The 60,948-nt window shown below is 41.5% G+C and overlaps 5 protein-coding genes across 5 annotated transcripts; 3 read left to right on the top strand and 2 right to left on the bottom strand.

Annotated features, from left to right (window-relative positions):
* Positions 1-1,075: 1,075 nt before the first annotated feature.
* On the top strand, positions 1,076-13,580 carry LOC121986490 (uncharacterized protein At3g60930, chloroplastic-like). The gene is made up of 4 exons (XM_042540457.1): positions 1,076-1,082; positions 1,167-2,272; positions 12,618-12,992; positions 13,038-13,580. Exons 1-4 carry the CDS (start codon positions 1,076-1,078, stop codon positions 13,578-13,580), a joined length of 2,031 nt encoding a protein of 676 aa, XP_042396391.1.
* A 10,265-nt stretch (positions 13,581-23,845) lies between these two features.
* Positions 23,846-24,662, top strand: LOC121987242 (oleosin-like). The gene has a single exon (XM_042541127.1). It carries the CDS (start codon positions 24,033-24,035, stop codon positions 24,546-24,548), a length of 516 nt encoding a protein of 171 aa, XP_042397061.1. The 5' UTR covers positions 23,846-24,032; the 3' UTR covers positions 24,549-24,662.
* Positions 24,663-24,994: 332 nt separating this feature from the next.
* LOC121984106 (cell division cycle 20.2, cofactor of APC complex-like) lies at positions 24,995-28,155 on the bottom strand. The gene is made up of 6 exons (XM_042536891.1): positions 27,740-28,155; positions 27,190-27,465; positions 26,824-27,093; positions 26,114-26,716; positions 25,825-26,036; positions 24,995-25,677 (listed from the first exon to the last, which is right to left on the bottom strand). The coding sequence occupies exons 1-5, from the start codon at positions 27,884-27,886 to the stop codon at positions 25,896-25,898; spliced, it is 1,437 nt and encodes a 478-aa protein (XP_042392825.1). The 5' UTR covers positions 27,887-28,155; the 3' UTR covers positions 24,995-25,677; positions 25,825-25,895.
* A 13,475-nt stretch (positions 28,156-41,630) lies between these two features.
* Positions 41,631-43,418, top strand: LOC121987241 (delta(8)-fatty-acid desaturase 2-like). The gene is made up of 2 exons (XM_042541126.1): positions 41,631-42,733; positions 42,822-43,418. Exons 1-2 carry the CDS (start codon positions 41,849-41,851, stop codon positions 43,311-43,313), a joined length of 1,377 nt encoding a protein of 458 aa, XP_042397060.1. The 5' UTR covers positions 41,631-41,848; the 3' UTR covers positions 43,314-43,418.
* A 14,521-nt stretch (positions 43,419-57,939) lies between these two features.
* Positions 57,940-59,738, bottom strand: LOC121984105 (cytokinin riboside 5'-monophosphate phosphoribohydrolase LOG3-like). Its single transcript, XM_042536890.1, has 7 exons — positions 59,146-59,738; positions 58,966-59,063; positions 58,861-58,891; positions 58,696-58,795; positions 58,519-58,589; positions 58,291-58,434; positions 57,940-58,206 (listed from the first exon to the last, which is right to left on the bottom strand). The coding sequence occupies exons 1-7, from the start codon at positions 59,323-59,325 to the stop codon at positions 58,117-58,119; spliced, it is 714 nt and encodes a 237-aa protein (XP_042392824.1). The 5' UTR covers positions 59,326-59,738; the 3' UTR covers positions 57,940-58,116.
* Between the last annotated feature and the right edge of the window lie 1,210 nt (positions 59,739-60,948).

Here is a 60,948-nt window from a genome sequence, read left to right as displayed (position 1 = left end):
ATGATACTCCGGTCCGAGACCGGTGGCGATGGTGCTGGTCTGAGACCAGGTATGATACTCCGGTCCGAGACCGGTGGCGATGGTGCTGGTCTGAGACCAGGTATGATACTCCGGTCCGAGACCGGTGGCGATGGTGCTGGTCTGAGACCAGGTATGATACTCCGGTCCGAGACCGGTGGCGATGGTGCTGGTCTGAAACCAGTTGGACCCCAAACGACAAAGGTATAGATGAATTGCTCTTTTTCGTTTTCATCCATCTTGCCTATGCCGACCTAATTGCTTTTGTCGATCTGGTCGTTATTGCTAGCCTTGGGCTTACTCATCCGCACCACTTTTCTCCCTGCAATCGCATTATGTATGGTATAGGATTAGGAATAAAGAAGGGAGCACATAAACCTTACTCGACCCTTGGGTCATAGTGCCCTCGTAGTTTGCGATGACCCCGCAGCTCTCGCGATTCACTTGGTTAGATGATTTGATCAGGAGATACCTACGCAGAACTACTTACTCGGATGATCCGAGCAAGCAACACCCTCATAGGCCTGCTCGCTACTTCTCTGATCTGATACTCACTCCTGCTGACCTGCCCTGTCTCATTTTCGGCCCTTTTGAATTGCCTGGATTCTGCAGCTTTATGAAACTTCCCGCTTAGTCTCGAGCCTTTCATGAAGAATGCGTCTTCTCTAGGCCACGCCCCTTCATGATTGCCTTGCCATGTCAATCCTTAATGCACTTCTTCTCGCGACGACACCTGTTCGAAGCCTTTACTGCTCACGCCTCCTGACGCCAGCTTCTGACCTTTTTTCGCACCCTTCGGCGCTCACTTCCTATCGACGGCGTTGGGGCGTATTACCCAAAAAGATACTTGGCTCGACTCTCGATGTTTCCTAGGAATGAATGGACTTTATAAACCCTAAAGGTAGTCCGCCGTCTTCACTTTGACGCTTCACTATCCTCTTCCTCTCGTTCGTGGCCGTTTCTGGTAGTGCAACTTCTCGTCTTCCTGCTTGCGCCCGACCTGTGACCCCTCTTGTCTTCGACCCCCTCACTTGCTTACTCCTCGTAAATCGTAATCATGGATGGTAAGGAAATCTTCTGGTATTCATGCTATATCTCTGATTTAGACCATCATAACCTGTCTTTACTGTAATCCCACTTGAAGCTAGATTCCCCGTATGAGCTTCGTCTCCCTTCGCCAAATGAACACCCTTCTTCTCCTCCTGAAGGTTTTGTCACTGTCTTTAGGGATCAAATCTTAGGCGGCCTTCGCTTTCCTTTACATCCTTTCTTCTCCGAGTTGTGTCAGTATTGCGGCATCGGCATTTCTCAGTTTGCCCCTAATGTATTTCGAGTCGTCTGCGGAGTCATCATCTTGTGCCGCATTTATCAAATTCCCTTGACCGCTCAACTATTCCATCATTTCTATTCCTTCAGGCGGGCCGAGCCGGGGGTGTTCAACGTACAGGTCAAGCCGGGCTATAAATTTTTTGATGACTTACCTTCTTCCAATAAAGGCTGGAGATCTCGCTTTTTCTTTCTTAAGCCCCCCGTCCCTTTATCTGGGCCTCCCCAATGGCGTTCCATCCTTCCTTTGGACTTTCTTTCACATGTTCATGAACCTGCCTGCTCCACAGCCTCGGACAAGCTGACCGGTGTTGTTGTTCGCTTGTCCGTGCTGATACTAGAAGGTATTCTGTGCGCTTTTGGTCTTAGCCCTGTTTCAACAGAAATCGGAGCTCCTTTTGGTAAGTTGCTATTTTTTATATGCCGTTCTTCGCTAACTGAGGTGCTTTTTCCTCTTATTTTTGTAATGGTTACCATTCTCCGTTCTTTTGCCAGTCAGGAGAAACCATCTGTGGTCGTTCTGCAAGCTCTGAACGAAGAGTTAACACAAGGTCTATCTTCTGATCCCGCTGCTTCCGTCGGTCTGCAGCCTTTGGAACCCCAAACCTCAGATGCGGTAGCCACCTCGACACTTATTGAACCACCTGCCCCCAGCCCTGCAGACTCAGCCCTACTCCGAGTCTCTGATCGACCTGCAACTGAGCCATCGCCAGCAGGACAAGTGCCCTCTCCCCCTCCTACTATGAAGTTGCGTCTTGCGAGCAAGGGCAAAAGACTGGCGCCGGTCACCACGACTTCTCCTCCACCCCCTCGCCGTCAACGTGTAGTTGGTATCTCTTCTCCTTCTAGGTCCTCAGATACAAGCTTGGCCCAGGAGAAGGCCTCTGATCTAGGAATTGTAGACCTGTTATTGGACATGACAGCTCTGGTACCGATCCAGAGCTTATTACCTGCCCCGTCTTCATCCTCTGGCGATCGGCCCTAGGGCTCGATGACTCCCTCAGCCTCTCCTCTTCTTATGCCTACAAGCTCAGCCACACCGACCCAGGAATTGCCTTCTACGGAGCTAGCTTTCGAGGCTTCCTGAAGACTTCCCTCAGAGTGTTAGAGTGTATACTAAAAGCCTAGCTTTTGGTATAAACATTTATCTAGAAATAAGAATCACATTGGTCAAATGTCTACATTTATTATAAATGTAGTTGTTCAATTAATTTATATTGTAGATAACATGGTGTGTGATGTCACACACAGAGGATCATGTTATCAGTACCTTATAAATTATAAACAGCAACTCACGACCATAATGGAAAGGAACAAACCATTGGAAGGTCGTAGTGTAATTAGGTATTAGTTTATCTTAACTATATAATTACACTAGTACACTTAGAGTGTATTGAGTAGGACCATTAGAGGTCGTTTCTTTTATACTGACTTTATAAAGAAACAAAGACCTCAGTTATTATGGAAGTGTGTGCTCTTAATCCTAATATAATAACAAGCACATATATTTGATATTTATTTTTTTAATTTATCAATGGGTGAGATTTAGTTCGATGAATCAATAAGCCCGATAAGTTGGGAAATGATATCACTTATAGTGTGTATTGTTGATTATAGAAGGAAACTGTGTCCTAGTGATCTAGGTTGAGAATGTCCTCAAGAGGAGCTCATAAGGATTGTCATGTTAAACCCTGCAGGTGGGCTTAGTCCGACATGACGATAAGGTTGAGTGGTACAACTCTTGGACTAAGATATTAATTAAATGAGTTGTCAGTAACTCGCTTAATTAGTGGACATTTGACATCTTAAACACAGGGAGACTAACACACTCATAATAAGAAGGAGCCCAAAATGTAATTTGGGATTGGTGTGGTAGTTCAATAATAGTTCTTTAGTGGAATGAATTATTATTGATGGAATTAAGTTGTGTGTTCGGGGCGAACACGGGAAGCTTAATTTCATCGGGAGACCAAAACCAATTCCTCCTCTCGGTCCCTATCGTAGCCTCTTGTATATAGAGATTTATACCCACCATATACCCACCTTCTTACCCAACCAATAGGGGCCGGCCAAGCTAAGCTTGAAGCTCAAGCTTAGGGCCGGCCAAGCCTAAAGGTTGGCCTTAAGGTGGCCGGCCAATAGCTTGGAGCCCAAGCTTAGGTGGTCGGCCACATCATATTAAAAAGGATTTTTTATTAAAATTATTTCTTATGTGGATATCATAGTTTTAAAAGAGAGTTTAAAAATTAAATCTTTCCTTTAAAAGCTTTCTACAAAAGATTAAGAAAAGATTTGAAATCTTTCCTTATTTGTAGATTGAAAGGAGATTTTATTTTTAAGAAAAACTTTCCTTTTTAACCATGATAATAATTTAAAAGAGAAGTTTAAAAATTAAATATTCTCTTTTATTAGTTTCTACAAAAGATTAAGAAAAGATTTGATATCTTTCCTTATTTGTAGATTGAAAAGAGATTTTAATTTTTAGAGATAACTTTCCTTTTGGAAATTATCCACATGTTTAGAAGAAGAATTTTAATTTATAAAATTTCCTTTTATTAACCAATCATGAAGGGATAAAATTATTGGAGAAATTTTTATAAATTTCTAGAAACAAATTAGGAAGTTTTAATTCTTGTGTGAATTAAATTTTCCTTGTTTGGGGAATTAGAAGTGGCGGCCATTATTATTAAAAGAAGAAAATTATTTTTAATTAAAATAATTTTTCTTTTTTATGACAAAAGAATTAAGGAAGTTTTTATTAAAATTTCCTTATTTGTCAAGACCAAGGATTATAAAAGAGGGGGTAGAGGTGCCTTCACGGGTGATCAACTCTATTATTCTTCTCCTCTCTTTTCCTCCTTGGTGGCCGGCCTTAGCTTCTTCCTCTTCTCTTCTTCTTATGGCCGGCGGCAACCTCTCTTGGAGCTCTTGATGGTGGCCGGTTCTAGCTAGGAGAAGAAGGAGAGAAAGGTGGTTTTGTTTCTTGCATCCCTTGGAGCTTGGTGGTGGTGGCCGGACCTCTACTTCTCTTGGAGAATTGTGGTGGCTGAAACTTGCAAGGAAGAAGAAGGTGCTTGGTGGTTCTCATCTCGGAAGATCGTTGCCCACACAACGTCCGAGGTTAGAAGAGGAATACGGTAGAAGATCAAGAGGTCTTTTTAGAAGGTATAACTAGTAATTTTTCCTTTCCGCATCATGCTAGTTATTTATGGAAATAATACCAAATACAAGAGGCTTACGATTCTAGTATTTCGAATATGTTTTTCAAAGTTGTGTTCTTTTATTTTTCTTTTCCTTGTGATTTGATTGTTCTTTTTGGTTGACCTAAAGTTATTTTAGGAAATTAAATATTAGCTTTCCATAAAAGGTTTTGTCTAGTCGGTGGTGGTTGTTCCCATATCCAAGAAGGCCATGTGCCTCGCCACGTCAATACTGGGAACCAATTATGGAAATTAATATTTAATGGAATTAATAACTTAGGTGATTTGGATCAAACGTGTTAAGTTCCGCAGGAGATCCAAGTCTAAACCTTAAAGAACAAATAGATTAAGTTTTGGATCAAACGTGTTAAGTTCCGCAGGCGATCCAAAATTTAATTTAAAAGAACACATGGTAGCTAGGAAAGGTTCGACCTTTGTACAAAATTTTTATGCAGTGGAACCTCTAGGTTTTCCGTAGCAACCAACAATTGGTATCGAGCTAGGGTTTCCTCTGTGTATTTGGTATTAGTTTAATTATGCATGTCATACATAATTTAGGCAGGTTAATAGTAGGATATGCTAACTTTGTGGATCAGGATCCAACTATTATGACTTTTAGTTATTATGTGTGATTGGACCCTTGGACATGTCAAGGGCATTTATATGTGTGTGCATGATTGTATTATAAAATACGGAGTATTTAGTTTTATTAGGATTTTATTTTTGATCTAGATACATGTACATTCCTTTTATGGAATATAGGATCAAAAATGTAAAATTCTATTTATGTCGCGGATCGAATCTTGCAAAGCGTGGAACCTTCTAAGGACCAGAGGCGCAGCGGAACTAGGAGCAAGATGGATGCGACAGCTAGTCCTGGTGGCGGTGGCCAAATATGGCAGCAGCTTGGGATGACAACACACGGAGGACAACTAGTGATAAAAGTCATAATAGTTGAAAATTAGATTTTTCTATTTATTGCTTTTATATTGTGTTGTGTGTGCATGTTGGTTTACATATTTAGTAGGCTAGCATAGTTAAAATTCCTCATTTACAAATAACTAAGTGGGAGAGGGATTTTAAGTAAATCCCATGGTCTCCATTACTAGTTTGTAAGTGATGCAAACAAGCTTGCGCGTTGGCTCTGAGTGCCTTCCTCCATAACGGGTGAGCTTGTTTGTGGATCACTAGAACATACTTCCATTTTTGGATGACTATAGGAAGTTAATTAAGAGCGTGTGATCTTCCCCAACGGAAGGGGCATAATCTTATTAATGGACTTAGTGTCAAGAAATGGTATACACTTAGACACATTTAATAGTATCCTCCCCAACGGAGTCACTACTATCACTTGTGTGACCAAAGGGAAACCAACTATTGATTTGTCATAAAACTAGATTGGCAATATAATAAAATTAATAAAACCCTCTTACAAATGTTTGAATTTGTATACGTCCACACTAACGTGGCATACAAGATTCATGGTGTTTGAGGTAATTTTATTTGTCAAAAAGTTATATTGACAAGATAGTCAATGGGTAAAACCCTCCTCTTACAAATGATGAATTTGTATACGTCCACACTAACGTGGCATGCAAAATTCATGGTGTTTGAGGTATTGGTAAATTTAAATAATATTGTTTGAGGAATCAATGTTATTTTAAATTCAAAGAGTTTTGACCAAATATTTGATCAAAGACAGATCAACTATTAATTTTATTCGTCATAAAGTAAAGATGACGAGATAATAAAATTAATGAATAAAATCTCCTCTTCGATTTTGTATACACAAAATTCATGGAGATTTTAAGGAGTTGATCTTGACCAAATGTTTTTGTGATTCTTAGGATGTTTGTCAATCCCTAGTAGTCATACTATAGAAAAAGACTTAGTAGTCCCAATTGTAATGATTGGAAATAGGACTTGGACATTAAGGTAGGTGTCTTCTTAGAACTAAGAACAATTTAGGTGTATTTAATTCATTAGTTGAAACATGTCTAGTGGTGTTATCTACCGGAACTTGGAGTGTAGATACAAGATGCCATTAATCATGTCTGCAATTCATTGCAGGGTTCCAGGAAACCCGACAACTAAATGAAAGGTAAATCACCGTCCACATGGGCACTCCTGTAAAAGTGGTAGTGTTGCGGTGGGAGATGTTTATCCTTTGATAAGAATAAAATATGGATTTTAAGTAATTGTCTTTCGTACCAAGTTTAGAAAGAACCTGATTTCGGTTTCTAAACTATTATAGATATTGTGTCTATTTTGATAACAAAGTTGTTATCAAGAAAAATAGGAAAGTTATCTATTACGGTATGATGGTTGACAATTTATAATCCAATAACTCCCACGATGCAACAAATGGAAATTAGTAACACATCTTCTAATTTTAAGAGAAAGCAACCTTCGGAAATGAACCAATTATATCTTTGGCATCTAAAGCTAGGTTATACTTGAGTAGGATTCATTGGTAGCTGATGAACTTTTGGGTTCATTGGTAGTGGAAATCTTTCCAACCTGCGAGTCTTACTTGGAAGAAAAATAACCAAGAAGCTTTTAAGTCCAAGGGGTATGGAGTCAAAGATATGTTGAAATCGGTTCATTTTGATTTGTGTGATCCTATGACTATCCAGACAAGAGGTAGTATTGAATATTTTGTCTAATTTATAGACAACTATTCAAGATACAAATAAATTTACTTAATGTATCGCAAGACTAAGTACTTTGATTAGTTCAAAGAGTACAAGGTTGATGCGGAGGAATAAAGTAAAAAGTCACTATGGAAGATCGTAGTGGCAAGTACCTCTTGAGAGATTTTAGGAGTCACTTATCAGAAGTTGGATTTCAATCCCAATTAACTGCATCTGGTACACCCCAATAAAATGGTGTAGTAGAAAGAAGGTAAAGAACTCTTATGGAATAATTAGATAGATGATGAGTTATTCAGAAAATTACCAAATTTGTTTTAAGGATAAACTCTGAAAATGAAAGTGAACATAGTGCCTTCCAAGTCATAACTCTCTACTCATATAGAATTGCTGAATAGGCGTAAGCCTATTTTGAAGCATATTCGGATTCGGGTAATCTAGCACATATGTTAAAGAGAGATAATGATAAGTTGGATAGGAGTTCACTTGTTTGTAAGTTATCCTAGATAAACAAAAGTAGGTTTATAGTCTTAAAAATCAGAAGGTCATTGTTAGCATCAATGACTGATTTTTAGAAAAGGACTATATAATGAACCACGTGCTCATAAGTAAATTTGTTCTTAAGGAAATAATAAAGGACATGTCTAACCTAGTACCAACTGTACAAGATGAGATACCACAAGAAAACTGCAACATGTATCACATATGATACACAATTGCAGAAAGTGCATTGTCGTAGTGGGAGGGTTGTTAGGCAACCTAAATAGGTTCATGTTTTGGGAGAGTTTTTGGATTCGATCCCTGGAGGACATGAACCTGATCTCCGGTCATATGATGAAGTACTCCAAGATAAAGATGCAGCATCTTGGCAAAGAGTAATGAATAACAGAATTAGAATATATGTATTCTAATAAAATCTGGAAGCTTGTAGAATCACCAAATGGTGTAAAAGCCGTTGGGTGTAAAAAGGTCTATAATAGGAAAAGAGGGATAGACAGGAAGGTGGTAACTTTCAAAGCAAGGCTTGATGAAAAAGGAAACTTTTTCACTGGTAGCCATGCTTAAGTCTATCCAGATTCTTTTATCTATTTGGCAAGTGGATGTCAAGACAGCATTCCTTAATGGAAGTCTTGAAGAAAGCATCCATATAAAGCAACCAGAAGGGTTCATTGCAAAGGGTTAAAAGCATCTTGTGTGCAAGCTCAATCAGTCTATGGACTGAGGTAAAGCTTCAAGGTCTTGGAACATCCGGTTTATCAAAGTAATCCAGATCTATGGATTTAGTAACCGAATAAGTCTTGTGTATACAAAAGGTGTGATGGAAGCGTGGTGGTATTTCTTATACTATACGTAGATAACATTTTTGGTAGTTAGAAACAATATCAAAATATTGTCAGAAGTAAGGGTATGGTTGTCCAAACAATTCGATATAAAGGACTTGGGAGAATGTATATATTCTTGAGATCAAAGTAATAAGGGATCGCAAGAAAAAATATATTTTACTTATCCCAAGCTTGATACATCGGAAAAATCCTTGCTCATTTTAAGCATGCAAAACTCCTAGAAAGGTTTCTTACCTTTTAAGCATAGAGTGTCTTTATCTAAAGAGATGTCTCCGATGACATCAAAGGAGATTGAGGACATGTAGGCAGTTCTTTATGCTTCGGCAGTTAGACAACCTAATGTATGCTATGCACGAGATCAGAAATCTGTTTTTCCAAGGGTATAGTTAGCAGATATCAAAGTAACCCTAGACAAGGACATTGGACTGCAGTAAAGCATATATTAAAGTACCTTAGAGGAACTAGAGATTATATGCTAGCTTACAAGGCAGTTAATTTGGTCCCTATGGGTTGCATGGATTTTGACTTCCAATCGGATAGGGACAATAATAAGTGAACCTCGGGGTTTTGTGTTTACTTTAGGAGGTAAAGTCATAACTATGGAAGAGTGATAAGCATAGGTGTTTTTCTGGACTCCACCATAGAAGCTTAGTATATGGCAAGCCTCTGAGGAAGCTGAATGACTTAATTACCTCAAGATAGACTTAGATATGATTTCTAGTTTGTCAAAGATTATTACAATTTATTGTAATAATAATGTTGAATAACAAACTCGAAGAAACCATGAGTCTATAAGGCAAGAAAACACAATAGAGCGTAACCAATACGAGAAATCGTATAAGCGAGGAGAAGTTGTTGCCGCCTAGAATGCATCAGATGATGACCTATAGATCTTTTCACTAAGGTCCTTAAGGCGAGAGCTTTTGATGGACATGTTGAAGGGTTGGGAATCGGATGTATGGCAGTAGATATGGCAACTTAGTCTTTTAGTATAAGTGGGAGATTGTTAGAGTGTATACTAAAAGCCTAGCTTTTGGTATAAACATTTATCTAGAAATAAGAATCACATTGGTCAAATGTCTACATTTATGATAAATGTAGTTGTTCAATTAATTTATATTGTAGATAACATGGTGTGTGATGTCACACACAGAGGATCATGTTATCAGTACCTTATAAATTATAAACAGCAACTCACGACCATAATGGAAAGGAACAAACCATTGGAAGGTCGTAGTGTAATTAGGTATTAGTTTATCTTAACTATATAATTACACTAGTACACTTAGAGTGTATTGAGTAGGACCATTAGAGGTCGTTTCTTTTATACTGACTTTATAAAGAAACAAAGACCTCAGTTATTATGGAAGTGTGTGCTCTTAATCCTAATATAATAACAAGCACATATATTTGATATTTATTTTTTTAATTTATCAATGGGTGAGATTTAGTTCGATGAATCAATAAGCCCGATAAGTTGGGAAATGATATCACTTATAGTGTGTATTGTTGATTATAGAAAGAAACTGTGTCCTAGTGATCTAGGTTGAGAATGTCCTCAAGAGGAGCTCATAAGGATTGTCATGTTAAACCCTGCAGGTGGGCTTAGTCCGACATGACGATAAGGTTGAGTGGTACTACTCTTGGACTAAGATATTAATTAAATGAGTTGTCAGTAACTCGCTTAATTAGTGGACATTTGACATCTTAAACACAGGGAGACTAACACACTCATAATAAGAAGGAGCCCAAAATGTAATTTGGGATTGGTGCGGTAGTTCAATAATAGTTCTTTAGTGGAATGAATTATTATTGATGGAATTAAGTTGTGTGTTCGGGGCGAACACGGGAAGCTTAATTTCATCGGGAGACCAAAACCAATTCCTCCTCTCGGTCCCTATCGTAGCCTCTTGTATATAGAGATTTATACCCACCACATACCCACCTTCTTACCCAACCTATAGGGGTCGGCCAAGCCTAAAGGTTGAGCCTTAAGGTGGCCGGCCAATAGCTTGGAGCCCAAGCTTAGGTGGCCGGCCACATCATATTAAAAAGGGATTTTTATTAAAATTATTTCTTATGTGGATATCAAGGTTTTAAAAGAGAGTTTGAAATTTAAATCTTTCCTTTTATAGCTTTCTACAAAAGATTAAGAAAAGATTTGAAATCTTTCCTTATTTGTAGATTGAAAGGAGATTTTAATTTTGAGAAAACTTTCCTTTTTTAACCATGTTCATAATTTAAAAGAGAGTTTAAAAATTAAATATTCTCTTTTATTAGTTTCTACAAAAGATTAAGAAAAGATTTGATATCTTTCCTTATTTGTAGATTGAAAAGAGATTTTAATTTTTATAGTTAACTTTTCTTTTTGGAAATTATCCACATGTTTAAAAGAAAGATTTTAATTTATAAAATTTCCTTTTATTAACCAATCATGAAGGGAAAAATTATTGGAGAAATTTTTATAAATTTCTAGAAACAAATTAGGAAGTTTTAATTCTTGTGTGAATTAAATTTTCCTTGTTTTGGGGAAATGAAGTGGCGGCCATTATTATTAAAAGAAGAAAATTGTTTTTAATTAAAATAATTTTTCTTTTTATGACAAAAGAATTAAGGAATTTTTATTAAAATTTCCTTATTTGTCAAGACCAAGGATTATAAAAGAGGGGTAGAGGTGCCTTCACGGGTGATCAACTCTATTATTCTTCTCCTCTCTTTTCCTCCTTGGTGGCCGGCCCTAACTTCTTCCTCTTCTCTTCTTCTTTAGTGGCCGGAACTTCTCTTGGAGCTCTTGATGGTGGCGGTTCTAGCTAGGAGAAGAAGGAGAGAAGGTGGTTTTGTTTCTTGCATCCCTTGGAGCTTGGTGGTGGTGGCGGACCTCTACTTCTCTTGGAGAATTGTGGTGGGCGAAACTTGCAAGGAAGAAGAAGGTGCTTGGTGGTTCTCATCTCGGAAGATCGTTGCCCACACAACGTCCGAGGTTAGAAGAGGAATCTGATAGAAGATCAAGAGGTCTTTTAGAAGGTATAACTAGTAATTTTTCCTTTCCGCATCATGCTAGTTATTTATGGAAATAATACCAAATACAAGATGCTTACGATTCTAGTATTTCGAATATGTTTTTCGAAGTTGTGTTCTTTTATTTTTTTTTCCTTGTGATTTGATTGTTCTTTTTGGTTGACCTAAAGTTATTTTAGGAAATTAAATATTAGCTTTCCATAAAAGGTTTTGTCTAGTCGGTGGTGGTTGTTCCCATATCCAAGAAGGCCATGTGCCTCGCCACGTCAGTACTGGGAACAAATTATGGAAATTAATATTTAATGGAATTAATAACTTAGGTGATTTGGATCAAACGTGTTAAGTTCCGCAGGAGATCCAAGTCTAAACCTTAAAGAACAAATAGATTAAGTTTTGGATCAAACGTGTTAAGTTCCGCAGGCGATCCAAAATTTAATTTAAAAGAACACATGGTAGCTAGGAAAAGGTTCAGACCTTTGTACAAAATTTTTGTACAGTGGAACCTCTAGGTTTTCCGAGTAGCAACCAAAATTTTTGTACAGTGGCCCAGGAGAAGGCCTCTGATCTAGGAATTGTAGACCTGTTATTGGACATGACAGCTCCGGTACCGATCCAGAGCTTATTACCTGCCCCGTCTTCGTCCTCTGGCGATCGACCCCAGGGCTCGATGACTCCCTCAGCCTCTCCTCTTCTTATGCCTACAAGCTCAGCCACGCCGACCCAGGAATTGCCTTCCACGGAGCTAGCTTTCGAGGCTTCCTGAAGACTTCCCTCAGAGATCGATCCGGCTTATGCACCCGCTGCCGCCCTACCTTCTATCCTTGGTAGGGTTGATTTCTATGGGGACTTGGCCACCTCCTGGCAATCAGCCAATCGTTAATTCTGGGAGAGCAGTTCCCCTTTGGAGGGGTTTGATCAAACTGCCCGTTCCTTGGTGGCGGTAAGCTCCTTTTCTTCTCCTGGGTATTCATACATTTCTGTAACCCCCTTTCCCTTCCTATGGCCATTTGCAGACCTGTTCCGCGAGTTTGAGTGTCGTTCAATAAGCGGCCGAGCTTCAGCGAGAGAATGCGGTGCTTAAGGCCCGTCTTCGGGAACTAGAGCCTCCTGTGGCTTCCTCAACTCCTCCTGAGCCTTCACTTGGAAATTTGGATGTCTATCTGCGTGCTGCTGGGGAATCTGCGGCCTCTGCCCGAGCCATCTCCCATGCCGCCTTCGATAAGCTACAAAAGTTGGAGGCGGCTTTAAAGACAAGTGAATCCTCATTGGCTTCTGAAGCGGAGCGCCATCGAGCGACAGTTTCTGAACTGAAAAATAAAGAGGTAGAGCTGCTTTCCCGATCAGCTGAGTTGACACTGTTACGACAAAGTCAGGAGCTCCTGCAAATGGGACTGGCCGATGCCCAGGCTCTGGCTCGTGCTTCCGCTGCCCGGGAGGCAACCATGCAGACTCAATGAGAAACTTGCCAAGCCACTCTTCAGTCTTTGCAAGCAGATCTCTTGAAGGCCCAGGAAGCAGCATCTCAGGGCCAGAGCGACTTATTCGTGGCCTGCGCTGAGGCTGCCGAGAACAAAAACAGCTTGGAAGTGTACCAGGCTGGCGAACCAGGGCGGCTGAAAGCCTACAGACTGGCCTATATCCGCTCTTCCTTATTCCTCCGAAAGTTGGGGAGCTGGATGATCTTGCTGCTATGTCACGGGGCCGCTGGCGGGGTCAGACAGGCATTCGAGCAAGGTTTTCTACGCTCGACACCTCCTGCCACTTTTCTGGACACAGCTCGCTTATCTAGGGAATTGCCGCAGGAAACTTTTCCTTCCTTTGAAGCGGATGATGGACTTTTCCCCCTTGAGGCTCCTCCCCTTTCGGCCGACCAGACTTCCATTTATATTTCTGCCCAGGGTCTTTCTGCTACTGTTCCTGAAGCGTCTGCTGATCTTGCGTCTTCCTCCATAGTGCTGGCCGAACCCGTGCTCCTTCCGTTAGTATCCAATGACCCTGCACCCTCTTCCCCGGATGTTGCGTAGTTGGAAACATGTTGTAATGTTAACATTTATGCGCTGATGCTGAATCTTTCATGACTGTACTTATCTGTGTGGTCATGCTGAACTTTTGATGACTATACTTATCCGTCCTTATATCTGGATGGTCATATTGCTTCCCCTCCATGTATCCTTAGCTTGCCTCTTTTCTTAGTAGGTCGTCCACGGCTTTAGCTGATCTCTATTAATCAGCTCGCCCTTGCTTATTTTGCTTTGCTACGTTGCTCTTCTTCCAATAATTGCTTTTATACCGATCCAGGCGAGAGCTAGATTTTACTTTTTATCTCTGATGCATGTCCATGAAGCCCGCTGATTTGATCTACCTACCTTTCTAATAGCCCTTCTGTACACTTTTGTCCTGTTCGGAGCGATCACTTTATGAGGTGCCTCGTATCTCGAGCCCCTGCTCGTCCTATAATGCCCCTGGTTATACTCTCGAGGATCATCACAAGGCGTTCCCTGTCTATCTCTGCCCCTGTATCAACCGTCCGTTGTCAACTTACGAAAATATCCTTCTTCCGCAATACCTATAAGTATCTTCTTACTCTCTTCCTTCTGTTATGATTCGCCATCACCACGGAGCACTCAGACGTCGCCGCCGCAGACTGACTTCCCTTGAGACTTTGCCGAGATCCTTCCTTTTCTCCAAGCCTCTTCTTTTCGCTTGTTCTTTCTCCTTCCTGAGGTAATCTCTTTTGTAATGACCTCTTCTTCTTGGTTCTCCCTGTTAGCGGAGCACTTCCCGGACGCTTCGACTTTTGCTGAGTTGGATTGGGATGACCTACGGTATACTTACGAAATCTCTACCAGCTTTCGCCCCATCATCCCTACTGGTACGAACCTATATTTCGATCATCCGCCTGGTTCTTGTACTTTCTTCACTGAACAATTTGTATCTGGTCTTCGTCTACCCCCACATCCTTTGTTATCCGGAGTGTGCCGCTACTTTAAGATCCCCCTAGGTCAATTGACTCCCAATTCCATAAAAATTTTGTGTGGCTTCGTAATACTCTGCGAAGTTTGTGAGGTTTCCTGGTCAGCTCCCCTTTTTCACTGCTTCTTCGCTCTTGCTCGGCACGCTGACGGTCTTTTTTATTTCCAAGCTCGCGGTCACACTGCTTTCTTCTCTCCTCTTCCTCCTCCCAGCGCTAACTGGAGGAAAAAGTTCTTTTTTCTCCGGTTTCCAGAGGAAACAAGCTGGCCTATGCATTGTCAATCTGAGCTGCCTCTACCTCCGGCACTAGAAGAATTCCATATGGACCTCCCCTTTACTATGGCTGCAACCCAGATGGAGGATTGGCACTTGAATCTAACAAGACTGTTATCTGAAGACCTACTTTCTTATTTCAGGCTGAGCCCCTCTTCTCCTGAAACACCGCACTCCTTAGGTAAGTTCGTGATGAGCCCCCCCTTTTGATCATTTTCTTTGTTAGAATGACCTTTCGTGTTGGTGCCTACAGCTGAGGTTTTGTATCGCGCATCAAAGGTTCTGCCTTTGCCCCTCAGTGATCTGGAAATACTGCGGCACGGTCGGGTAATCTTGGAGAGGAGGCTACTCCCTCATCTTGGATCCACCTCATTTGGGGCAGCGACTCAGCCTACTTCCAACCCCGCCTTACACAACGCTTCTCCTTCACCTGCCGCCCCGAGCCGAGGTCGGGGTCTTGATCAAGCCGGCCGTCTGGCCAGACCCGTCTTCCGAGGAGCCTCCTGGGCCTCTAGACGCGCTCGCGCAGCCCTTCATCACGCAGGTCGAGACTCGTCCGGTCGGGACGCCACAGACAGGGGTGCTTCAGCCTTTTCACAGGGTCAGCCTTGCTCTGATAGTTCTGACTCTGACAACCAGCCCCTGCTTCACAGACGGCGTCGAAGACCAGGTCTGACTTCACAAACACTTGATCCTGTTCCTTTTACTACCATATTGCTCCCCGCTGCCACCGTGGCTGGCTCTAACACCACTCCCCTCTTCATTCTTATTTTATTTATCTGGCAGCCTCTCCCAACCCTCACAGGGGAAGACCAGCGGCATTCCGCTCTGCCCCTACCCCTGCTGAGGAAACCAGCTCAAGCGAGCGTCATGACACAGTGCCAACTGAGCACATTCCCGGGCCACCTCCTGCTCCTCCTGGTTCTGCCACCGGCCCTTCTCGACCTTCCTCCTCCGACCACTATCGTTACAAAACCACTATCCCTTCTGAAGCTGCTTTAGTTCTGCGACATGACGTCCCCACGAGCCTTCTGATGATGAAAGGCTGTCTCGGCAGTTTGTGGGCAAAGAGCATGAGTCAAATGGATAGCGTGCCGCCATTAGTCCAGATGGATAGGTTCTCGAAGTCCTGGGCTAAAGTAAGTACTCCTTACCTTACACTTGTTATTAGTTTGCCTTAACTAAAGGTTATATCTTCCATCTAGACTCATGCAGAATCTTTAGTTCTGAACCAATCTTTCCACAACCTCCATTATCAAAGCAAAGAACTCCGAGAGAGAGTCTCTGAATTAGAGCTACAACTGAATGACCCAGCCCAAGCTAGTTATGCATTGCGAGCAGAAATCCAAGCCTTAACCAATCAGACCAACCGGCAGAAAAGGTCCCTGATACAGGTCAAAGATGAGCTCCAAGCTTTGAAGGAGGAAAGAGATGCATCTGAGGCAGGGTATCAGCAACAATTTGCCCACCAGGCTCAGGAAATACAGTCCAAGGATACCCTTCTGCAGGAGAGGAACAATAAATTGGAGGTTCAGGCAGCTCAGTTGGAAACTCAAGGACCTGAGCTGAGGGCTCTGAGAACGGAACTATCCCAGTCTCGGGCGGCTTTGACGGGAATATCTACTGCCCTGGCGGTCTATCAAGAAGGAGAGAATGATCGTTGCCTGCGAAGTCGAATGTCCTATCTGAGCTCTCCTGAATTTTTATCCCAGGTTGGGGCACGCTTTTCTACGACCGTACCCTACACGGCGGCTGGAGTTATCCAACAACTTCACGCACAGAACTTCTTGAACTCTATCCCTCCTGCAGACTTCTTGGATCAAGACAAGATCATTCAAGGCTTTCCGGATGAGATCTTTGCCCATTTTAAATGATCTGTACCAACTGCTTAAACTGATGAATTTTTACATGTACATACGTATCTTTGAGTTTTTACTTGACTATCCTACTACCTCCAGGCCCTTCGCCTGACCTGGCTTACACCAACAGAGTCAGCCCCCTCAAACCCGATAGGGCCGTAGGTAGTTAGCACTCCAAGGTCGGTCTAGCTTCCTTCCTTGAGCATCCTGCAAATAATAGGCCCCTGATGCCAATTTCTTGATAACTTTGTATGGTCCGTCCCATTGAGGCGCCAACTTTGTCACTTCCCCTATGCTTCCAGACTAGGTCTCCTTCTCCGAAAAATCGGGGGATCACCCTTCTATTATAGTTTTGTCTCATCCTCTGTCTATAGGCTTCCAACCTGGCAGCTGTTTGTTCACGAATTTCGCTGATGAAATCTAGTTCGGCCAACCGCCGCTCTGTGTTCCCTTCGTCATACATCATTCTTCTGACGGATGGTATCCCGACCTCCAGAGGCACCACTGCTTCATTGCCATATACTAAATGGAAAGGTGTCAGACCTGTACTTTCTCGGGGTGTCATACGATAAGCACACAAAATGCTCGGCAGCTCGTCTACCCAATTGCCTCCCGAGTGATCTAGCTTGACTTTGAGCCCTCGCACTATTTCTCGATTGACTACCTCTGTCTGACCATTGCTTTGAGGATGAGACACCGAAGTAAAGGCCTGAGCTATGTCGAACCCCTTGCACCAATTTTGTATCTTGCGTCCTTGAAATTGTCTGCCATTGTCCGACACTAACTTATGAGGCAAGCCGAATCTGCAAAAGATATTCTTCCACAAGAACTGGATCACCGCATCTTCAGTAATTCTGGCCAGAGCTTCCGCCTCTACCCACTTGGAGAAGTAATCTACTGCTACCAACAAAAAGCGTCTCTGCCTTGTAGCCATCGGGAAAGGTCCTACAATATCCATACCCCATTGGTCAAATGGACAAGACACGATAGAAGTTCTCAGCAGCTCTGTGGGTCGGTGCGTCAATTCTGATACTTCTGGTATGACAAACAAGTATTCACCAGCTTCTGTGCATCCTTTTGCAGGGTAGGCCAGAAATACCCGGCCAATAGTACTTTCCGAGCCAGCGTTCTTCCGCCTGCATGATTGTCATAGCACCCCAAATGTATCTCCCGCAAGGCCTGATCTGCTTCTTCCATATTCAAGCACTTGAGTAGAGGTCTGGAGAAAGACCTTTTGTACAGTTGATCTCCAATCATAACATAAGAATGTGTCTGTCTCCTGAGCATATGCGCTTCCTCTAAGTTGGTTGGTACAATTCCTTGCTGGAGGTAATTTATTATGGCCGCCCTCCAATCAATTACTCCTCCCAGGTTATTTTGTAGATCTATCTGAGCTATAAGTACGGTCTGTGCTATAGATCTGTCAAGTACCCAAGTGGTCAGGGAGCTGACCATTTTAGCTAATTCATCCGCTCTTTCATTTTCAGTCCTGGGAATCTTAGTGACTGTGACTTCTTTAAAATCTTTCCTCATCTTCTCATAGGCTTCCTTGTAAACTTGCATCTTTTCGTTGTTTACCTCAAAATGTCCAGTCACCTGTTGAGTTACTAGCTGTGAATCTGAATATATTATGACTCGGCTTGCCCCCACATGCCGAGCTGCTTGCAGACCTGCTAATAGGGCTTCATATTCTGCTTCATTGTTGGTAGCTCTGAAATTTAGCCGTACAGCCAGCTGCATAATGTCTCCCTGCGGAGATATTAGAAGTGCACCTACACCACTTCCATGATGGGTAGCCGACCCGTCTACATAAACTTTCCAAACCTCCTCCGAATCCGCTTGATAAACCTCTGTCAAGAAATCTGCCAGAGCCTGTGCTTTGATCGCGGTTCGGGGATGATACTGTATATCATATTCCTCTAGCTCGGTTGCCCATTTGATAAGCCGACCTGCTACTTCCACCTTGGTGAGAGCTCGACCCATTGTACTGTTTGTCAGGACGATAATAGGATGCGCCAAAAAATACGGTCGGAGGCGCCGAGCCATGTCCAGGGCTGTGTGCCGAGACTCAGCCCCCTTCAATAGATGGCTGAAAAAATATACTGGCCGTTGTACATTGTCCTGCTCTTTAACTAGCACGGCCCCCACAGCCTCGGGGGTGGCTGATAAATAGACCCAAAGGGGTTCTCCAACAACAGGTTTGAACAGCGATGGTAAAGATTCCAGGTATTGCTTTAGCTCCTCGAAGGCCTGTGTGCACTCTTCCGTCCACTGAAACTTAGCTGCTTTCCTGAGCACTTTGAAGAAGGGTGTGGCTCGATCTGCAGATCTAGAGATGAATCTGGACAGCGCCGTTATCCTGCCTACTAACTTCTGCGTTTCCTTCAGATTCTGAGGGATTTGCATGTTTCGGAGTGCTTGAACCTTCTCAGGATTGACTTATATCCCTCGTTCAATCACCAAATATCCCAGAAACTTCCCTCCTTTGGCCCCGAACAGACATTTCAGAGGATTCAGCTTTACACCATATTGTCTCAGAGTCCCACAGGTCTCTTCTACATCTCTTATTAGATTGGACGCCAGGGGGGACTTGATTAAGCTGTCATCAACATAGACTTCAACGTTCCGCCCGATCTGACTCTGAAAGATTTTGTCCATCATCCTTTGGTAGGTGACCCCAGCATTCCTAAGTCCAAATGGCATAATCATATAGCAGAAAGTACCATCAGCCGTTATGAAGCTAACCTTCTCCTGATCCTTCCTAGCTAAGGGTATCTAATGATATCCTTGATAAGCGTCCATTATGCATATCCTCTCACAGCTAGCAGTTGAATCCACCATCTGATCGATCCGCGGGAGAGGATAACAGTCTTTGGGGTGGCTTTATTGAGGTCGCGGAAGTCTATCCACACCCTCCACTTGTTGTTAGGCTTCTTTACTAATATAACGTTAGAAAGCCAGGACGGGAATTGCACCTCCCGAATATGTCCCGCCTTCTTGAGCTGATCCACTTCAGCTCGGATAATTTTATTCTGGTCGGCAGAGAAATTTCTCTTCTTCTGCTTAACTGGCTTGGCTTCAGGTATTAAATGCAGCTTGTGCTTAGCTATCTCTGGTTTGACTCTGGGCAGTTCTTCCGGGGACCAAGTAAAAACGTCCCTATTACGGATCAGACAATGTATCAACTCTGACTTAAGCTCCGGTGGTAAGTCACTAGCAATGCGAGTGATGCTCTCTGCTCTGTCAGTATGCAACTGAATCTCTTCCCAAGGGATAGGCTCCTCGGCAAGAGGCAGAGGCTCCTCTTGGATAGCGTGCACACCACCGTCCTGAGTCCTCCTGCTCTTGCGTGCCTCCACCCGGACCATATCAATGTAGCAACTACGAGACACCTTCTGCTCTCCCTTGACTTCTCAGACCCGCTCGCCGACCGGGAACTTAATCTTCTGGTGAAAAGTGGAGACAGCAGCCCTGAACTCATGCAGAGCTGGCCTTCCCAGGATGACATTGTAAGAGGAAGGAGAATCTACCACTATAAAGGTGCTCCTCCTGGTGCGCACAAGTGGCTCAGTGCCCATGGATATGGCTAGCTTAATCTGACCCATGGGCTTGACTTCGTTACCTGTGAATCCGTATAAAGAAGTGGTTATGGGTTGGAGCTCAGCGGCATCAATCTGCATCTCCTCGAACGCAGCTCTAAACAAAATATTGACCGAGCTCCCGGTATCCACAAAGACCCGAGCCACTCGGCTGTTAGCAATAACGGCATTGATTATGAGAGCATCGTCGTGAGGTAGTTCCAGACCCTCCAAATCTTGTGGCCCAAAGCTAATAACAGGGCCAGACGCCTGCTCGTGGCTGCACCCCACAACTCCCACATATAACCGCCGACCGTGTGACTTACGGGCCCGCCCTGAGTCCCCGTCAGTGGGCCCTCCTGAAATCATGCCGATCTCTCGTACAGCAGCGTTACCCCGGTTTTCAGCTCCCTGACATCTCTTCGGTCTTCCACGGGACCAGCTTGGTTGGAAGGGCCGGCTAGGTCGGGCCGGGTCTGACGAGCACGTTCGGCTGCGGCCCGTTCTTCCTCCATTCTCTGTACTTGGGGCGCTAACTCCGGGGGAGGCAAACCCTGCTCTGCAGCTCGCCTGGAGTCATGGGCGAATTGGAAGTAGTTACTGAGATCATGCGTCCTAAACCGATGATATGTGCAATATGGTACTCCCCTTGGTCCAGGTCTGGGCGCGTGTATGGCAGCAACTCGCGGAGCTGGTCTGACTCCCTGAGCGGGCTGAGGGGCAGGCCTGGGTTGAACGCGATGAAGAGGCTGAGCTGGCTGTGGTGCTCTCCTTTCAGGTCGGTTGCCAGGAGCCACTGTCTTTTCGGCCTTCCTTCTAGTCGCCTGAGCTTCCTCCACTTTGATGTAGCAAAAAGCTTTCTCCACCATATCATCAAAACTTCGGGCGGGGTTTTTGATGAGGTCCCTGAAGAATTTCCCTTCTATCAATCCGTGGGAGAAGACGCTCATCAGTATTTCTCTGAGGTGGCGGAGGGGACGTCATTGGCCACCTGACTGAACCGATTGATATAGCTCCGCAGAGACTCGGTCGGCCCCTGTTTAAGAGTGAAAAGACAGTGGTCGGTTTTTTGATACTTACGACTGTTGGCGAAACGACGTAAGAAGGCCGTTTTGAAATCCAAGAAGCGATTGATGGACTCTGGGGGCAATCCATCGAACGACTTCTGCGTCGAACCCGACAGGGTATGTAGGAATACTCGGCATTTGACAGCATCGCTGTATTGATACAACATATATAGCTGCGTTCTTGAACTTTCGCAGATGTTCTTCCGGATCTTTGCTTCCATCGTATTCTCCGATGTTCGGGGCTCGATAACCCCTTGGTAGGTTTTCCCTCAAGATCTAAGCCGAGAAGGGTATCTTGTCATCCGGATCTTCGGGCGGATCTTTGGCAGAGATTATAGCTTTTTCCTTTCCTGAATCCCGGGGTGGATGTAGAGAGCTTTCCGCCACCGACGCCTGCGGCTCTTCTTTCTTCGGGCTATGCTCGCGAGGTCTAGGTTGATGATAGTTGCAGCGAGGCTCTCGGAATGAAGTACGAGGGAGTTCTTCTGGCTTCTTCCTCTTCGAGCCCCTGTCGGAGACAGGAGCTGGTTCTTTGGACGCTTCAGGTGCTAGGCGAGGTCGTGAAACTGTTCCTTGTTTTTCAGAGGTGACTCGCTTTTTGACCTCCTTGAAGAGCTCATACTCCCCCGCAGTCATGGTGACATTAATCCTCCTGCTGGAACTTCGACCAGAGTCCTCCATCTTCACGCTTCGGATCAGGCTGTTGTGCTTCCCACAGACGGCGCCAATTTGATCCTGTCCGAAAGCTGAGTCGGACGAAGGCTGGTCGCGACGACCTGGTTGTTGACGGAAAGTCGTGGGTGATCCGGCTCCCACGGGCGGTTGACGATGCTGCAGGCCCTGCACACACTCAGACGATCCCCCCCTCTCGTTAGAGACCATAACCCAGGGAAAAAGTCCCCGGGTTAGGCCCTCCGACGCTCAAGTCAAGTACTTTTTTCCCAGAAAACGCAAAGAGAAGCAAAAACCACTGAAAGTGAAAAGTTGTGGAAAAAAGTGACGAGAGAGCGTACCCACGTACGAAGAATCCTCCCCTTTTTATGCACCCACCTCGCTTCTAGAACCTGCAACTATGTCAGAAAGCGTTAGACGCGGGGCTTTGTCGTGTAGTCCCGGACACCTGTCGTGCTGCTATTGGTTGTGAAAACATCTTCTTGTTTAGGAACCTCCGCCTTTACACATGGATTTTGTCTTGTAATGAAGGACATCTGTCAGACTGCTATTGGTTATGAGGACATCCTCTCGTTTAGAAACCTCTGTCTTCGCACATATCGCTGGTATGTAATGATTACCCCTTGACGGACAATTGTGATTCTCCGACTTCCGCACGACTTAGTTCATCCGATCTATTGTGGCCTGCATCTGCCTCGCATCCTCCGATCAGATCCAGCCTTTAAGCGTCACCTGCCAGTCGGGCTGACTCTGAACAACTCTGTCGATCTCGGTCTGTACCCTGTATCTTGTATACCCTGACCCTCGACTGTAGGCCTGTAGATCGAGCTGCCTTTAAACAGCTCTGCCGATCCCGACCTATACCCTGCACTTTGTATTTCCTGGCCCTCGACCGTAGGCCTGTAGATTGAGCTGCATTTGAACAGCTCTGCCGATCCCGACCTATGCCCTGCACTTTGTATTTCCTGGCCCTCGACCGTAGGCCTGTAGATCGAGCTGCCTTTAAACAGCTCTGCCGATCCCGACCTATACCCTGCACTTTGTATTTCCTGGCCCTCGACCGTAGGCCTGTAGATCGAGCTGCCTTTAAACAGCTCTGCCGATCCCGACCTATACCCTGCACTTTGTATTTCCTGACCCTCGACCGTAGGCCTGTAGATTGAGCTGCCCTTAAACAGCTCTGCCGATCCCGACCTATACCCTGCACTTTGTATTTCCTGGCCCTCGACCGTAGGCATGTAGATCGAGCTGCCTTTAAACAGCTCTGCCGATCCTGACCTATACCCTGCGTTTCGCCTGTCGTCTCCCTTTGTCTTTCAACTACTTTGCCCCCTTGATCGACAAGTCTGCCTGACCTCTGACTGCCCCATATGCTTGACTTTGACTGCCTAGTCAGCTTGACTATTGACTGCCAAGTCACCTTGACTATTGACTGCCACATCATCTTGACTTTTGACCGCTATATGGCCTTGACCCTTCTCACCCTTTCCTTTTGGGCCCCTCCATTACCAGTCGTATCACTATCAATACTAATCAAGTATTGAGTAATAATTTATCCAATACTAATAAATTGTGTTATGTTATTAGTGTCGGCTCAAGGCGGACACCTAATAAAATTGGGGCTCCTAATTTTTTATATTTTAATATTATTTTTATTTTTAAAAAAATATTCACTTTTAATTTTGGATTAGTTTTAATTTTAAATTATTGAAATTTTATTTATTATTAGTTTTTTTAATGATGAACTCGGTATCTTGCGTCTTTTTTCTAATCGCTGGGTGATCTCGTAATAAATAAAAAAAATTATTATTATTATTATTTCGATAATAATTTTAATCAATAAAAAGCAAATGATCACGCTTATGAGAATGGATGAACTCGCATCAGGAGGAGGAAGCCCTTCCCTCTGCCGCACGTGTCCCTCTGCATGCCGATCTCTGCATCGATGATCGGAGACTCTCCGCACGTGTCGCCGCTCTCTGACACCCAGCGTCCTCCTCCCCCCTTATAACTAGGTCTCTCCCCCACCGCCCTCGCCTCACTCATCTTCTACCATGGCGGAGAGGCAGGCGGCCCCCACCCCAGCGTCTGCTCGCCCCCAGCGGCACTGGCCCAGCGACGACGCCTCCGGCGGGCCGTGGCAAGGCCTCCTCCTCCTGATCCGTCAGCACGCGCCGCCCAACTCCACCCGCCTCCTCGGCCTGCTCACCCTCGTGGTGTCCGGCGGCATCCTCCTCGCCTTGGCCGGCATCACCTTCACCGGCTTCGCGCTCGCCGTCGTCTTCGTCGGCCCCATCCTGCTGCTCACCAGCCCGGTCTGGGTGCCGGCGGCCGCGCTCGTGTTCGGGGCGACGGCGGTGGTGCTGTCGGCGTGCGGCTTCGGCGTGGCCGCGGTGGCGGGGGCCACGTGGGTGTACCGGTACGCGATCGGGAGGCACCCGGTGGGGTCCGACCGGGTGGACTACGCGCGCAGCAGGATCGCCGACACCGCGAGCCACGTCAAGGACTACGCGCGCGAGTACGGCGGGTACCTGAAGGGCCGGGTGAAGGACGCGGCGCCCGGGGCGTGACCGGCAGGCAGGCAGCCAGCCACCGCCACGTTCGTCGATCGTTCCTTCTTCATGTTCTAGCTGCATGCTTTTTGTCTTTGTTACTCTAATTAATTTTACTTTACTTTGCTGTAATTAATCAGTAGCGATGATGGTGACTAAAGAAGGATTCCATATAAAGCTTCTGCGAGCATCGATCGATGGTTCTTATGGTAGTAGTAGTAGTAACGATTTAAAAAAGAAACAGAGAAATAATTAACGATATTTATATAGTTTTAATTCAGATAAAGAATTTTTTTTATCCATCACACTTAGAATTGAAGTTGAAAGAGATCATTTTCTTAATAGGAGGGGAAGAAGATCAGTGCTGAGTGTGTGGAAATCATTTTGTCCACCAAAATAAAGTGGTAAAAGGAAAGATTCGATGACCCTTCTTTTCTAGTAGTGTCATTTTCTCTACTAGTGAATTTTGACGTGGGAGAAACAGGATTTATACTATATGAATGAATGAATGAAAAATTAGGGATGGAAATCAGAGAATGAGACAATTTAATGAGACAACCAACATCAAAACTTTTAGATTTTTTAATCATGGGCCTGACATCTGATTATCTGTATCCATCTGCACCTTTCTCCATATTCATGGGTCGGCATTAAGAAATTGTTAATGTAGCGGATTTACATTTTAGATTTCTTCTTTTTCTTTAGACACAAAAGAGGGCAATCCTTTTGATCCTACTTATATAGATTTGATCCTACTTCAGATAGTGTCTCAACGTGATTTAAAGGAGGAAAGTCCATCCGGGATGCACATGTGGCAACCCCCTTGAGTCACGTTGGGGGCACTGTCTGTACAGGCAGGATTGAATCTTCCCATCCACAGGTGCCGCAAAAGACATTTTCACCATGTCAACCGTCCATTTCTAGTTTGTAAAAGAGATTTTACAAATCCATGGTGATGCACGTGTGGCAACCCCATTGAGTCACGTTGGGTACTGTCTGTGTACAGGCAATTGAATCTTCCCATCAGGTGTCGCAGAAGACACTTTCACCATGTCATCGGTTTTTTACATTGTCCATTTCCAGTTTGTAAAAGCGATTTTACAAATCCACGGTGATTCTCATTCACAGCTTCTTGTCCACTGTGTTTCTGAAAAAACAAACAAAAACAGGAAAAAACCACTTCAAATCAGTATTTTAAAAAGAAGATATCATAAACTTTTTTTTTTTTTTGACACAATTCATCTTTTAATAAATTCAAAGTGTCAAGAAATTAGAATACAATTAGAACACATACCTTTTTCAATTCAAGAAGAGTTGCTCCACAGCAGAAGCAGACAGTATGTGAAGTTCATTTTCCATCGCCATTTAACGTATGTGATTAAAACCGCCAAACGGTCCAGTGGACTTGGCGGCAGCAGGCTTTGGCGCTTCAGGTGATCCAAATACATTCCAAAATCTAAGAGTTTCATCTCCAGCTGCAGACGCAACAGTACACCCATCCGGACTCTGTAGTATTTCAATTATGAACGATTAGAAAGATAAAACAAATAGGCCTAGCATTATTAATCCAATTCCAACATTACCTGAGCCATGAACAAGACTCGGGAAGTATGACCAGTGAGCTCGGCAATTTTCACCATGGAAGGGTACTTCCACAAGGTGAGTTGGTTCTGAGTAAATCCATGAGAGCTGAGAAGTTCGCGCTCGTTCTTGTTCCAGAGGAGTGCACAGACTTGAGACCCTGTGTCGATCGAGTTCAGACAGGCACCGGTGTGAGTGTTCCAGAACTTGATGCTCCTATCCATTCCACCACCACCGGATGCAAGCAAATTGCTTTGAAACGGGCACCATGCGAGGGCTTTTACTGCGGCCATGTGATCATTGAATCTATGAAGCCACTGGTTTTGCCCTGGCGATGGATTAGCAGACGCCATGGATATGTCCCATATGTGTAGAAGATTGTCATTGCCTCCGCTGGCTAATTGCTGACCTGATCCAGACCACTTCAACCCGCACACCTCCTGTTGGTGGCCACGATATGTTTGTACGACATGGTTTCTGATTCTCACATCATTGTTAATTATCTTGCCGTCCATCCCTCCTGAAGTTAGAATACTGTTATTCCATGCCAGAGATCCCACTCTTGCTCCTCCTGTTGTTCCATCCATTCCTTTCAGAGTCCTCAGCTATAGCAATTCAATAGGTTTTGTCAGACAGTATTGAACAAACTGCTAATAAAAAAGAACTAATCTTTGATTCAATTCATCGAGAAAGAGAACAAAAGCACACTGACCAGACGATTTGAGGTTGAGTCCCACAGCTGAATGTCTGAGGAATTCAATCCAACAGCAAGATGTCGCCCGTCAGGAGCCCAGCTAACGCTGGTGACAGGGCCAGAGTCTTCGTCTAAAGTCACAAGCTCTGAAGTAGCCCCATTCGAAGCATCCCACAGGTACACAGTATTCCCGAGGGCTATAGAGAGCACGTTACTGCTTCCCCAATCTAGCAGATTCAGGTAGTAGTCATCCACGATATCTGGCGCATCAAGAGTTCTCTCTGCTGACTGAGAAAGGAATGAACCCAATTGTGAATAAGAAGCGAAGAAAAACACAAGGAAAACCAAAAAAAAAAAATAGGACATGGATAAGCTAGAACATACTTGGGGAATGTGTCTGCGTTGCTTCGCAGGCTTTACACTGCGAGTAGAAACCACATCCGCTTCTTGAAACAAAGGCTGAGATGGTGCTGGTGGTTTGCTGTTAAAAGCAAGAATTCTTGTTCTGTTATTAAGAAAATTCTCAGCAAGAAGTTTCCTGTAGGCCTCTTTGGATGGGGAAGCTGGCAACGCATTCCCCTTCTCTTTCTTCGTCTCTGTTAGCAGGTAGTATGCCATATCCATGTCCATCGCTGATCTGTTGGGTATGAATCTGTCACCCTGTAAATGACCAAGTAAAAGAACAAATTAAAAAGGAAAGATAGAATAATGCTTCTAAATGTTACAACAAACAGGACAAAATTCAATTATCTAACAGAAATAACAACGGGGAAAAGATGGTTCTAGTCCTAATTTAGAAAAGATCATAAATTTAATGCAAAAAGAAAAAAAAACACATCTTTACGCGCAGAGTGTACCAAAGCGAAAGAAATCAACCCAAAATCCTAAAACCTAAAGGAGCTCGACGATCCAATTAACCCCGAGCAGGACTTACGTTGTTCCTGGAAGATGGATTCCGAGAGAATGTACGCATGGAAGGCAAGTACGGTCTGGAGGACGGAACATCTTGGAGGGGTGCACGAGACGGCGATCGAACTTTCCCTGAAGAATAAGAAGACGACGAAAAACTTCCTGCATCCATAGTATTAGTGAATCCAAGAAAAACCTAAAAAATGGAAATTTATAAAGATATCAAAACCGAGGAAGAAGAAACCCTAAGAACCCTGCAATCAGCTGAAAAGGCAATTAGGCAACCAATAAAAATCCAAGAAAAAGAATAACAAAAATCGATCCAATAAGCTTTTCGTTTCAGTGAGCGAAGAATTTGGCGATCTCTTCCTCTTCTCCTTCTTCCGTCGTCAATCCAACAGAGTGAGAGGGGGGAGAGAAAGCAACCGATGGAGGGCGTGTTGATTCGGTGGCGGCGGTCCCGTGCGAATATATAAAGAGAGAGAGAGAGAGGGGACGTCACGGTGAAGTTCAACGGCTAGTTTCCTTTTAGTCGATTTAAACTTGCCTTCCATTTACAAGAAGACAGCTACATGCCAAATCAGCTCCAACGGTTGGAATTTGAAATTGTGTACAGAAAAAAAAACGTTCATGAAATATTATCACATAGACGCGTAAGGGAATATCAAATATAATTATAAAATAATTAGAAAGAATTAATTATTTTTAAAATTTAACGTGAATTTGAAAACTAATTTTAATTGAATTATTATAAAACTAGCTAAAATTAGAATAATTATTTTTAAATGTATAATTAAATTAAAATTAAATACTAGTGATAGAAATTTATTGTCTTAATGAACATCCTCAAACTTTTTCTCGTGATGTGGTTAGACTTACATAGACCAACATAAATCAAGGGTACCAAAAGTTGTCCCAACATGGCTCTTCTAGTACTTGAGAGATCAAGGAAGAAAATGAAATGATCTCAAATTTAATGATACTAAAGCGGATCAATCCAGTGAGGGATGCCTATCCAACCTAATTGTGTGAATATTACATTGGCGAGGTTAGTGAGAGAAGCTCTAACTTCTCTCTAGGATTTCTTGGTGCTTCGATGAGCTTCTTACCTGTGGGTGACCATCATCCATGGCCGATGGTGTTTTTCTTCCTCCTCACCGGTAGGAAGGGAACCTATTGATGCTGTGGGTGTCTCTCATGCACGCACTATGGGGGGCTTTCTTAAAGGAGCTTGGTGGTCTAATCAGCAAGGTAAGTGACACACAACAATCCCCCTTCCATTTTAGTTTTTCCAACAATTTTGCTCTTTCCGATGGTTTCCAAGGTGCTCTCATTGAGCAATTTGGGTGGTGAGCTTCTTTCCCAAGGTACAGCTAGATTTCCTCTCAAATGGCAAAGAAAAAAAGAAATGGGAATAGTTCCACTAGTCAAAAACGAGCTAGGGAGGTGACAAGTAATGTTGCTGAGGTGGATCAAGACCCTACATGGCAGAAACTACTGAACAGGTGGACCAACTAAATGATGATGACTTGGAGCATGTTGATGAGGCAAGTATGTCACACGAGACAGAGACTGCCCCTGAGCAACCTCATGGCCATGGAGGAACCTCACCACCACCGGTAGTGGAGGAGGAGCATCGACCAGAGGAAGCACAACCCCTCCTCTGGTGGTTGAGGCACAACTGGACCCCATTGAAGAGGCTGCCAACAATGGGAGAAGCTCAAGGCCGCAACAAAACAAGAGCTGGGCAAATCTATTCAAGGACAATTGTAAAACGAAGCTAGCTATGAATCTTGATCAATATGAAGCAAAAGGAGGAAGGATAACTTTTGAATACGGTGATATAGACAGTGTGGAGGATGCAATGAGTTTTTGCCTTGCTGGATGCTTCATGGGAAGGCACCCCGGAAGAGATGGTGTTCAGATCATCGGTTCGCAATGGAAGACCCTTCACAAATTCTCCATGCACAAGAGTGGATGAGTAGTCTACAAATTTGACAAGAAGGAAGATTGAGAGAAAGTGCTACAAGGGAGTCCTTATTTCATTTACAGTATTCCAATATTCATGAAGATAATGCCAAAATGCTTTCTCTTTGATAAACATGGACGGTTTGTACCAGCTTGGATACAAATTCATGGGCTACCACCAACTTGTTGGACTCAAAAGGTTCTTAGTGTGATTGGATCTGAAGTAGGGAAACCATTACACATCGACAACTTAACAAGGTCAAGAGAACGCTTGGATTATGCACGCCTCATGGTTGAAGTTCTGGTTTTTGGAGACTGAATTCATGAAGTCCCCATCACTCTCCCTACTGGAGTTCACGTAGATTTGAAGATCTTCTATGAAATGGTTCTGGATTTCTGTCAAAGATGCAAGAGAATGAGACATAATTCAGATACTTGCTGTGGAAGAAATGTGCCGACTGGATAACAATCCATAAGACCATGCCAAATGCACAATCTATTCCGATTGCTAATGAAAACATGAGGTCAAGGTCCCAATCTGTTAGGGGCAGGGAAAGGACAAGAACGAGATATCGACATCGTACAAGACAACAATAGCAGCCAACACAACAACCAAATGTCGAAATCTCAGTTGTGCAGAATGCCCTTGCCATCATTCCTGCGGACAACCCCATTCCAGTAGCCATTGAACATCCAATTGTGGAGAATAATGTGCGACAAGACTTCATCAAATGCCACAAAATCAATTTCATCAAGAAGGGCAGCCGAATGTTGAAGTTCCACAAGAGGATGGTGATGTGCAGCTAGCCCAAACAACAAACTAGCCGATCAATTTCGACTTGAGCAGTGCCTCATCCTCTTCGTCTTCAAATCTAGTAGCAAGTGAGATGATTCATACAACATTCGAGGCATCCACATCTTCTTTATCGTTAGCTACATCCTTAAATGCAAATGGAGAAGTGGTGCCTAGCACGCCGACCTCGACAAAGTGGTCGAAGACTATGGGTGCAAGCAGCCCGAAGAGGTGATAAATGAAAGTGACTTCTTGGGACATTAGGGCCTTCCACGAGCCTCTAAAATATGGAGGAGTGCAACACCTCCTCCAACAAAAAGATATTCAATTCATGTCTTTAATGGAGACAAAGCTCAATGAAGATTTTTTAAGTCCAATATTATAAAGAAGGTTTATAGGTATGGATTATACACATAATTTTGATTTCTCTAACCATAGTTGTATATTACTACTTTGAGACTTGCAAAAGGTAGATATAGATATTATTATGACCACCAACTAGTATATGCATTGTCATGTTCGATGTCGCATTTCTAGCAGGGGATTCTTCGTGACTTATGTTTGTGAGTTGCACTCTATTGTTGCAAGAAGACCTTTGTGGGAGGCACTTACAGATCTAGGAGACACTATTTCAGATGCTTGGATGATCATGGGTGACTTCAACTCATTCCTTTTTATTCATGAAAAGCAAGATGGATCTCCCGTTACAAATCATGAGATGAGAGAATTGTAAATTTTCACACAAGTCTGTGGTTTGGTGGATCTCCGGTTTATTGGATGTCGCTTTACATGGTTCAACGGTAATGTATCTTATAAGTTGGATAGAGCCTTAGTAAACTCCTTTTGGTTAATGACAGATTTTGATGCTTACGCAAAGATTACAGTCCCCGAATGTCTCTCGGATCACTCATGTACTATTGTCCACACACTAACCAAGGACCAGCCTCCGAATAGAGCATTTAAATTCATCAACATGTGGTCATTACATGAGGATTTCTTGAAGATTGTAGAGGACTCATGGGCAACCCCTATAATGGCCAATACACAATTTATCTTGAAGACAAAGTTATTCCGGTTGAAGAAATGTTTATGGGAGTTAAATAAGAACCACTTTGGCCACATTTCAAAGAAAGCAAGGAGGGTTAAAGTAGAGTTTTAGGAGATGCAAAGAGATATTTTTGATGGTGGTCCAACCCCCTTGGAGTATGATCACATAAAAAAAGAAAATCATTCTACTAACGGAGGCGGAAAGACAATTGTATCAACAAAGAGCTAAGAATGTTTACTTGAGAAGTGCAGACAAATGCATAAGGTTTTTCCATGATATGGTGAAAAAAAATAACAAGAGAAATGTAATTATTATGCTCAAGAAAAAAAGTGGGGAACAAACCACAAGTATAGGTGAAGTTGCAGAGGAATTTGTTGATTATTGTCATGGTTTATTTGGCCAAAAGAGGTATGCAATATATGAGATAGCAATGCTCTTGAGGGGTGGAAATTAATAGTGGAACAATCTAAGAATTTATGCAAGTTGGTTGATGTGGAAGAAATCATAGCCGCTCTACATGATATTGGATGTGGAAAAGCTCCAGGACCAGATAATTATGGTTGGAATATCGTTGCTAATGACTTTATTACAGCTATGCAGAAATTTTTTTAACATGATAAGCTACTCAAGTAATGGAACCATTCCTTGATCTCATTAGTACCAAAAGGAGATCACGCTATTGGTGTTTCGGACTATAGACCGATATCTTGTTGTAATGTCTTCTACAAAGTCATATCCAAAATACTTGCTAGTCGGCTATCACATGTTTTGGACTTCTTATTAGATCTGGCTCAAGTTGCATTCATACAAGGTCATTTTATCAGTGATAATATATATCTAATACAAGAATTACTCCAGAAGTATGGTCGCAAAAGGATCTCACTTTGATGTATGATCAAGGTGGATTCTGTAGGTGCAACGGAGGCCGGCAAGAGGGGGGTGAATTGCTTCTGAAATCAAAAATAAATTATACCCTCCTAGAATTTCAACTCAGAAATAAAATCAACAATAAAAATTGTTGGTTAGTCCTAGGAAAACGTACCGATTCCACTGTACAAAATTTTTTGTACAAGTGTCAAACCTTTCCTTAAATAACCTATTGTGTTCTTTAGAAGTTAAATTAGGAATCACAGACGGAACTTAACATCATTGATTCCAAATTTAACTTATCTGTTCTTAATGGTTTAGATTTGAATCGCAAGCGGAACTTAACACTATTGATTCAAATCTACCTAAGTTATTAATTCCATAAATATTAATTTCTAAAATTGGCTTCCAGGACTGCATGGCGAAGCACATGACCTTCTTGGATATGGGAGCAACCACCACCGCCTAGGCAAAGCCTTTTAAGGAAAGCTAATATTTATTTTCTTAAATAACTCTAGGTTAACCAAAAAGAACAATCGAATCACAAATTTGATAAAGAAGAAAACACAAACTCGAAAAAACTATTTCGAAAGACTAGATCTAATTGCCTCTTGTATTTAGAATTCTTACAAAGAAAATAACTAGTATGATGCGGAAGAAAACTACTAGTTATACCTTCTCTTTGTAAGCTAATAACCTCGAGATCTTCTACCGTATTCCTCGCCTCGCCTTGGACGTCGTGTGGGCGACGATCCTCCAAGATGAACACCACCCAAAAGACTCCTTCTTCTTCCTCTAGAATTCGGCCACCACCACCACCAAGGAGAAGAGAGCAAAGGGAAAGGGAGAAGGGAGAGGGCCGACCACCAAGGGATCTCCAAGCAAGAGAATAAGAGTTGTCTCTTATGAAGCCCTCTCACCCCTTCTTTTATATTACTTGCCCAAGGCAAATAAGGAAAAACCTTTTACAAAAAATAAAATCATCCAAGAGTTTTTCCTTTTTCCTTTTCCCTTTTTATTTTTCCTTTTCTTTCCTCTTGATTGAATCAATCACCAATCAATGGTTGTGATCAATCCTATATGGTTTAGGATTAAGTTTGGCCGGCCCCTCGCTTGGGCACCAAGCAAGGTGGCCGGCCACCATATTTAGGAAAGGAATAATAATTTTTTTTTCATAAAATTTTATAAGAGAAAAAACTCTTATAAAATTTTACAAGCTCTCTTTCCTAAAGTAGGAGTTAAAAAAGGAAAGTTTCTAAAAATTAAAACCATGTTGTAAATTTAAAAACTCTCTTATAAAATTTCCTTTTTTAACATGATGATAGAAAATTTTAATTTTAAAATTTATCTCCCTTTTTTCTTAAACCATGAGGATGGTTAAAAAAAGAAAGTTTTAAAACTTGTAAAACTCTCTATTAAAACATGTGGCCTAATTCAAATAAGGAAATTTTTAAAAAAAAAATTAAAATATCTCTTTTAAAACTTATAGTTTTCTACAAAGAGAAGATTTTAAAAATTCAAAACACCCCTCCTATTTGAATTAATCTTGGCAGGTCCCTACAAGCTTGGTCACCAAGCAATGGGGCCGACCTCTATAAGAGGATGTGGCCGGCCATTGCTTGGTCACCAAGCAATGGTCCGACCCCCTTCTTGGACACCAAGAAGAGCCTTACATTTGGATGGACTTGAGGCTATAATGAGGCTACGACAGAGACTTAGAGGAGAAATTGGTTTTGGCCTTCCGATGATCTTGAGTATCCCCTGCTCGCCCCGAACACACAATTCAAGTTCATTGATAACAACTCATTCCACTAGAGAGTTATTACCGCACTACCGCACCAATCCCAAATTATATTATGGGCTCCTTCTTATATGAGTGTGTTAGTCTCCCTGTGTTTAAGATTACGAATGTCCACTAATTAAGTAAGTTACTGACAACTTAATTAATATCTATCTCCAAGAGTAGTACCACTCAACTTTATTGTCATGTCAGACTAGGTCCACCTGCAGGGTTTAACATGACAATCCTTATGAGCTCCTCTTGGGGACATTCTCAACCTAGATAACTAGGACACAGATTCCTTCTATAATCAACAACACACACTATAGGTAATATCATTTCCCAACTTATCGGACATATTGATTTATCGAGCTAAACCTCACCCTTTGATAAATCAAAGAAATAAATATTAAATATATGTGCTTGTTATTATATTAGAATTAAGAGCACACACTTCCATAATAACTAAGGTTTAGTTCTTTTACTAAGTCAGTACAAAAAAAAACTTACCTAAATGATCATACTCAATACACTTAAAGTGTATCAGTGTAATTTATTAGTCAAGATAAACTAATACTTAATTATACTACGACTATTCTGATGGTTTGTTCATTTCCATCTTAGTCGCGAGCAACTGTTTATAATTTATAGAGAACCGACACCATGATCTTCTGAGTGTGACACCACACTCCATGTTGTCTACTATATAAATTAATTGAACAATTACATTTAATAAATAAATACAGATATTGACCAATATGATTCTTTTATTTCAACAAATAAATATTTATAAAAGCTAGACTTTTAGTATACACTCTAACAAAAATAACTAGCAACTATATAAAATTAAAGACAGAAATAAAACGGGAGACCGAGATTTAACCTGGTTACAACCAAGGAGGTTGTTAATCCAGGACAATCGAAAGTCACACTAGCAGAGTCTCCTTCACTGTAGGCGGAGAAGCCTTTTTACACACTTAATGAACTCACAAGTTGCTAGGAATTGAAAGCTTGAATGAATACTGAATTCCTAGGTCCAGGGGTCCTTTTATAGCCCCTGGAAAGTCTATCCCGAAGCTCCAAGGCGCCTTCAACAATGGTCCAAGGCGCCTCCAAGCAAGTGATCGGATAGAACTCTATCCGAAGGCAAACAGTCGGATTGACTGGGCTGAAGGTGCCTTCAACCTGGCTGAAGGCGCCTTCAACCTGGCTGAAGGCGCCTTCAACCTGGCTGAAGGCGCCTTCAACCTGGAGGCGCCTTCAACCTGGTTGAAGGCGCCTTCAAGCTGGCATCTTAGCTTCTTGGCTTCATTTCTAGCTTGCTTTGAATTCCAACGCTCCTATCTTTTGGGTGCTTGCGACCAACCGGAATAGGGCTCACCCGAACCCAATTCCCAGCCTTCTCCTCGAGCAGTCTTTCGTCCCGGCTTAACGTCCCTCGGAACGCCGTGCACGCTCTTCATGCCCACCGGAGTACTCTTCCGCAGCTCTCTCGTCCTTCGGACGCACCAAGCTCGTCGGCTCCCTTCCCATGCCGTCCTTCTCACTAGCTGCGTCTTCCGCTCGACTTTCTGTGCTCCTAAGCTCCTGCACACTCAGACACAGGGTTCAGACAAAACGCAGGACCTAACCAATTTGGTTGATCACATCAAAACACCTACGAGGACCAACAATCTCCCCCTTTTTGATGTGCATCAACCCAAGTTCAAGTTAGGGTAAAATGGACATAAATAGTAATTTTAAAGTAAATTACTAAACTAACATATCTAAGCATAAATATGCAATTATTAAAATTGCAACACAGTTTAGAAAAAATATTAAAAAATTTCGTTTCGTACTCCCCCTAAACTTGTACCTTTCTCTCCCCCTTTGATCACAGAAAAAATGGGGTATTAATAAGAGAATATTAAGCAGATTATTAAGTTAAAACAAATTCTGAGCAAAAGTGAATTTTTGAAAGTTTTTCTAAAAAATTTTCTAAGCAAAAATAAATTTTTAGAATTTTTAAAAAAAATTCTAAGTTTAAACTGAATTTTAAGAAATTTTCTAAGCAAAAAATGAACTTTTAGATTTTTTTTAAAAGATTTCTAAGTAAACTTTTTGAATGTTTCTAAAAAAAATTTCTAAGTCAAATGAAGTTATTTAGAATTTCTCCAGAAAAAAAATCCTTAAAAAAAATTTCTAAGTTAGAATTTTCAAGAATAGTTTTAAAAAAAATGTTTGATAAACTTTCAAAGCATTATTTAATTCTTATTTTTAATGTTTTTTCAGAAAGTTAATTAAGCATTTTCTTTCAATATTTTAGCTTTCAGGTCGTGGCGAGACACTAGGCCTTCTTGGTTATTGGAGCAACAACCACTTCCTTAGACAAAGCTTCCATAAAGAATTTCAATGTTTAATTTTCTCTCTTAAAGCTTTTAATAAAAAAAATATTAATTTAGCACAGATTTTGGAACCCGATAGAGGTTCCTTTCTATAGGGTTATTCAAAAATTTAGGGGGTACATAGTTTCTTGGTACTTTTCTAAGTTGACCCTGATGGTTTCTAATGTACCAATTTAATTTACCATAAATTCTAATTTTTGAATTTGGAAACTTCTTTAAGCATGCATCATTTTTCAATTTTTCAATATCATTTTTTAATTTTGTATTTTCTAATTTCAAAATTTCATTTTCCTTTTCAAATTTATCTAATTCTTTAGAAAGTGCTTTTATAAATTTAAAGGACTGAGTCGGGGTTAGATTGCGTACCTTACTTACCTGACTCGGTGATGCTCCCCCTTCACTGTAGCTTTCCTCTTCTGACGTTCCTCCCCCTTCGTCGATGCTCATCTCTGAGCTGGACGTTTCTTCTAGCTGATGGTTGGCCATCAGTGCTAGTCCCGAGAATTCTTCGACTTCCGATTCGGAGGATGACGAATCATCCCACGTGGCCTTTAGGTTGTGTTTGGTTCGAGCTGGCTTCTTGCTCCTTTCCTTATCCTTCTGTTTGCTCTTCAATTTTGGGCAGTCGTCCTTGATGTGCCCTTCTTCGTTGCAGTTGTAGCAACGGGCTGTCCTTCTCTTTTGACGATGTTTACTTGACTGCGATCTAAATTTGTTAGATTTAAAAAACTTATTAAAACGTCTTACCATTAACGCAGCTTCGTTTTCGTCGATTGTCGCTTCGGAGTCAGGATCGTCCTTTTTGGCTCGTAGGGCAATGTTGGGGTTCGACTTCTCTACTAGATTTTCTGCAAGTCGAGATTCATGAAGTTCGAAGGTTGAAAACAATTGTTCCAATGTACTTACCTCGAGATCCTTAGAGATGTAGTAAGCATCTACTAAGGAGGTCCACTCTAGAGTTCTCGGGAAGGCGTTGAGCGCGTATCGAATTGAGTCCCAGTTCGTTACTTCTTCTCCAAGGTTGGTGAGTTGAGTGATCAGCTTTTTGATCCTCGCTTGGAGTTGCGCTATCTTCTCGCCTTGGTTCATCCGGAGGGTCATCAACTGGGTTCGGAGGATGTCGCGTCGCGCCAGCTTTGCTTCGGAGGTACCTTTGTGAAGCTCCAGGAATTTCTCCCAGAGATCTTTCGCGGAGTCGTAGCTTCCGATTCAACTTACCTTTTGTGGTGGCAGCACACTGAGCAGGTGGAACTCTGCCTTTCCGTTAGCGACGAAATCGGCTTGCTCCTTCTTGCTCCATGTGTTTTCTTCTTTGTCTTTCGGCGCTGCAAAACCATATTTCATTGTAATAAGAATATCAAAATCTGTTTTAAAAAATACCTCTATTTTGCGCTTCCATGTGGCGAAGTCTCAGTCGAACTTTGGGGGATGGATGTTCGCTCCGGCCATCGTCTTGATCGTAGTACTTCAGTTGGCGGTTAGTCCTTCTGAGGCGATCAGGCTCTGATACCAATTGTAGGTGCAGCGGAGGCCGGCAAGAGGAGGGTGAATTGCTTCTGAAATCAAAAATAAACTATACCCTCCTCGAATTTCAACTCAGAAATAAAATCAGCAGTAAAAATAACTAGCAACCATATAAAATTAAAGACAGAAATAAAACGGGAGACCGAGGTTTAACCTGGTTACAACCAAGGAGGTTGTTAATCCAGGACAATTGAAAGTCGCACTAGCAGAGTCTCCTTCACTGTAGGCGGAGAAGCCTTTTTACACACTTAATGAACTCACAAGTTGCTAGGAATTGAAAGCTTAAATGAATACTGAATTCCTAGGTCCAGGGGTCCTTTTATAGCCCCTGGAAAGTCTATCCCGAAGCTCCAAGGCGCCTTCAACAATGGTCCAAGGCGCCTCCAAGCAAGTGATCGGATAGAACTCTATCCGAAGGCAAACGGTCGGATTGACTGGGTTGAAGGCACCTTCAACCTGGCTGAAGGCGCATTCAAGCTGGAGGCGCCTTCAAGCTGGCAGCTCAGCTTCTTGGCTTCATTTCCAGCTTGCTTTGACTTCCAACGCTCCTATCTTTTGGGTGATTGCGGCCAATCGGAATAGGGCTCACTCGAACCCAATTCCCGGTCTTCTCCTCGAGCAGCCTTCCGTCCCGGCTTAACGTCCCTCGAACGCTGTGTACGCTCTTCACGCCCACCGGAGTACTCTTCCGTAGCTCTCTCGTCCTTCGGACGCACCAAGTCCGTCGGCTCCCTTCCCGTGCCGTCCTTCTCGCTAGCTGCGTCTTCCACTCGACTTCCTGTGCTCCTAAGCTCCTGCACACTCAGACACAGGGTTCAGACAAAACGCAGGACCTAACCAACTTGGTTGATCACATCAAATCACCTACAGGGACCAACAGATTCGAAGAAAGCTTTCGATATGGTTGATTGAGATTTTCTCATGTCTAGCCTCGTTAGTTTTGGGTTTTCCCAACGATTTTTTTTTTCTATTTCTTTGAATGATGACATATATGGGATTTTCAGTAGCAAAAGAGGACTAAGACAAGGGGATTCACCCTTTCCCCTTCCATTCGACCTATGTATAGAAGTCCTATCAAGAAAGCTAAAGACAATCTCCATGACGCCTTCTTTCCATATCTATCCTATGTGTAAGGAGGTGAGTATCACACATCTTATATATATCGATAATCTAATACTATTTTGTAGAGCGGATGAATCATCTATACAACATTTAGTGGATTGCATGAATTACTTTTGAGGGATCTCGGGGCTTAGGGCAAATTCACAAAAGACACAAGTATATATGGTCGGAGTGACCACTACCTTGAGGAACCGGTTACTACAACTTATGAGTTTTCAAGAAGGTAAATTTCCTTTTAGATACTTGGGCATCCCTTTAGCAGCGGAGAAACCAAGGATTGCAAATTATGGGCCACTCCTTGAAGCTATTACAAGGAAGATCAACTCATGGCCTAAGCACACTTTATCCTATGGTGGGTGCTTGGAACTAGTGGGTACAGTTCTTCAAGGTATGGAATATTTTTGGTTTTCCATGCTCTTAAGTCCTAGTGGTGTGATTGATAAGATAAAAATTATTTGCCACATGTTTGTTTGGTTTTCAAAGCATCCGCCTATTGCATGGTCAAAGATTTGTCTATCTAAACATGATGGGGGTTATGAGCTTAAGGACCTCCTTGCATGGAATGAAGCTTTATTGAGCAAAATTCTATGGAATATTCAAGCAAAAACAGATTCACTTTGGGTCAAGTGGGTACATCAATATTATATGAAGGGTGCATATTTTTGGACATGACAAAAGAAAAATTCAGACTCACCTTTGATCAAGAGGCTCTTAGAGATCCGAAACAAGATTCTTGTGGCATCAAGTGTAGTTGGGGAAGCAAATATGAGAGTGATGGATTGGTTTGTTGGAGAAGGAAAAGGAGTTACAAATGCTTACAACTTCTTTGTTACATGGAAATCCATGGTGTGAAGGTCGAAAATCATGCCAAAGCACTGATTCATACTATGGATGCTAGCTCATGGGAGATTGAGAACCAAGGATAGAATGGAGTATGAACCAAATAAGGAATGTGTTATGTGTCAGCACCAAGATGAATCAAACCAGCATGTGTTCTTTGAATGTCCGATTACTTGTGGACTTTGGAGCAAGCTAAGGTCAAGCGATTGATGGAAATTAAGCACAATTTCAAATCCTTTCAGGAGTTACATCATATTTTTGTGCAACATTACAAAGAAGAAGGTTGGAAGATGAAGGTCCGGCTAGCCATCTCTAGCTCAATCTACAATGTATGGAAAGCTAGAAATATGTGCAGGTCTCAAGACATTGCCCCGGATGTTGATTAGTTATTTCGGAAAGTTCAAATCCATGTGCACAAGTTTGTGGACCTAAAGCCACCATAGAACCTGCCACTATAGCTTTAGAGTGGAGTTTTCCCGTGCTTGGTGCTTGTTCTTTGATGGGGTTTTCGGTTTGGATACCTCTCTTATGCTTGATGATTGTTTTGGGTCTTGTGTGATATCTTTGTGAGATGTTTTGACACTGATTTTATTTGTTTAATAGTATTTTATTCTTGTAATATGATACATCACAATGGGTGTATTGTGCCCGTGTGATGCATGATGATATGGTGGTTTTTGAGTACTTGATTATGCAAGTGAATTGTGTGGTGATCAAAGAGTTTACCTCAACTATAAAGGATAAACTCCTAGCTATTTTGTATAGTTTGACATTCGATTTGGGTGTCTTTACCTCCCAAATCAGTTTTTATACATATATGTCTATTTCCGTGAATATTACATTAGCATGAGCTCATATGTGTGATGAGATGAAGCAAATGTTGGGAGGAGGTCTAGTCTAACCTAATCTAATAGCATTCTCTAACTTGGATGGCTTGGTCCGCCTCGAACACGAGTGATCAAACATTAAGGGGTGTCGGAGTGTTCACACAAGTGCGCAAACATTAGGGGTGTTGGAGTGACCTCTTAATCCTCAAAAGGGCGTTATTTAATGCAGGTAATAATAAGCGAGAAGCCCCTTCAAGAAAAATATTGACAACATATATTGCCATACCAACATACCTTTGTATTCATAACTATAACCGTAGGTTCAAAAAATATCTATAAAGATTATGCTAACATATGCTAACATCTTCTATGGAAAGTAGAAAATATTTAACCGTTTTAGTCAATAATCAAATTAATCATAATGACCACCATAAATATTAACTACTCAATTATTATTAATTAGTTATTGTCTTCACTAATCCAGCTTGAGAAGTTAGTCCTTGAATTGGAAACTATCAGCAGCACGAAGTCGCATAGACATTTTTAATTTTTTTTTGGTATTTAGTTTAGTATAGAAATTAATTACAGTATCGATAAAAAAAAGTGAATGTTTTTCTATTTACTATTTTAAATATAAAATCAACGAACGGTATATAGTAGAGGGCCTAGAGGCCAATAAAATGCTTGCACCCGCATAAAACTCGCGAACAGTCGCGTCTATTTGCAACCCGCAACGTCATCAAGGACGAAATTAGTGGCGACAAATCGGATGTCCGCATATTGAATGCTGCAACTCTCACTCTCTCTCCCTCTATTTAACCCGATTGCACTCCCTCTTATCCAACCGCAGCGACGCAGCAGAGATCGATAAATCAAACCTCGCATTTCCTTCCTTCCATTGCGATATCCAGCAACGCTTCTCCTCTCCTCCCATCGACCGATCCTCTCCCCGGCCCCTTCCGACCTTGATCGATCGGAAGGATGCAAGGAGAGCGGATGGAAGGAGAGGAGAAGCCGCGGCGGTTCATCTCGTCGGAGGAGCTCCGCGCCCACAACAAGCGCACCGATATGTGGATCTCCATCCAGGGCAAGGTCTATGACGCCACCGCTTGGTCCGCCATCCATCCCGGCGGTGACCTCCCGATCCTCACCGTCGCCGGCCAGGACGTCACCGACGCCTTCGTTTCCTACCACCCTGGCTCCGTCTGGGCCCTCCTCGTCAACAACCCCTCCCTCCCCCTCGTCGGCCATCTCTCCGACTACCGCGTGTCCGAGGTCTCCAAGGACTACCGCCGCCTTGTCGCCGAGTTCTCCCGTCTCGGCCTCTTCGACAAGAGGGGCTATGGCATCCACATCGTGCTTTCCGCGATGCTGCTCATGTTCGCCGCGGTTCTATACGGCGTCCTCCGCTCGCCCAGCGTGTGGATCCACATCGGGTGCGCGGCCGTGATGGGCGTCCTCTGGATCCAATCGGGGTTTCTAGGGCACGATTCGGGGCACTACAGAGTGACGAGGAGCGCACGATCGACCAGGGCGATCCAGGTGCTGACCGGGAACTGCCTAGCGGGGATCAGCATTGCGTGGTGGAAGCGCAACCACAATGCGCACCACTTGGCGTGCAACAGCCTCGACTTCGATCCGGACTTGCAGCACATCCCGTTCCTCGCCGTCTCCGCCGAGATCTTCCGCAGCCTCACCTCCGCCTTTTACGAGCGCAAGATGACCTTCGACGCGGTGTCGCGGGCGCTCGTCAGCTACCAGCACTGGACCTTCTACCCGGTCATGTGCGTCGCGCGCATCAACCTCTTCGCCCAATCTCTGCTGCTCCTCTGCTCCAATAAGCGCGTGCCGGGGCGATTCCTAGAGGTGAACGAATTCTTCACCGCTTCAGTATCTTCTAATTAATTCGATTTCGATTGAAAATCAACAACATCCGGATTGAATCGGGCTGCAGATTTTGGGGGTGTCGGTGTTCTGGATCTGGTTCCCTTTGCTGGTGTCGTGCTTGCCGAGCTGGTGGGAGCGCTGCCTGTTCGTGCTGGTGAGCTTCGCGGTGACGGGGATCCAGCACGTACAGTTCTGCCTCAACCATTTCTCCTCCAGCGTCTACATCGGGCCACCGCGGGCCAACGACTGGTTCCAGAAGCAGACGATGGGGACGCTGGACATCTCGTGCGCCCCCTGGATGGACTGGTTCCACGGAGGCCTGCAGTTCCAGGTGGAGCACCACCTGTTCCCACGGCTCCCGCGTGGGCAACTCCGGCGGGTGGCGCCGTTCGTCCAGGAGCTCTGCCTCAAGCACGGCCTGCCCTACGATGTTTTCTCCTTCTGGGAGGCCAACGTCAGGACCATCGCGACGCTGAGGGAAGCGGCGCTGCAGGCCCGTGACAAAGCCCAACCGGTGCCCAAGAACTTGGTCTGGGAGGCCGTCAACACACATGGATGAGATCGATTAATTTTCGGGGATTGGAGATAGAATTAAGTTACTGGATAGTCTCTCTACTTTCAAATTTTTCCCGCTGCTGGATACTTTACAATATTGCTTAAGTATTTAAAATCAGAAAACTAAAATTAAATCTGAAATTTAATCGACAAACTTCAATCCGTTGGGAACAAGTTGCTATAGATATTCCGGACTATGAACGTGTTTACTCAAACTAGTATTTTTTATACAGGAATATGTTTATTTTATGAAATTCTACTGCATGCTTCAGACTTGCTCCTAAATTCTGGATTGCTATAAAGATACGATAAAAAATTTCTACTAAAATCAATATTAAATGAAACTACACTGTAAGTCTATCTATATCTGCATCCTATAACACAAAGCATATATACAGCTCAAATAACAGAAACCATTTCTGTGTTCAAAAATAAAAGAACAAAAAGGAAATGAAACATATCTCTCTATTACATAAAGTGCCATTAACTCGTTACTCACCATATGCCTTCATTTTGTTATCACCGTTCTCTCTGTTTTTTTTTTTTTTTTTTTTTTTTAAATTATTACGTAGGTGGAAATTCACTTCATCCCCTCATTAACTTATTTAACAACAGTCATAGAATTACAAATCTCTTCTATCAAGTCACCTAGAACATCATCATCATAATATATTGGAGCAATTACGAGTCATGCTAATAGATTATCTAATCGGAGGTTAAATACACTACAAGAATTCTGACTTTTAGTGACGCACAACACGGTCAACGTCACAAAATGTGACCTTTTGGCGTCGCTTAGAGCATTTCACGTCGCTAAATGATAGAACATTAGAGGAAATTTTCCCAGATTTATTTTGTATCATTTAACGACATGTTAAATAATACGCGTCGTCAAAAGAAGACCTTCGGCGATGTGTACATCACTCCATGTCGGTAAAAGGTAGCACAAATTTCTCCTAATTTGGATCATTTGGCGACATAATACAGAAAAACACGTCGCCAAATGCGACACTTTGGCGACATATTCTTCACTCAACGTCACTAGTAATAATAGGAATTTTTTTCCATCTCAAATTATGGTCATTTGCAACATAAAAACATTAAGCGTCATTAAAATAAAATCCGAAAATAAAAATTTTTCCGATACATTAAGAGCCCTCGCTTCAATCCCATTTGTGAATAGTCTGGCCCAACTTATTATGGTGAGGTCGCGAGCTAAGAACTCACTCGTATTGAGTTTGGACCTCGTCCAATAGCTCATTGTAAAAATAAAGATTTCGAACACCGATCTGTTTAAACGAAATTAAAAATTATTTTTAATTTTAATAAATTATATATGAATTTATTTAAAACGAGCTATTTTCTTTAAAAAATTATAAATCAAACTAAATACCATTTAAAAACAAGTCTTATACAAAATTATAATTAGAAAGAAATTTAATAAATAATTTTTATTTTATTTTAATAAATTAAAACCCTCTTCTCGTGAAACCGTTCGTGTATTCTCTTTTAAAAAATATATATAACTTAAAATAAATACCATTTAAAAATAAATTAGAAATAAATATTAGTGTAATTTTTTCTAGGTCATGATTGACTAGGTTGACTAAGTTTGAGTTGACTCAAGCTTGAATCTTGATATTTGAGTTTCGATGTTTGTCAATATATGAAGATTATAGGTGCAATTGCCCATATGAAGATTGATGGTAAAAGTTTGACGAGAAGTCAAGTAGGTCAAGATTGACCGAATACCTGACTGGGAAGTCCTAACTGAATGTTAGGCAAGGGCAAGTCTAACGCAAATGTTGGCAGAAGATGAAAATCCAAGTGGATTAGTGTTGACTGGACACTTAGTACGGAAAGTCCTAGTGAATGAAGTCGGGTAGTGAAAAAGTCCTGGTGCGTGAAGCCAGATAGTGACAAAGTCCTGGTAAGTGAAGCTAGACAGTTTGAAAAATCCTAGTGAGTGAAGCTAGATGATGAGAAATCCTAATGAGTGAAGCTAGATAGTGAGAAAGTTCTGGTGAGTGAAGCCAGACAGTTTGAAAAATCCTAGTGAATGAAGCTAGATGATGAGAAATCCTGGTGAGTGAAGCCAGGTGGGAAAAATCCTAGTGAGTGAAGCCAGGTGAAAATATCCAATGAGTGAAGATAGGTAGAAGGAGAAATCCTAGTGAGTGAAATCAGGTGAAAGTCCTAGTAAGTGAAGCTAGACAGATGGAAGTCCTGGTGAGTAAAGTCAAACAGTTGGAAAAACCCTAGTGAGTGAAGCTAGGTAGAAGGAGAAATTTTGGTGAGTAAAGCTAGGTGAAAGTCCTAGTGAGTGAAGCTAAGCAGATGAAAGTCCTAGTGAATGAACTAGGCAGATAAAAGTCCTGGTGAGTGAAGCTAGGTAGTTGAAAAAGTCCTAATAAGTGAAGTTAGGGAGTGAGAAAATCTTGGTAAGTGAAGTTAGGTTAAATGCCCTAGTGAGTGAAGTTAAGCAGAAAAAAAACCCTGGTGAGTGAAACCCGACGTGTAGAAATCCAGATGGGTCAAGGTTGACTAGACACCTGGTGTTTGGAAGTCCAAGTGGGTCATGGAGGACTGGACACTTGGCATGAGACGGTAAATCCAATTAGGTCAAGGTTGACAAGACACTAGGCACGAGGAGAAAAGTCCAAGATGATCAAAAGATTGACCGGACACTTAGTGACGAAGTCCCAGCAGGTCAAGGTTGACTAGATGCTAGACATGAGAGAATCCCAACAGGTTACGGTTAACCGGATGTTGGGATTGGTAACCTTTAGACTTGAGTTAAGTAAGTTTAGGTTGGTTAATCGATCAAGTGATTGATTAAGCCAGAGCCCAATCGATCAGTGGATCGATTGGGCAATGTTTTTTTATGCGAGAAGCTCAATCGATCAAGTGATCAATTGAGAGAAAATCGCGTGAGCACAGAAGGCTTCCTGATCGATTGGGCTACTCCAATAGATTGGAGATGATTTCTTGTAATGACATGAGGAAGCTGGAATCAATTGGTTAGTCGATTCCGAGGTCTTCTGTGAGAGCATAGAAGGTTTTTAGATCGATTATTCTGATAGATCCATCTTCTCCCAATCGATTAGCTGATTGATTAGGAGATGATCATTGTGCAAGTTATGAGCTTTGGAAGGCTATAATTGCATAAATCTGATGTGGCAATCAATTTGAAGAAGGCCCAATCGATTGGGAACCCTAAAAGCGCAGAAATAAAGCCATTGGTGAGTTTAAACACAACATCTCTATTGGCACTCCAAGGTAGTTTTGATGCGATCAAACAAGTTAGGTTATGTTCTATTGTGTTTAACCATGTGTCTAAGTGTATAAAAACTTAGGAACACAGGGCGTTGAGCAAAAGATGCAGCTAGTAAGAAGGACGACATGGGAGAGTCGACGGACTTGGTGTGTCTGAGGGACAAGGTGCCGCGGAAGAGTACGCGGGCGGACGAGAAGGAGGTGTGCGACGTTTCTAAGGGACGAGAAGGAGGAGCGGAAGCTTGCTCGAGAAGGTCAGAAGTTGGGCTCGGGTGAGCCCTATTCCAGATGGTTGAGATCACCCAAGCAAGATGAACCGGAGTGGAAGACTCGGACCGAGGTGAACGAAATTGGAGCGGTAGGCCCAAACTGAAAAAGTCAACTTGGTTGACTTTCTTGGTCGAGTGCTCGGAACCCTTCCAGAAGCCCGGAATTGAATTTTATCCAGATCACGTTTGACCGTGATCCGTTGCCAAGGAGATAAAGTTTTATCCACCTCCAGGCGTCTGGAACCCTTCCAGGTGCCTTGAGCAAGGCTATATAAGCAGCCTTGCTCCCAAAGCTAAATAACAACGTGAAATACAAAGAAACAACACTTGTGCGCTTTAGTTTTTGTTTAGCTTCTTTTCTGTGCGTTCATTGCTGTAAGAGACTTCTCTGCCTGAAGGAGATTCTTAGTGCACTTCAACTTTCTTGGATTAACAACCTCCCCGGTTGTAACCAAGTAAATCTGTTGAGCATCATCTTTTTAGTCTTTTATTTATTCTTATGCAAGTGTTATATTAAGTTATAAGTTTGAGGAAGGTATTTTTGTTTTGATTTGTGCAGGGGCTATTCACCCCCTCTAGCCTGCCGCTAAGGGTCCTAACAAGTGGTATCAGAGCCAGGACACTTCAGGAGGACTAATCGCCGATCGAAGCACCAAATCGATGGCCAGACCGAGATATACCCACCGAAGTTCGAGGGAGAGTTCGCGAGCTGGAAAAAGAAAATGGAGGTATTCTTTAAAACTAACTTTGAATTACTTTTAATAATAAAATTTAGTTGTATAGCACCCAAAGGAAAGGAAGAATACCAGTGGACGAAGAAGAAGCAAGCCGACTTCGTGGCAAACGACAAAGCAGAATTCCAACTGTTGAGCATCTTACCGCCACAAGAAGTCAACCGGATCGACGCCTACTACTTAGCAAAGGAGCTTTGGGAGAAGTTCCTTGAGCTACACGAAGGAACGTCCGAAGCCAAGCTTGCGAGACAAGATCTGCTAAGGAATCAGTTAAGCAACATAAAACTGGAAGTAGAAGAAACTTGCACATCTTCACTTGAGAATAAAGGAACTAATCACCGGACTCACGAATCTCAGAGAAAAGGTAAGCAACCGAGATTCGCTAAGGTACGCGCTTAATGCATTTCCTAGATCTACGGAGTGAGCATCATTAGTAGATGCTTATTATATTTCTAAAGATTTTGAAGTTGTCACCTTAGAAGAAATATTTTCAACATTTGAAGTCCATGAAACGAGATGTGCATATTTGAATAAGGAGTTGAAGAATAATATTGCCCTTAAGGCTAAGATGGATGAACAAGATTCAGAATCCTCTCTGGACGACGATGAAATGGTAATGATGGTAAGATAATTTAAAAAATTATTTAAATCTAGAAAAACTAACCATCTGAAGGATAGAAAGAAAAAAATAATCAGATGTTACCACTGCAATGAAGAAGGACACGTTAAAGACAATTTCCCTAAGTTAAAGATCAAGGACAAAGACAAAGGAAAGAACAAGAAGCATGTCCAATCCAACAAGTACAAGACGCTAAAGGCAACGTGGGATGAAACATCGTCTGAATCAGAAGTTAAAGTTGTTGTCAGACTTGCGTTAATGGCAAGTCATCAAGATGAAGAAAACGAAGCAAGCTCATCCGAAATGAGCATTGAGAGCATCGATGAAGGGGAAGTGACATCGGAGGAAAGCAACACTTCAGGGGGAGCTACAGGCAACGGAATCGACAATGTAAGTCAAGTATGATCTCTTCCTCTTGATAAGTGATTCCAGTTTATAAAATATTTATCAAAGAATTGTTGCAAACTAGAAAAATAAAATAAAGAGTTAAAATTAATACTAGCCAAATCTTGCCTATTAGAAGATTTTGAAAATTTTAAATTAGAAAATGATGAATTGAAAATACAAGTATGAGACTTGAAAAATCATGCATGCTTAAATGTTAAAAATCAAAATATTAGGAAATATAATAATTGAACTGGTATTTTAATTACCACAAGGGACAAATTAGGAAAATTTCTCAAAAATATATTTCTAAGAGATTTTTAATTAACTAGTTGGCTGGAACATATATTGGGTTCCAAAGTCTTATCTAAATTAAACTTTAATTAGACTTAGGACTTTCAACGAGAAAATTAAATGTTTGAATTCCCTTAAGAGGCTTTGTCTAGAAAGTTGTTGTTCCTCCAATAACCAAGAAGGCCTAGTGCCTTGCCACAACCTGGAAGCCTATTAATGAAATAAAATGTTTAATTGACTAACTGATAAAGCATTTAATTGTAATTAAATAATTCTTTAAATAGTTACCCAAATATTTTTTTTCTCGGTGTTTTTAACTTAGAATTTCTTTAAAGACTTAAAGTTTTTTTGGAGTATCAGCTTTACTTTACCAAAATTATTTCTACAAAATTAGTTTTTATAAATTTGTTTAACTTAGAAAATTATTGATTTTTTTTTTGTGAGGTCAAAAATATTTTTTACTTAGAATTTTTTTCCAAAAATTATTACAATTTTTTTTAAGTGTTATCAAAATTATTTTCAAAATTTTTAAAAACTTGATAAGTTTTCCAAAATTGTTAGAAAATTAGAGTTTTTTTTAAAAGAAAAACTAAAAACTTACTTATTTTTTGAAAAGTTACCCTTAGAATTTTTTTCAGTACCCTATTTTTTATGTGATCAAAGGGGGAGAAGAGAAGATTAAGTATAGGAGGAGGTAGTTTATATTTTTTTTTACTTCTTGCACTTTATTGCAAATTTAATTGCTTTTACTTTATATTAGTTTATCCTAACTTAATTTGGGTTGCTTACATCAAAAAGGGAGAGATTGTTGGTACCCCAAGGTAATTTTGTTGTGATCAAACAAGTTATGTTAGGTCATGTTGTGTTTAACCTTGTGTCTAAGTGTATAGGAACTTAGGAGCACAGGACGTCGAGCAAAAGACGCAGCTAGCAAGAAGGACGACACGGGAGAGAGCCGACAGGCTCGGTACGTCTGAGGGACAAGGTGCTGCGGAAGAGTACATGGGGGGGGGGGGACGAGAAGGAGGCGCGTAACGTTTATGAGGGACGAGAAGTCGGAGTGGAAGCTTGCTCGAGAATGCTAGAAGTTGGGTTCGGGTGAGCCCTATTCCGGATGGCCGAGATCACCCAAGCAAGAGGAACCAGAGCGGAAGAAATTGAGCAATTTTCAAAACACTTTCATTTTATTTTTCAAAACAGATATTATTTTTAACCATTTATAAAGTAAGTTTCAGTAAGGTTTTAAAAGAATTTTTAAACTAACACTTTACGAAAATAATAAAAAATAAAATTTAAAATATAACTCTTTTGAAAGTAGTTTTTAAATACCCCCCACTGAACTTGATATTAAAAAAAATAATATTCATCTAAAAATTATTCTTAAATGTCTAGCCATTAGTTACTAACTGACAATCAGAAGATAACAGTGTTCACTAGGTCAATCAAGTTAAGTAATAATGTCCAATTAGAAATTTGTTGAAAAAGGACTACATAACTTAATTAATATACTGTTGTATTTTTTACGCAGACTTATGTTGATGCACTGATATAAGCATCTGAAGTTCATGCAAAGAGGCATATGCATCTCATGCTATTCTAAGTTTTTGAATACATAATCAAGGTAAATCTAGTATGTTTATGAGATGTTCATTATCTAGATCTATAGAATCATGCTTTCTATCGGTTTGATCTAGACTAAAGTCAAAATAAATTTTTAAACACTAAAAAAATGAGAATTTTGAGAAAATATAAGTAAAAATTGTTCCTAGAATTTACAAATCCTTTGAAAATTTATTTTACAATAAGAGTCTTAGTCTAACATTTCTAGTTTTCCTCTTAGGTTCCTAATGTCTTATTAAGTTAAAGTTAAGTTCAAAGTTTTTAAGTTTGAATTAAGTATATTTAATAGGTTTATGTTAATTTAGATAAATATTTACAGCTTAAGTGAATGAATATTTAGGGTTTAATTCAATTTTAAGTTTAAGTTAATTAATTTAAGTAAACTTTAAGTTTTAACTTTATTTAATTAATTTAAGTTTAAATTAATTTAAGTAAACTTTAGGTTTTAACTTTGTTTAATTAATTTAAGTTTAATTAGTGGTTTAGATCTTATTTTAAGTTAGAATAAATTAATGTTTTAGTTGAATTTTTAGATAATATTTAAATGGTTGTTAAACTAATTTTTTTTTAAAATTATTTTTTTAAATTTTTTTTTAAAATAATTCAGAGTTTAAGTTTGATTAAGTTAATTAATTAAGGTAAAGCTTAATTAAGTTGATTAAATTAAAGTTTAATTAAGTTCAATTTAAATTTTATGTTAAAGTTTAATTAAGTTTAATTTTAATTTTAAGTTTAAGTTTAAATTTTAAGTTTTAAATTTAAATTTTAAGTTTAATTTAATTTTAATTTTAATTTTAATTTAATTAATCCTTATTCATTTCACCCGATCTATTTTTCAATCAGAGGATCCTTTAATTTTATGAGATGATTAAGTTTGAATTTCAGGATTTGATTTAACTTTATATTAAATTTAAGTTTAGCTTTGGGTTCAACAAGCAAACATTCATTAGATAAACGTCTAAGTTGTGGTGAGTCTCCTGGACAACATTAGATTAATCACGTCTTTGAAAATTTTCAAATAGTTCTGTCCATAGAACTTAATACAAAACTTTAGTCTAACAAGATAGGATTAGTAAGGAGTGGCTTCACTTAGTTCTACTAAGCTAAATACACCAGGTCTAAGTAATATCTTCCTAGACATGTATAGATAGAGCTTCCCTAACCTACTATCATTCAAAACTTCTCCAATATTATTTATCAAGTTAAACTTTGTCCCTAATTAAACTAGTTTTAATTACCCAGCTAGGTAAACTATTGTTTTGGAGGTGCCGAATAATTTGGAGCATTCCCTTGAATTATTAAACTTGGGTTTAAGTTTTAGGTTTATGTCGAATTATTTTATAGGTATAATAAACTTGATTATAATTTGAGTTTAGATTAATTTTGTGTTTATTTAATTTAAGTTTAATTTTTGATTTATTTGATTTCGTTTTAATTTTTTATGTTTGAATTTAGCTTAGTAGATTTAAAGGTTGAGTTATTTGGTTTATTTGATTTGGTTTTAGGTAGTGTATTTCATTTTTAGGTATATAGTATTAACTGAGTCCTATTTGCTTGGTTAGACAAGCTTTCGGAGCCCAAACTTTGGATAGTTTCTGTTGATACAGTTTGCACTAGTAGTCTAACTTAGGTTTTGATGAATGACAAGTGAGTTGAGTTAGGTGTATTTTTTATCTAATTACTTTACCAAGTGTACAGGAGATGACGGGTTTAAAGGACTTAACACCAGTTGAAATTCAGCTAAGTCCGCGGGACCCAATAGTTGGTATGAAAACTAGATAAGTCAAAGGACAGACCTGATATCTAGCAGGAAGTCTAGCTAGGTCTACGAGGTCTGACGACTAGCAGAAGTCTAGTTGGGTCTACGGACCTGACAACTGGCATGAAGACCTAATGGGTCAAGAGGCTAGTTGATAAACTACAAATTGGTAAGTGAAGGTAAGTCATCGGAGGAGAGTGACTCAGTGAGGACGCGTCCCAGTTGAAGGACAGCAGACATTGGTCCAATTTAGATCTATTTTGGATTCCTAAACTGAGACCTTGACTAGTTTCTGATCCCGGAAGAATAGGAACTAATTATTACTACTTATGTTTATTGTGCTAACTCTGTTTTACAGGTTATTGTCTATTTTAAGATAACATGAAATTACATAATCAATTGGCACAAATTCACCTTGATAAATAGTTCTGAAGGTGCCTCTGAGCTGGCTAGAGGCACCTCAAACCAAGCTAAAGGAGCCCTCGCGCGTGGGCTAAAGGCGCCTTGGATCTGATGAAGGTGCCCTCTCGTGTGGGCTGAAGGCGCCTTAGAGCTTATGGAAGGTGCCATAAAGAGAATTAGAACATTGCTTCATCGTGGATGAGAAGCGATCTTCTGGGGATAGAGCTTCAAGGTTTAAGGTGCCTCCATGGGCATTGGAGGTGGCTTTAACAACCTTTAAGAGGGTTGTTCGAGCAGCATTCGAAGGACAACTTGATACTGAGCTTCTACGACTCCTTTGCTTCCTCGATTATGATCTGCTACTCTTACCCTGCTACTCCATGATATCCGACTACTGTCGGTAGACCGACATCAACACACAAGCCTGTTCAGATTCCTATCTACTAAAGTGTTGGTAACAATCTTAATTTACTATTTACCTTTCATAGTGGCAAAGGAAGTGTAGGTTGATACACTGTCATATTTTCTACTTGTACTCAATCCCCTCTTCCGACGGTTCTGGAAGAGGCATTTAATGGATTACCCATCGATAGGTCCGCGAACCTGGGTCTTAGAGTAGGAGTCACTGAAGGCTCTAAACCATATAAAATTGACCACGTCTTTTGTGTTCTTTTCAGTTTTTCTTTCCAGTGCAATTTTATCTTAAGATATTAAAATTACTCTAGTTTCAAAAACTCATGATTCACCCCCCCCCCCCTCTCACGATTCAACATGAAAGTCATATCTTCCTAGACATGCATAGACAGAGCTTCCCTAACCTACTATCATTCAAAACTTCTCCAGTACTATTTGTCAATTTAAACTTTGTCCCTAATTAAACTAGTCTTAATTACCTAGCCAGGTAAATTATTGTTTTGGAAGTGCCGACTAATTTGAAGTCTTCCCCTGAATTATTGAACATAGGTTTAAGTTTTAGGTTTATGTTGAATTATTTTATAGTTATAATAAATTTGATTATAGTTTGAGTTTAGATTAATTTTGTGTTTATTTAATTTAAGTTTAGTTTTTGATTTATTTGATTTGATTTTAATTTTTTTAGGTTTGAATTTAGCTTAATAGGTTTAAAGGTTGAGTTATTTAGTTTATTTTAATTTAGTTTTAGGCAGAGTATTTTAATTTTTAGGTACATAGCATTGACTAAGTCATACTTGCTTGGTTAGACAAGCTTTCGGAACCCAAACTTTGGGTTGTTTCTTGCTTTGGCTTATAGTGATATAAGTATTTTATTTATTGAGCTAGACTTATATCTGAGTTCGAATTTATTATATACAGCTCGTTGTGATCCAAGTATCATGTCGAGTTACTTAGATCTTGTTGTAAACTTTTCTAAAAGATCTTTTAGTTCAATTACTTTATTTTTCAATTTGAAATTTTCTTCCTCAAGTTTTAGGACTTGAGTTAGAATTTCAGATTTAGCTGGTTTAGTTATTGGATTTGTTTTAAGCTGTTCTTTTAGGTTATCATTTTCTTTAAGAAGTTGATTAATTTGAGTTTCTAAATTTCCTAACTTTTTGTTCAAGCATGCAATGATTTTGAAAAAAAAAAAAACTAGCAGTTAGATTAGAATTTACCTTGTCGAGACCTTCGAAAACGAGTACGGACTCATGGCTTGACTCTTATTCTGACTCGTCGTCTTCATTAGCTTCGCTTTCTGATTCCAGTCTGGATTCCATCAGCGCGAGGTAGTTATATTGATTTGGTTCTTCAGTGCCCGATTCTTTAGAGGATGATTCAACCCAAGTTGCTTTTAATGCCTTCTTTCTTCTAATAGTCTTGTGTTTGTCTTCTTTTAGCTTTGAACACTTGTGCTTGTAGTGTCCTTTTTTATTGCACCTGTAGCAAGTGACGCTTGATTTATTTAACTCGATCATCTTCTGAATATCCTTTTTGCTAAAGTCCTTCTTTCTTCTGGTAAATATCTTTCTTATCATGTTTACCAGTTATTCTTCTGTATCTGAGTCTGGGTCAGACTTAGATTCTGGCTCCGATTTATTCTTGTTCTTGACTTCTTTTGAGGGACTTGCAAGAAGTTCAACACCTTTCTCGGACCTTTTGGAGTTAGTTTACTCATGAAGTTCAAGTTTACAAAAAAGTTCGTCTAATTTTAATTTAGATCAATTCTTCGAAGCCTTGTAGGCATCAACTATAGATGCCCATAATTCATTTTGAGGAAAGGAATTTAAGGCGTACCTGATTATATCACGGTTCTCAAGTTGATGCCTAATTAGGTGAAGATTGTTCAGGATGTACTTTATTCTAGCGAGAAGCTAACTTGTGGTCTCACCATCCTGCGTTTTAATGTTAAATAAACTGTTCAAAAGTAGGTCTCTCTTGGTTACCTTTGAATCAATCGTGCCCTTGTGTAATTCTACCAACTTGTCCCGCAGCTCCTTCACATTCTCATACAGGCCAACGCGGTTGAGTTCTTCTTTTGTCAAACCACACCAAAGTGTATTCAGTACCTTTGAGTCGATCTGAGCCTTCTTTTTGTCTTTTGGATTCTATCTTTCTGAGTTGAGAGGTACTTTAGTTGCTTCATCTATCGGCACCTTGTATCCTTGTCATATGGTGAACCATTGATCGATATCCATCTTCAGATATATCTCTATTCTTCTCTTCCAGTAGGGGAAGTCATCCCCGTTGATGAGTGGAGGCTGAGCAATGCTATAACCTTTACCTTGGACCATTAAAGATAGAATCTTGCACACAAAAAATTAAATGAACAAAGAAGTCTCAATACTAGGTATTGGATTAGTAGTGTGGTAGATGATAAGTACAAAAAGAAATTTGATTGGTGTTGCTCCAATTTAGATTATTTTGCAACGTGAAAAAACTTGTCCAAAAGAGGTGATTGCACCAATTTGAACTTGGTCGAAAATCTTAAGACCGAATGAGATTTAAAAAGAAAGAAAAGAAAATAACTCCCCTTTGCTCGATTGGTGGTTGTACCAACTCAGAGCGAACCTCGCTCTGAAACCACTTGTTGGATAGTAAAGATACTAGGGGGGGTGAATAGCATTTGTCGCTTTTTCAAAAGTCAACAATATGCAACAGAAATAATCAAAGTACAAGACAAACGCTAACACAAGTGTTTTACTTAGTTCGAAGCCTTCGACGACTCCTACTCCAAGGCTCGCACTTGGTGAGTGCTTTCGTTGGGAAATCACTATAATTACGAATGAGGAATACACAGATTAAATATAGATTGTAAGAAATAAAAGTATACTGACAATACAAAGTAGAAGGAGCAAGCGTAGTTTGTCGAAGTAGCTTTTCAGTATCCTAGAGGCCTTTTTGGAGTATCTTGTGAGTACGAAAGTTATAGAGAATGTTGTTTTTAAGCTGCTAGTCGAAACCTCCTTTTATAGCCCCGTTTAGGCTCCTGGAGCCCCTCTCGGGCGTCTGGAATGTGCTGGCGTGGCGAACTCTTGTCAAAACTTCATCCTTGAAGTTTATCCACCTCCGGACGCTCGGACCCCTTTCGGGCGCCTGGACCACTGACGTGGGTTAGCCAATCGCTGTGCTCCACCACATTGCGAAGATCAACTTTTCCCTGTCTGGGCGCCTGGAGGAACTCGAGGCTCCCGTACCACCCGGGTGCTTGGCTAGGTACTCGCCCGGGGTTGCTCCTCGTTGAGCCTTTCCTGCGCGCCTAAAGCAACTCTGGGCGCTCGGACTCCGGGCGCACGGAGCACTTCGGGCGCCCGGACCACTTTTTTCTTTCTCTTTTCTGCAACAAAAAGTTAGTTCAGGCATAAAATTTATCCTGCAAAACAAAGTTAACACATTAAAAATATAATAAAATTATGACTTAAATCCTGTCTTCCCGAGAACAGGATCTAGTCATGGTCTCAACTTAGACTTCTCAAATGGCTCTAAGCTGGACCACGCCTATAGTCCTACCGGGACTCATCCTCACTGGATCTCTCTCCTCTAGTAACTTACCTCACTTACCATCTGCAAACTTCCTTGATGTCAGGTCCCTTGACCCACTAGGACTTCTTGCCAAATTTCAACCAATCTGGATTTCAGCCAGTTGTCAATCCAACTAGACTTCCTCCTGCTAGATGTCAACCAATCTGGACTTCCTTCTGCTAGATCTCAACCAATTTGGACTTCTTTCTGCCAGATTTCAACCAATCTAGATCTCAACCAATCTGGACCGCGCCTATAGTTCTATCGGGACTCATCCTCACTGGATCTCTTTCCTCTAGTAACTTACCTCACTTACCATCTGTAGACTTCCTTGATGTCAGGTCCCTTGACCCACAAGGACTTCTTACCAAATTTCAACCAATATGGATTTCAGCCAGTTGTCAATCCAACTAGACTTCCTCCTGCTAGATGTCAACTAATCTGGACTTCCTTCTGCTAGATCTCAACAAATCTGGACTTCTTTCTGCCAGATCTCAACCAATCTGGATTTCATGTCAGCTATCAACCTAGCTAGACTTCAACTTTGTGTTTCGGTCCTCTAGACCCATCAAGTCCTGCACACTTGGTAAAAGGTTAGAGAAATAATATATCTAACTTTAATATATTTATCATATAACAAAATCTGATTATTAGTGCAACTTATACCAACAGAAACTAACACTATAAAAGAATTCTCTTCCTAAAGGCGCAGGTAAACAACATTACGGACTCAGAGTTCACTATTCTTTTCTACTATTTATTGTAATTTTTTTTTCTCTTGATCAACTATTTGACTTGAGTGTCTAAGTGCCTATATCATGGACCCCTCTTTGGCCCGATTGCTGACATTTTATTCTCTCTATTTTCCTTTTTTGACACACAGGACTGTTAAAAGTCTTCTCACAGTCAACATTAAAATCATCTATCTAATATACCATCTTTCCTCATTTCAAACGGGATTAACGACATTTATAAATCCCACTAAAACTCTAACCTTTTTGGTAACTATACACGTTCTACAATAGATGCCTTGAGCATTTATAATGGAGAGAAACAACATTTTCTATAATATATATACTCAATGCGTCGCAATCGGATAATGTTTCAGTCACTTTCACTCTAATATACTCGTATCAATGGCACGACTCAAGGTGTGAGCAAAATATCTAAGCAGGAAAAAAAAAAAAAAAAAAAAAACAGATGGCACCGAACAATTCACACCAAAATCTAGGCACGCGGAAATACAGTTCTTCAAAAGTTAGTTCCATAAGCATCTCCTTCAGACATCCATGGAAGAAGAAGAAGAAAGTAAAGCTTTATATACTCAGGCCTTTTGTCATACAAACTTTACAAAAAGAAAGAATCCCAAAAGCAATCAGTTTGATCTCTCATCTCCTTGTGTTTCCAAAATGTTGCTGCTGCATTTCCTTGCCTGATACCCTACCTGATCATCCACCATGGCTGCTCCTCCCGGTCTATCTCGACATCTCGAACTCCGAGTAGCCGAGCTGCTCCATCTCCCAGTTCATCTTAGAAGCAACTCTCTCGTGTCGAGGGAAGTACTCCTGATCGATCGACGCAACAAAAGTATGAGAATTGAAGCTTTTTTTTCTTCTTCTGCTTAAAGATCTTTAATAAATCATGTTTACCTCCAGTTTTTTCATCAATTCTTTTGCTGTCGGAGCAGAAACAATGATATGGCGGGCGTTTGGGCTGATGAAACCTTCTTCCACCGCTTTGTCTATGAAACACAGCAAGGAGTTGTAATATCCATCGACATTCAGCAATCCAACCTACAAAAAATGTGATGATAAAACAGATACATAAAACAAAAAGAAAGAAAGAAAGAAATCAATCTCCAGTGCAAGAGTTTTTACTGGCTTGTCATGAATTCCAAGTTGAGCCCATGCTATAACTTCAAGCAGCTCTTCCAGTGTCCCATACCCACCTGCATCAAGACTCAAACAATCACATTAAAGAGCTCTGCAATGATTCAAGAGACAAAATGGTAACGACAAAGGAATGGAATACAGCACGCAAGGTTGTACAATAACCTGGCAATGCAATAAAGGCATCAGAATGTCTAGCCATTTCTGCCTTCCTTTGATGCATGCCTGCCACTGCCTTCACTTCTCCTACAGTCTCGCCAGTTATCTGCAGAACGCATTGAAAAATCAGACAAGAAGTTTGTGTTTGTGTTGTTTGTATCAGAAACATACCTCCCGAGGCATGAGAGTCTTGGGAATGACCCTGCAATAGCAAAAGGAGTTGCTTGAATGAGGAATAGATTTAGAGTTAACCACGAACAGCGAAAGCTTTCTCACCCCATCACATGCCTTCCCCCATCATGAACAGCTTGGGAAACCAAGCCCATCAAGCCTACACTTCCACCGCCATAAACCAAATCAATGTTCCTCGACACCTGAAATTAACAGAGAAGCCGAGCAGTTTTAAAAAACCCTGAAACAAGTGGAATGGGAAGGTTAATGGAGATGTGTGCATACCAGTTCCTGGCCGAGCTCCACGGCGGCATCCTGGTAGCTTCTCTTCTTGCCCTGGCTGCTTCCGCAGAAGACGCAAATTCTTCTAAATTTGGAAGGCCGCACAGCTTTCTCTCCTTCCATGGCTTCTCTTCTTGCGCTTGCGACTTGGCACAGGCTGTAGCTCTCCAGGCTCCCCTGCATGCCTCTCTCCCTTGTGCTTGCTTATTGGCCGAGCACTAACACCCACAAACGAGCGCCTTTATCTCGCACTCTCTCCAGGCCTGCTATAAAAGGCAAGAACTCTGCGCGCGCGCACACACAACGCACACACTGTCTCTCTGACCCACACAGAGACACACAAAACACAAGAGACAGAGTGAAATTATTGCGAGGGAGGGATTGAACAAGGGAGGCCCACGTGTCCCCTGGCAGCCTCATGCACTGATTCCCATTGCCCTCCTCCATGGCGAGTCTATCTGGGATGTTTGCCCTGCTCGTCACCTCCAAAAGCTACCATGAGGATCGAGTAGAGAGAAGGGAGTAGTGAAGTCTAGTAGGACTCCATTAGGCTGGACAAGGACAAAGAGTTGCTAATCATGCTTCCCCAAGAAAGTTGCAGAAAGCGCTCGAGGGTAGCTAGAAGACATGGATCATGGCAGTGAGAGAACAGAGCTAAAGTAAAAAAAAAAAATTAGACTTTGACAGGAGATTAAGTCATGTAATTGTTCGTTCATCTTTACTGAAATCGGACCGATTGTTCTGTTCTTCAAAGCTCGTTTTCAGTGGACCAGTGGCCGCTCTGGACCATGAATTATGATTGTTGGCTTCTCCATTTGTACTTGTCTTGCGAACATGCCACATTGAAAAACACACATTGTTCATGAAGGTGGTGGTGGCTGCCTGCCTTATCCGCCATTCCACAAACCACATCATGTCATCTCAGCATCTCACATGTCCAGTTGACAAATCATTATGTGCGACAGCAAGAGCGAGAAATGAAGCATTCATAGTTCTTGGTACGAACTAAAAGATATATTATCAAGAGAAAGAAAGAATGAAGAACATGGTTGGAGTTCCTTCCTTCTTTCCTTCCATGGTGGTGGTGAACAGCTCGATGCATTATATTAAACGCACCTCTGCTGTAGCTTCCTCTCCTCTCCTTTTGCTACATGCGGAGGAAACAAATTGTAAAATTATTCAACACACGCTCTCCATTCTCCCAGACCACCAACTCCCCCATCGCCAGACCAAGCATGCTCTCTCCCATCCCTTCCACTGATTACTCTTGCTTCTTCTCTCCTCATCATTCCTTTTCTTCCTCCTTCCAACACTTCCCTCCTGCTGTTGCTGCTGCCTATTAAAAACTCGTGCACCAATAACCAATGTTCGCACTCCTCTGCCGCACTCGGTTTATTATAATCTCAAACCCACTCCCATGTCGAGTTTCACGAGCTAATGAAAAGATTTTAACTTAAAACATGTTCTTGAGATCACCAAAACCCCCCTCTCTCTTCTCCCACTGCATGCCTGCATGGTTCTTCATGAAGATAAGAGATCCGATATGTGGTTCCACCATTCAATTGATCAAAAGCTCTTTTCTCTGTTGGGCAGTTCAAGATTGAAATCTTGGGATTCCTTTGGATTGTTCTTGTTCGAGGCCATGACCTTGCATGCAGTACTGCCTAGCTGCGTGTTGCCTTGGCGTGTATGTTTCTTGTTTGTTGGGAATCCCCTGCAAGCGTGCCCTGGGCTGGAGTTCTGCATTATTAATTCCATGGGGTGGCTTGCTTCTAACACCAGATTCCTGTGTGGTTTGTTAAATCA

The sequence above is a fragment of the Zingiber officinale genome, chromosome 5B (assembly GCF_018446385.1).
Source record: "Zingiber officinale cultivar Zhangliang chromosome 5B, Zo_v1.1, whole genome shotgun sequence".
Classification (NCBI taxonomy): Eukaryota; Viridiplantae; Streptophyta; class Magnoliopsida; order Zingiberales; family Zingiberaceae; genus Zingiber; species Zingiber officinale.
Note: the sequence above shows the minus strand (reverse complement) of the source record. Positions and strands in the feature narration are given on the sequence as shown.

Bases quoted from the DNA above. Each gene is read 5' to 3' on its own strand.
- LOC121987241 (XM_042541126.1), top strand. From the start codon at position 41,849: ATGCAAGGAGAGCGGATGGAAGGAGAGGAGAAGCCGCGGCGGTTCATC. The intron at 42,734-42,821 runs GTGAACGAATTC...ATCGGGCTGCAG, and splicing joins TGCCGGGGCGATTCCTAGAG to ATTTTGGGGGTGTCGGTGTT.
- LOC121984105 (XM_042536890.1), bottom strand. From the start codon at position 59,325: ATGCAGGGGAGCCTGGAGAGCTACAGCCTGTGCCAAGTCGCAAGCGCA. The intron at 58,590-58,695 runs GTTATTGTACAA...GTCTTGATGCAG, and splicing joins TGCCTTTATTGCATTGCCAG to GTGGGTATGGGACACTGGAA. The intron at 58,435-58,518 runs GTAAAAACTCTT...CATTTTTTGTAG, and splicing joins TTGGAATTCATGACAAGCCA to GTTGGATTGCTGAATGTCGA.
- LOC121987242 (XM_042541127.1), top strand. From the start codon at position 24,033: ATGGCGGAGAGGCAGGCGGCCCCCACCCCAGCGTCTGCTCGCCCCCAG.
- LOC121984106 (XM_042536891.1), bottom strand. From the start codon at position 27,886: ATGGATGCAGGAAGTTTTTCGTCGTCTTCTTATTCTTCAGGGAAAGTT. The intron at 27,094-27,189 runs GTATGTTCTAGC...TTCCTTTCTCAG, and splicing joins AACGCAGACACATTCCCCAA to TCAGCAGAGAGAACTCTTGA. The intron at 26,717-26,823 runs GTCAGTGTGCTT...GAATTGCTATAG, and splicing joins ACTCAACCTCAAATCGTCTG to CTGAGGACTCTGAAAGGAAT.
- LOC121986490 (XM_042540457.1), top strand. The intron at 2,273-12,617 runs GTACCGATCCAG...GCCGAGCTTCAG, and splicing joins TATTGGACATGACAGCTCTG to CGAGAGAATGCGGTGCTTAA. The intron at 12,993-13,037 runs GCAACCATGCAG...GCCACTCTTCAG, and splicing joins GTGCTTCCGCTGCCCGGGAG to TCTTTGCAAGCAGATCTCTT.